Source organism: Quercus lobata, chromosome 1 (genome assembly GCF_001633185.2).
Source record: "Quercus lobata isolate SW786 chromosome 1, ValleyOak3.0 Primary Assembly, whole genome shotgun sequence".
NCBI lineage: Eukaryota > Viridiplantae > Streptophyta > Magnoliopsida > Fagales > Fagaceae > Quercus > Quercus lobata.
In genome coordinates, this window is record NC_044904.1 from 51352049 (window position 1) to 51424137 (window position 72089).

General features: G+C 37.5%; 1 protein-coding gene across 1 annotated transcript; it reads left to right on the plus strand.

Moving 5' to 3' along the window:
* The first annotated feature begins 24006 nt into the window (after positions 1-24006).
* On the plus strand, positions 24007-24729 carry LOC115955351. The gene has a single exon (XM_031073461.1). The coding sequence runs from the start codon at positions 24007-24009 to the stop codon at positions 24727-24729; it is 723 nt and encodes a 240-aa protein (XP_030929321.1).
* Positions 24730-72089: the final 47360 nt, after the last annotated feature.

Consider the following 72089-nt stretch of genomic DNA (forward strand, 5'->3'; position numbering starts at 1 on the left):
GATTGAAAGAATTAGATCTAGGACCAAAAGAGCACAAGCTCAACCATAAGAACCCTTCCTCACCTAAACGGAACAAGTGTTTGGAGTGAGTGTCTCATAAGAAGTGAAACGAGGATGGGAAGAAGTAGAACTAGAGGTGCACATTGTCAAGGAGTTAAGAGCATTAACCACATGCTTCAACAACATACCATTTTCACCTAAATCTAGTTTTGCTTTCTTAGCACAACTTCCAAGAAGCTCAAAATTTTCTTTTCTTTTGATTCTTTTAAGAGCTTGAAACTTAGAGCAATGAGGTCTTAAATTTCCAATAAGTTGAGGTCATAAATTTCTTTTTGTGTGTCTTTCCTCATTTCTTAGGTAATGTTTTTAGCTTGAAACTTAGAGCAATGAAGTCTTAAATTTCTTTTTGTGTGTCTTTCCTCATTTCTTTACTCACACTATATAAGCCAACATTACCCATGAAATTGTAAGGAGAGTTTTAGAGAGAAAACCTTTGAAATCCATTTAAGAGTTAGAGATTGCAAACCAACAATCCTCGACAAATTTATCTTAGTTTTCTTCACACTCTTCCCTCTCTAAATTCCATATCCTTTGAGAGGTTTTTGGCCCAAACACAAACCTCACACCCATTTTGAATGTTGTGAGTTGCTTTGGAGCTTTTGGGAAGCATTGGGTCATCCCATTCTATAGTGGATGCAATTGGTGCTAATTGTGGGATCCAGAAAACTAGTCAAAACAAGGCTAAGTGAAGCTCGTTGGTAGCTGAGACTCAGAGGGTCTAAGTACAAAGGGTAGTCTAGACTTGCAGGGTCAAAATTGTAATCCTTGTACTCCAAATTATTTACTAGTTGATCGATTTGGTTGGAGGGTCATGGAGAGGTTTTTACGCTGAGCACTTCGGTTTTCCTCTTTGATAACACATCCCTATGTTATCTTTTGTTTGCTTCCTCTTCCCTTACCCCTTTTGTTTTGTAATTAGTTGTCAATTATGTATGCCCATGCACTAAGTCCTGGTTAATTGCATATTGATTACTCTTATTCCACATCTAGTTGAGTAGATTAAAGCCCTAATTTAAGAATTGGGGGTCTTAATTAGCTCTAGCATTTTTAATAGTGAGCTTTCATTTTCAAAAGAATGTTTAGCAAGTTTTTTATACTTTTCAACCAATTTGATGGATTAATTGAGCTTAGCAATCAAATCATCATTTTCACAAATAAACTTGCAAAATTTCTCTTGAAATTTTTAAGCCTTTTTTTGTTCAAGAGTTTGTCATTTACAATTTTAACATCACCCAAAGAGTCATGCAACATATCATCACAAGCATGGGGATAAACACTCATAGAGGCATTTTCACAAACATGTGGCATGTTAAGTTCAACATCATCCAAAACATGCAAAGAATATACATAGCATTATCCACGACAATTAACATAAAAGGTCAAGGATCACACTTAGGTAATTAAACCAGAACAAGTGTAGTCTCTTTGATACCAATTGAAAGCTCGATAGTATAATTACTAGAGATAATTAAGACCATCAAATTTTAATTACGGCTTGATCAATTTTAAGCTTTACACATTTAATGCAGAATATACGTGATTAGAAAATTAATTGAAGCATTCAAAAATTGCATGGATGAACAAATAGATGCAATGCTAAAAAGTATAGGGAAGTAGGGAAAAGAAATTCAAACCCAAGATAACACCACGATGTGTAATTGAAGAGAAAAATTGAAGAACTCAACGTAAAAACAACTCCATGGTCATCCAAGCTAAAATGATCTACTAGTGAATAAGTTGGAGTACAAGAATACCAAAATGACCCTCCAAGCCTAATCTAACTTAAGTACTTGAGCTTTCCAAGCTCTAGCTACCTTAAGTACTTGTCTTCATTAGCTTCCCAAATCCTGCAATACCGCCTGATTGTACTGCCAAGCCTTATCAGCTTAATTTGGGAAAGACCTAATGCTTCACAAGCTCCAAAACACTCTTTACACTCTAAATGGGTGTGGGTTGTGTTTGGATAAAAATCTTTTCTCAAGATATGACAATGGGAGAGGGGAGGAGAAGTGACTATAAAGACATTCTCACTTAAGGATGAGTAGCTCTCTTTAAAAGGTGGGTCTTGTGTGAAAACCTCAATCTCTAGCATTTTTTTTCTTTGATAGCCTCCTTACCATTTTATGATAATGAGGGTACTTATAGTATAGATGAAGGATAGAAGAGTCATACTTAAAATCCAAGCATTCAAAGTGTCTCTTTAGTCACTCGTAGGTTGGCCAAGGCGCGAGTTACTCGTGAGACATCTTGACTATTGAACTTCCTCATGTGCTCCTCACATAGCTTCTCATGGGTTCTGCAATCCCGAGCCAATGGCGAGCTAGTCATGAATTCAATTGTCCTGAGCAATTTTCACCAACTTAATACTAAACCCATTATAATTAAATCTCATAAAATACAAGGAAATAAATAATTGAAATTACAACACTTTTGTCATGAAATACAGCCAATAAAAATATTATGTAAAAAACATAACTTAACAAAATTAATGTCTAATATTGTATTTCATGCATGACACGTAAAGATATCCAACTTTAGTCATCAATCAACGTATCAGTAGATACTTTGTAGATAAAAACTTTGTAGATACTTTTTAAGGCATTTGGAGTTCAAAATTCTTTTTTATCTATTGTAACTATTGAATTTTCAATTGGGAAAAAAAAAAAAATCGTATGTAAATTACGTGGTAAACGAATATAGTATATAAGACTAAATTGTCATCATGTAATACGCGGTTGACGTAACTAGAATAATTAACAAAAACTTATATTGAATTTTTTGAAACTTTTAATTTTCTGGAACTATAATAATAGAGTTTTAGTTATAGAAAATTATTTTAAAAAGTTTATAGATTCCTACATGAAAGTTCAAAAACGTGTACAAACACCTTTGAACGTTTAGATCCCCAAATTACAACTTAACCAATTCAAGCAATATGTCAAACAACTAGTGTGCGGAAACTTAACATATGCTATAATATGGAATTGGTAAAAAACTATCTAAGCCAAAGCAAAATATAATCCACAGCAGATAATAAAAAGGCAAAGATAGAGAGGAAGGAAGATGCAAACACAAAGACAACACGTGATGTGTTATCGAAGAGGAAACCGAAGCCCTCGGCGTAAAACCTCTCCGCCGCCCTCCAAGCGGTAAACAATCCACTAGAAAATATAGTTGGGATACATGGACAGCAATAGACCCTCCAAGCCTAATCTACCCAGTACACCTAAGCCCTCCAAGCTTCTTGCTCCAACGAGGTTGCGTCGAACCTTTTTCTTTTCTAGCTTCCCAGATTCCGCTACTAGACCGTAGCATCAACCAATGAAGATTGGTTCCTTCCTAACTGCTTCCCAGAAATCCAAACAGCTGTCTCACAGTGATGATGATGGTGAGAACCAGGTTTGGTATAATGCCTCTCAAGGATTTGACAATGGAGAGGAAGAGAGTTGAGGAATTTGAAGAGACTCTAAGGTATAGATTGTGGGTGAATCAATCTTGTTTTTCTTTAGGGTTTCTCTCTCAAAAATCTCTCTGGAAGCTCTCTCACAATCATGGGTAAAAGGGGTATTTATACTGGAGTGGGAAAGGAATGTGAAACATCAGGTTTTACAAAACAGGGGTGGCTCGCGGCTTAACCTCGCGGCTTGACCAAGTCGCGAGATCTAGTCGCGAGATAACCGTATGGCCAGTTGTCCTGTAGTACTCCAGCTAGCATGACTGTTCATCTTCCAGCATGCTTGGCACGTGTGCTGCGTCTGGCGGCTTGCAGCCGCGAGTCACCCGCGAGTCCCAGCCGCGAGTCTCTGTTTTCTTTGCACACTCTTGAGCAATCTTCACTCTATCTCACTCACTACCTTACATCAAACCCACCTAAATACAGGGTTACTAAATGCTGAATTACAAGCAAATTTGGCACGGAATAAAGCCAATTAGATGGTTGAATAAATTCAACCTTACAATCTCCCCCTTTGGCTATTCCATGACAAAACCCTAAAACAGACTCTAGACTTAACATGTGAGTTGGGAACAGTTGAACAAAACTCACTCACACCTAACTCTAAAAGCTGTGAAGCACTTGAATCATATGAACATAATACTCCTGAAACACAACAATACAACATGATCATTGTAAGCAGAAAATTATAAAATGCATATGAAACAGGCAATATGTGATCAAGCAAAGATGGAGTTAAGAAACAAACCATGACTTGATCAACCAAGTGAACACCACAAGGTAGTGATCACAGTGCTCATTCACACTTGGAATGAACACAAGGACATACAAGTTAACAAGCACAAGGCAAGACACTTGTATGTTCAACACTCAACCAATGCATAGTACACAAGGTATATGCATCTAGGAACAATCCTACAAGGGCACAAGAGTGACAGTACATAAACCAAAATGCAAGACATTTAGATTAAAGTACTGATTTCAACATAGTATAAAGGCTGCAATAAGCAAGGTACAAACCATAAAGCCTACAAACTATGCATAAAACATTAACCCTAAAAGCTTACAAAAGCACATGGGTACAAACACAAAACATCCTGAATAACATCATTAAAATATATTAAAGTTTAAACCAAGAGCATAGGTTAAGAGTTAGAGACAACTATACACCAAAAACACAGTGTATCAAACCCATAAAAACACTAAGAGTACCCAAAACATAAACATATATAAACAAAGTCTCTGAATTTGACAACTCCCCCTCAACACATTACTCCCCCTTAAGAGCTGCTTTTCTGCTTCTCAATCATCAATGTCATTATCAATAGAAAGAAACATCTCCCCCTTTTTGACAGGAATGGCCAAAGGGTCACTGTTTAGGCTGAGTAGTGAAGCTGTCAAATTTTGCAGACAAAACATCAATCTGGTCCTGGATGGCTCTCATCCTCTTAGAGTGCTCAGTCTGGACTTCTCTGATCCCATCAAGTCGTTCCAGAATGATTTGGAAAGAATCTGGAGGTGTATCTGAAGAAGTTGATGCTCTAGGTCTTTTGCCACTCCTCCTGGGTGTTGAGGTTGATGCATGCCTTGCTGCCTCTGCTTCAGTCTCCATTGGGACACCCTCTCCTTCATCACCTTCATCTTCTTCTCCTGGAAGCCTAACACTTATCCTTTTGCAGGTAAGCTTGTTAATTGCAGAAGGTGTGGACATGGGACTGTCTTGAGGGATTGGAACACCCTTCCTTCTAAAAATCCTCATTAGCAAACTGGGAAAGATCAATTTTGGCCTAGAGGTTGTTCTTGTCTCATCCACAATGGTATCATATATGTGGGAACTTATGTCAATGAAATTCTTTTCTTTGAGATCCATCAGAAAAATTGCTCTAGCACAGTTGATTGTAGTCAACTTCTTTATGGGATAGAGGTTAAACATCATGATTATTGTTAGACACCTCATGTCCACTGGAAAGGCAGTGGTATTCAAACATTTCCCTTCCCTCTGCCCACCTATCCTTTGTTGAACTGTTTCAATAGAAACGCTCCTATCCTTGTAATTGATAAATTCCTCATCTTCTAATCCTTCAAGCCCTAGTACATCATCTATGACATGTGTATCCAAAATGAATTCTTTACCTCTAACCCAGCAACTTAACTCATTCTCCTTTATCACAGCATTTGAGTAAAATTCCCTAATCAGGGGTTCACACACTACAGGGAAATCACTCAGAAGTTTTTCCCATCCTCTTCCTTCAAAACAGCTGGGGATAAAGGTTTGTCTTAAGTCCTCCAAATCTACAAATCTTTCTTGAATAATTCCTGCTTTCAAGAAGTTATCCTTGTATCTCTCAAAGTGATGAACTGACTTAAACAGTTTAGAATCCATTTTCAATCTTTTGTCAGCCTTCTTTGCAGGAGTTTTCTTCTTCGGAGGTGAGGGAGCCATCTGTGATCAATCAGAAAAGGCCACAACAGCATAGAACAATATATGTGCAGAACTAGTCAGTACCATGTAGTTAACAAAGAGAATTCATCCATACAAATGAACTTTGAACATTTAAACATAAGCTACTTAGATCAATCACATGAATAAACAAGCCTAAGATAGGAAACACATATTAAAAACATCAGATATAGAAACTATCCTAAAGGCAGATATATGACAATGAGACAGATAATGGAAAATGATATGGCTCTTAAACAGCATTGTGAAACTAACAGATGCACCCAATGGATTTGCACAATAAAGCATGCACATTCAGCACAGTAAAACTCACAACCTCAAACGAAACAATTTGAAACAACTCAACAGCTCAGGTTCAAATAATTAAAAGAAACACTTAGTACAGCACAGGATGAAGAGCAAAAAGGAAACAACTAAGACCAAATTAATTTCTAGCAACAGTATCCGCAGGCTAAGTGTGAACAAAGAGCAATATCCGAAACACAAACCCATCTCTAAAATATAAATAGATGCGAAAAATCAAAGGGAAAAACACAAAATCAAGTAGAAATGAGTTCAAAACTGAAAACCCATACCTGAGACTTGAAGAATTTGAGCAGAAAATATGCAACAATGGAGATTGGAGATGGGAGCACGGAGTGTTTGGGAGGGAGAGAGTTTAGAGAGAAGATGAACAGTCACAAATGTTCGAGGGAAAACTGAAAAAGTTTAAAAATTGCTCCTATTTCAGCCAAACACGCGTTTTTCGCGACTTGATTAAGTCGCCACACAGTCGCCAGTTCAAGCCGCCAAGACACTCAAAGACAAAAATTTGAAAAATTCTTCTAAGTGTTTTTCGCGACTGGAAGGTCTACCCGCGAGTGAGTCGCGAGCTGAGCCGCGAAAATCTCTGAGTAACCCTCGCGACTGGACCTTCCACTCGCGAACAAGTGGCCAAAAATGACCCGCGAAGACGCGACTGAGGCACGCGACTTGACAAACCCGCGACTGAGCCGCCAAAACAGGGCAAAACTGGATTTTTGAAATTTTCAGATTTTTCAACCAAAATACTTTCCAAAAACACTTAAAACACTCAAAAATCTTTTTGTGCTTGATTTAACAAAGATTGAGCATGTGAAAACACATTTCATCAAGTACAATCACACAAATGAATATGGCATTTATTGAACATAAACTTGTGTGTTGTGTGTGGATATCAACAATGAGATAGACTTTAGTCTAATGTGAAGCTTCAATGATCAATTCAACCAAGACATACACAATTAGCACTAGATTATGTGACCCATCTCAATTATAGAAATATGTATATATGACCTCCCACAAAACTTGATAACATTAATTTGGAGCTTTACATTTGACTCCACTTTCAATCATAACATTTAATCTTTTTGATCTTTTGAGTCAATCACCTTTCATTGTGAGAGTGATATTTGATATTTCACTTTAATGGACAAGCCTTTGGCTTTTTGAATAAATATTCACTTTAATATAAGGTCGCTCACCCTTTTTCCTAGTAAAATACTAGAATGTGCGACAGGCTTTTGCAGCTCAATATCTCTTTTCATTTGGAGATTTACATTTGGTGAGCTCTTTTTAGCAAAACAAAAATAAAGAGTGGGAAGATATATAGACACAAGTCTATGCATGTCTCAAGATCAACATAACCATTCACTAATTATTCATGACAAGTTTGAAGATCTATTTACAACAAACACATAGATTTCAAGATTTTTCCCACAGTGATATGAGTGCATGAAAACAAGTTATGCTCGAAAATGCTCAAAGCCATTAGCACAAAGGTACAAGGCAAAACAAGTTTTGAGACAAAAACTCAACAAAGTCAATCAAGCTTTTTGATTTTCTAATTTTTTTTATGTGATTTTTGGATTTTTGACACAAGAAACAAAAAGATTGATAAAACAAAATTAAAAATATGCACAAGTAGAACAAGCAAACAACCAACAGCAAAAACAGCAAGCAAAACAAACAAACATTGTCACAAAGCATAGGAAGTATTAGTGCATAGACATGTTGTAATGCTTATGCATGAGTACCATTTTTCACCTACATGTCACTTGCGTTTGGGGTGATTTCCTTATAGGATTGGGTACGGGAGTTAGGGCTTTCAAACCTTCGTGAGAAGCTTTCCAAGCAGTTGGTGAATGCACCAATCATCTTCATCACGTTCATCATTTCGGGATCACCATTCTGATCTCTAGATTGATCACCTGCCCAAATTCTTCTATCATTTCTAGGTCCTCCTGACCTTTGAGGAGTTGCACTATTCTTTGCTCTCAGCTTTTGGCAATTTGGTCGAGTATACCCTTGAAGTCCGCAGTAATGACACACATAAGTTGCTCTAGGACCTCTTTGTGGTCGTGGGCGTGACTTGGCACGAGATTCAGATCTGCCCACAGATTGATTACGAGGATTCAGCATCCATTGGTTCACCACATTCTTCTTCTCCTCCACCTCGAGCTTATCACCAGTAAGGTCAGTTATAACTGGATCTTTGGCCTTTACAAACTTCACTTCTTTAGTGACATTTCTAGATGAACTACTTCCTCCGGTATATCCCAATCCGGATTTGTCTGAAAAGCTCTTTTGAGATGAGATAACATCATCTAGCTTCTTGGTGGTGACCCTCTCTATTTTAGCATTTGCTTGCACAACCTCATTCTCAAGAAATCTCACTTTTGTGTAAGTTTCGGACAACTCACCATTCAGTGTTTCTATCTCACATTTGGTCTCCCTATATCAGATTAGGAGACTTTTGTAGTCCTCCTCAACCTTCTTCATTTTTCTCACAGCAGCCTTGGCCACCCTTGTGTACTCACCCGACTTCTCCAAGAGTGAGTTATAATTCTCTTGAGGATTTGCTGAGCTTTCATCTTCTTCAGCATCTGATTCTTCAACAATTCCTAGTGATTCATCATCACTATGTTCTCCAAGGTCTCGTACAAGCAGATTCAACTCATCTGAAGACTCAACATGAGCAATAGTCATAAAAGCCGAATAGTTCCCCTCTCCATCACAGCTCTCTTCAGATTCTGATTCAGACGAATCCGAGTCACTCAAAGTCGTGGCATACACTTTACCTTTCGATTTCAAATGATTCGGACATTCCTTCTTAAAGTGTCCATGCCCGTTATATTCGAAACAAGTAACACCTTGTGTGGGTTGGGATTCTCTTCCATCTTTCTTTTTGAATTCCCTTTTCTCCCTTCCAGAACTTTGGAATTTTCTTTTATCATCAAATTTGCCATTATTTTTGAATTTCAAGAACTTTCTGAAATTTTTGACAAGGTATGCAACATCTTTGTCAACCACATCTTCTCCCGATGAGTCTTAATCTTCCACCTTCTCATTAATGGTCTTTAGAGCAAGAGATTTACTCTTCCGTTGATTGGGCAGCGACATCTCATAAGTCTGCAGAGAACCAACCAGCTCCTGTACTTTGATGTCATCAAGGTCCTTGCTCTCTTCAATCGCTGTCACTTTAGCACGAAAACTTTCCGGCAATGATCGAAGGATCTTCCTTACAATCTTTGAATCCTCCGTTTTCTCCCCCAAGTTGAACTTGCTGACAACCACCTCATTTAGCTTCCCATAGAAAGAGTCAAAAGACTCATCCTCACTCATTTTGAGCTCCTCAAACCGAGTGGTCAGCATTTGTAACTTGATGTCTTTCACTTTCTTCGTGCCTTCATAGGTGGTTTCCAAAATCTCACATGCTTCTTTGGCAATGGTAATGTGAGAAATCCTGTGAAATTCATCTAAAGACACACTACAGAAAATAGCATTGAGTGCTTTACTGTTAGCATTAGATGCAGCAAGTGCTGCCTTATCCCAAGTGGATTTGGCTGCCTCAGGTCTGGTCCAACCAATCTCAACAGCATCCCAAACAGATTCATCAATAGAACACAGAAAAGCTCTCATGCGAACCTTCCAAAAAGCATAATTACTACCATCAAAATATGGAGGTGCATTTAGGGATTGAGACCTATCCATCTCAAAAGGGAGTCAAGGATCACACAATGGTAATGAAACCAATAGCAGTGTACCCGCTCTGATACCAATTGAAAGTTCAAAAACGTGTACAAACACCTTTGAACGTTTAGACCCCCAAATTACAACTTAACCAATTCAACCAATATGTCAAACAACTAGTGTGCGGAAACTTAACATATGCTATAATATGGAATTGGTAAAAAACTATCTAAGCCAAAGCAAAATATAATCCACAGTAGATAATAAAAAGACAAAGATAGAGAGGAAGGAAGATGCAAACACAAAGACAACACGCGATGTGTTATCGAAGAGGAAACCGAAACCCTCGGCGTAAAACCTCTCCGCCGCCCTCCAAGCGGTAAACAATCCACTATAAAATATAGTTGGGATACATGGACAGCAATAGACCCTCCAAGCCTAATCTACCCAGTGCACCTAAGCCCTCCAAGCTTCTTGCTCCAACGAGATTGCGCCGAACCTTTTTCTTTTCTAACTTCCCGGATTCCGCTACTAGACCGTAGCATCAACCAATGAAGATTGGTTCCTTCCTAACTGCTTCCCAGAAATCCAAACAGTTGTCTCACAGTGATGATGATGGTGAGAACCAGGTTTGGTATAATGCCTCTCAAGGATTTGACAATGGAGAGGAAGAGAGTTGAGGAATTTGAAGAGACTCTAAGGTATAGATTGTGGGTGAATCAATCTTGTTTTTCTTTAGGGTTTCTCTCTCAAAAATCTCTCTAGAAGCTCTCTTTCAATCGTGGGTAAAAGGGGTATTTATACTGGAGTGGGAGAGGAATGTGAAACGTCAGGTTTTACAAAACAGGGGTGGCTCGCGGCTTGACCTCGCGGCTTAACCAAGTTGCGAGATCTAGTCGCAAGATAACCGTATGGCCAATTGTCCTGTTTTGTCCTGTAGTGCTCCAGCTAGCATGACTGTTCATCTTCCAGCATGCTTGGCACGTGTGCTGCGTCTGGCGGCTTGCAGCCATGAGTCACCCGCGAGTCCCAGCCGCGAGTCTCTGTTTTCTTGCACACTCTTGAGCAATCTTCACTCTATCTCACTCACTACCCTTACATCAAACCCACCTAAATACAGGGTTACTAAATGCTGAATTACAAGCAAATTTGGTACGGAATAAAGCCAATTAGATGGTTGAATAAATTCAACCTTACACTACATATATATAACAAAAGTGGGTCGTATGGCATATATCATTTACATGACATAAGCTTGTTAATTATTTACTAATTCATGTGGAGTTCAAACTTTAAATATAATCCTTTAGTTTTTTTCAATCCTTTATTGTACGATTTATATTATACTAGGGTCCCTTAGTTATTACAGCTAATACTTATTAAATATTTCTGCCTACTTTTTGTTTTTGGGTTTATTAAATGCCAACCTATTTCTTTGGTCTTGAAATAGAGCACTACTTCTAAACGAACCATTGAGAAACCTTAAATCCTTCACTAGCATGCCTTGCATTGAATTTTTAGTTTGTCCCTATCATATTATAATTTGAACCTTTTATGGGTTGGGTGTAGCTTACCTCAAGTACTTTTTAATTGGAATTGTATTTTATTTTAATGAGACATTGATACGTTATCCACTAACTAAATAAAATGTGAATATTAAAACGCATTACCACTTGTCATTGTATATTTAAAATAAAGGACATATCCAATTAAAAAAGTACTGGAGGTAAGTCAAACCCTTATGGGTTCACATTAACCAAAATAATAGAAATTCACATATATTACACTAAGTATTTATCTAACTACTAATAGTTTCATTTATAACTTGAGTTTTGGCTCTAAAAAAAAAAAGTAAAAAATAGATCATTCATGTGTGAAATATCTCAATAGCTAGATAAATACAATATTATGAATAAGCATTTTCTTTTTGTAAAGTTTTTTTTTTTTTTGGTATAATTACATTAAATATCACTTAGTATTTAAATGAATAGCTTTTAATTTTTCAAATTGGTCTCAAATATTATATATTCACATAATATGTATACGTGCGTGTATCATATATAAAATTTCTCCCCTCCCCCTCCACTCAAATCCTAACTCCGCCACTGGCTGGGGACCTAAAAGGCTGGTGGGTAAACTTGATCAATGATCAGAAAGAATATAAAACATAGGTCCAGTTTTGAAAGGGGAAAATGATAGCATGTCATCTTGAAATGGTAAGAATATAGTTTGACGAATGACAAAGGACAAGGAATACTTATTAAAGCAACATAGAAAAAGTTAGAATACAACGTCAAAGATAGATAGATACCTCCTAACAATATATAAAATTGTCATCCCGAATTTTGTCGACAGAGCTATCAAAGTATATACTTGTAATTGTGGATAGGGATAGATATTCTTTAGCTGTTAGATTCTTCGCCTTCTTCTTAAAGTTTCTACATTCATGTTGTTTTTCCATATTCCCATAAATTCTCGATCAGTAAAAGGTTCTTAATATTTTGAGTTATGATAGCTTCCAGTGAGCAGGTAAAGGTGGATCCTGACGCACCAAGTCCAAGTGATTCCAACCTCAGAGAGTACATCCATTTGTGAGTAGCCTTTCTCTCTCTCTCCGTACGCATATGCCTCTTGCAATGGTACCCACTAACTATGAATTCTTACATTTGGTAATTGGGGTTTACTTTTATCAGTCAAGACTTGCTAAATTGATTCTTTCTCACACACAAACTTAAGATAATCTCAAGCATCTAGCTTTCAAAAAATCTCTCTCAAATCATGTCGTTACAAATAACTAAGGGATTCATATGTTGTAAGAGAGATGATGCATGTGAGATAATTAAAATATTTATCGCACACCAACTTTAGCATATAAACACACAAATTGTATAATTAGTTGTGGTGGTTGGAGTTTGGACTAATTGTTGATAGTTTGGGTTGGTGAAAATTATGGAAGTCGAAAAGGTTATGCTACAACTAAAAGGGTTATCGCCAGGAAAATTGAGATAGGGATGAGGAAGTTGATCAGCTTTTACCATCATATAGTAGCTGAAAGGCCTAAGGAAGTTGTACTGTTTTGATACGTACACAAATTTTTGGCAAGGAAAATATAAATATTTAGGGAAGAGGAGATAAAATTTTGGTTATTTCTGATGAAACACTTAATATGTAATAAGAACAAAAAATAATAAAGGGATAAAGTTTGGATTTGACTGAGGAAATTCTGACCTCTGGAAACCAATTAGAATCCAATTTGATTAAACTTACTTAATATCTTTTATTAAAAATAACTTCAAGTATTTAAATACAATAAAGTAAAGTAACGTTAAAGACCTAAAACAATGGAGCACATCTCCTCATATGGCCACAATAGCCGTACTCCTAAAACTAGGACACCACTAACACTAACAACACAATCCAAATACAACTCAAATACTAACAACTTCCTACTCGCACAAATCCCTATCTTAACCAATACCTGTAAACATGGTAATTCCCTATAAACATGAAACAACTAATAAATAAACATTAATATTATTTCCTAACAAATTGATCTTTCCGGGTTGCTTCTCACACGCTAGATCACTTCTTGGATGAGAAAAATTGAGGTGGTACACCTTTTGTTTCAGCAAAAATGTCTTCAACCTGATCAAAATGTTGCTGCATGAAAACTAAAACTCCAACAATTAGTCTAATGGACCCACAATTCTAAATACATGTACGCCTCATTCCTCCCCCCTTAAAGTAGACCCCTGTCCTCAAGGGCATAATCCGAAGTTTCATGTTGCGCTAAACTTGAGGTCTTGCATACCATGGGTCATAAGAATGTGACCCTGAATATGACAAACCCTAATCTAAACGTCTTTAACCTGATCTAAAACTTGTTGCGTGCCTGGGTTGTTTGAAGCTAAAATCTTTTGATCTTAAGGAGCTTCAATGGCCATTTTATCTTCGAGTTTACATTGCTCATCACCCTCCATGGTTGGTTTGTCTTATTCATAGCTAGACAAATTCTGATCTTCTAATTCACCCTCCATAGTTGGTTCTTCATGTTCATCGCAAGACAAACACAAACACTAGGATTATAAATTCAATTGCATTTCCTTGATTATATACATTTGATCAACCACTAGAGACTGTATCTCTTTTTGATTCTCCATGCATTCCAACAACTGTTTCTTCATGCCTAAGTCTGATATGTCGGGCTCTGATAGCAATTGATATGACCACAATTTTTGGGGAGGGAAAATATGAATATTTAGAGAAGAGGAGATAAAATTTTGGTTGTTTCTAATGAAACACTTGATATGTAATAAAAGCAAAAAATAACAAAGGTATGATGTTTGGATTTGATTGAGGAAATCCTGACCTTTGCTGATAAGGATAATTTTGTGGTTTTGATGAAGTCATCCATATTAGGTTGAAGCGATGATCCTAATGAACTCATCAGCCTTGCTTGCACTTTCACGATTTAACAACGATAGAGTGAAAGTCGACAGTTCCATCTCAAAGCTAACGGCTACACCTTGAAGACAACAAACATTTGATTGAGACAACTAGAATATATTGACGAGATATGAAGTTAACGGGGGGAAGCTGAAGAGGATAAGCGAACCTTTGACGAGGCTGACATGACTTGACCTCCACACATAAGCATATAAAGAAATATCTTGTGCCCCATGCTTAACCCTAATTAAGAGAGTCTTATAAGCAAAAGATCCCATAAGATACGCAAATTAAAGAAGATCTCTCCCACAAGGAAAGACCCTCTAAGCCAAGAAACAAATCTCAATCCCATGCACTATGAAAACCCCAAGACCTTCACAAACCAAGGTACGCATAATTCCCCTAGCTCTGGCACTCTAGATTGGTGAAAATTCTCTAACTTAACCTTCGGAAGATCTTTGGCCGGTACCAAACCGGTACTCTCCTAGGATTTTATTTGTTTTTGTTTCGTAGGTATTGTCTTGAGCATGTGAGCACTGTGTGACTTACTGATGATTTTCGTCATCATCAGTTGGTGTCGTTTGTGGGAAATTGCGACTTGTAAGCCATACTATCACTTCCCGGACAAAGAGTTGCATGGTACTAACTCGTTTGATGGTGATCACCAACAACATTCAAGGAGACGAACCACGCAAGACCACCCTCGAGAGATAGGTTCAAACTCTCGCCGCTGCCATGGACCGCCTCACCAAGCAAAATCATGATTTGGAAGAGCAACTGCACCAAAAGAACGCAGGTCTTAATACTTAAATGGAAGGCCAAGAAGACACTAGCGCTGAGAGAAGGGACCAAAAAGGGCTAGAGGATAGCAACGCCCTAAGCAAACCAGAACGACAGGACATGCGCCGGCCATTCGTCACTGATACGGCTCCACCTCACACAGTCGCAAAGATGCAGATGATGAAGGAACAGATGGACTTTATGATGAACGCCTTTAGAGGACGGGTTTTAGAAAAATCTAGTTTTGTATCTCATACAAAACATACAGCGGAAGCAACAAACACAGATCTACTTCAATCATGAAAGATAACATGTAACCTTGAATTCTAGAACAAATAACAGGATGCGTACCTTGATGCAGTGAATTTCAAAACCTTGACTTGAGAACACCTTTAATCTTCATCTCAATTCCACATGGTGCCCAAGATGTGTGGTCTCTCAATCAGTTCTTTGTACATAGACTCTCAAAGAAAAATCTTTCTTCTCCTTGTGGAGAAAAACTGATTTCTTTTCTTTTCATCGTATGTACGTACAAACTACATTAGTAGTTCCTTTATTTAATAGCTCTTATTAAATAAAAACTGATTATCTAATTGGGTTAGCCTTTTGGGCCTACCCAATTGGGCTTTAGTTTGTGGCTTGAGATGGGACCAAAGGGAACAAATAAGACTCTAGTTCCAATGGGCCTTGGGCTTTTTTGTCAACTCTTGACAAGTCTAAAGTTACCATTAATTATATTCAATACCACTATAAGAATATAATTGCACTCTAGGCATTATTAATAAATTATATCCCAAGACTTTATTATACATGCAACCCCTTCATTAAAATATTTGTAGTAATACAAAGTCATGAGTGTTGACTGCCACTTTGAAGATTACTACATCTTAATCCTTGAGTACCCAATTTAATCCTTTACGTTATTCATCATATATTTATGAAATCCAATTTCATAAATATATACTTTAGTAGCTCCTTACTAAAGTGGTTAGGTCCAACACTCTGAATAACTAAACCCATTAAACTTATCTCAAGGGAATATTTTATATCTTCATTAAGAGATTATGAATTCCATCTTGAGAATATATGTTCCATCAACACTAAATGCGGCTGCCCAACATAGTGAGGTTTTGATCGTATCTTATAGATCTCACTCTTGATATATAAAAGCAACCTACATCTCATGATCAGGTCCATTATTCTCTCAGGATTTAGAGTTGATATAAATAGAAGTTGTGAGATTTATTATTTATTTGACAGTCGTTAGGAGAATAATAAATCTCACAGCGGTCAAGTTCAATATGTCTTAACTCTTAAGACACATCAACATATCAAATAGAAGTCTCCACTTCCATGATCAAGACAAATCATCTTAGTTGATATGTTATAGTTTTCGCAGATAAAATGTCCAATTTCATCATCGACTACGAACTAAAATTTTGAGTTTACAAAGAACTTGTGATTTATATCTTTCTGTGACTTTTCATATAAATCACATACTATGCATCTCATGGACTAAGATAATGTCCCATTAGTTCATAAATAGTCTCATATAATTAAACAACTTAATTATTTATAACATGCCAATAAATTGTATTTTAGGGCATAAACCCCAACAATCTCCCAGTTGCCCTCAAAGACAATTTACCATATATCCGACACTTATCTCCCTTTAGAGTAATTCATAATCACTCTAAGGCAAGGCTTGGAAACAAGTTTCAGCTAGATTTATTGCATAAATTACCTTTTCTACTACTACTTCTCACGTACTCATATCTCTCTAATGAGATAATACTTACGCTTAATGTATATCTTCATCACCTAGGATGAACACATATCTTGAAGTCCAACTTCATGAATCACAATCAAACTACAAGTCAATATTTGTACATCCAGTAACTATCAAAACCTCACTTTTGTGGACAAACATATAATCCCTCATTCTCCTAAGATATTTGAGTATATGCTTTACTCCCACTAAATTAAGTGATCTTTGATTCAATTGATATTTGCTTATCATACCCACCGCAAAGTAGATATTTAGCTTAGTATATAGCATGGCATAAAGACTTCCTTTTGATATGGTATAAGGAACCGTCTTAATATGATCTTCCTTTTATATGTCTTATGACTATAGTGCTATATAAAGGAACTTCAAACTTAAAAGGAAAGAATCCTTTCTTGAAGGAATACATGCTATACTTGGCTAGAATCTAATCTATTTAAGCAGTTTGAGATAGACCCAACATCCTAATTTTTGAATTTTAACAAAGTTTAATTCTTAGGATGTGACTAGTATTTCCCAAGTACTTTATATCAAACTGGATTAGACAACAAAAAATTCCATTGATGACAATAACTCTACGTCATTCTAAATGATTAGAATGTCATTAACATACATTAAGAAATTTATTGTTCTATATAACATTTTACACACATAAGGCATTTAAATACTTGATCAAAATCAAACAATTTGATTGCTTGATCAAATATGATATTTTATGATCTAGATGCTTGCTTTAGTCCATAAATGGACTTTAAGCAACTTGCATTCTAAACACTACTGGTTATTTGCTATGTACAAGTCTAGTTACATCATATAGATGTCTTCCTCAAAATTGCTACTAAAAGAAGCTTTCTTGATATTCATTTTCATATTTCATCCAAATGAAATATAATGAATAAGAGAATCTAGATAGAGTCAAACTTGACTATTGATGAAAAAATCTTTTCATAGTCGAACCATTTCTTTTTGAATAAATCTTTTCGCCACTAGTCTTGACTTTGAAGGTTTGCACCTTCAAATCTATCATTCTCATTTACTTGTAGATCTATTTGAAAACAATAGGTTTATTTCCATTAGGCGCCTCTACAAGTTCTAGACTTTAAATAGAATCTAATTCTATTCACATAACCTTGATCCAGTAATCCATATTCATATCATCTATTGCCTTTACGTAGGACTAAGGATCAAATTCATATCCTTGTGGAATAACTACAAAAGTTTATTCAAAAAATATGAATTTATTTGGTAATCCTCCCACTACGATATTGTACTGGTGTAATAGTTATCTACAGAATAATGTCTTGTGGTGCATCTAATACAACCATCTCATTTCCAAATGTATTTTATAGTTGTCCTACAACAAATTCTGATATTTTTCTTCTAGAACAATCTACCTTTAAAAGAGCCCTATTCCTCATTTATGTATGCACTAACTTAAAGAAGTCATTGGATCTTCATTCCTTTACAAAAAGGAACCCTAGATATTATTATCCTCTAAATAGAATTCATAGACTGGGAATATAATAAATAATGGTTCTAAAAGCCCATCTTTCACCAATCTTGAAAATCATTTAGATTAATAAGATCTACACATAAGTGCCAAAACATACAATACCAAAGGATGAAAACTTTCTCTTTAAAAAGTAAAACATGTAAATTTCCATCTAGAAGACAATCATGGACAATGCTTAGCTTTACCAAAACAGAACTACTTTCCTTTTGGTCATTCTTTTGAGTCTAATTTCCTTTTGGCTTTAAATCATATTGATCCTAGCCTTAGCTTTTAGGATGTCTTCCGTTGCGTAGAACTCACTCATCAATTCAGATAATATAAAAAGAATTTATTTTCAAAACAATCTGAATTGATCAAATGATTCTAACAAGAACTTGTGGATCATATCCATATGAGATTAACATATAATCTCTACATCCAAGAATTCCAATTCATTTTAAAAATAAAATATTTTCATAAAATGATTTAGAATTGGAACTCCTTAAGCCTTTCATAGCACTCAATATGATTCATACCTAACATCTCATTTAGACTTAATATAAAGTCTAAGTCTAGTACTAACTCTTGCATCTCATGCTGTAGTACAATTGAGATAGAAGCCAGTGTAGCATTTTAGCATTTCAATGGAGACTATGATCATATCATAAGCTATCTTCCATCAATGCATCATGCATAGGAAATTATGGCAATGCTGAATCGAAACATAAATATGTACTTCAGCTCCTTTAAGTACCATGTCCAAAATTATTTCTTAGTTAATGTGATTCAATTAAAATAGTAGCTGGAGGACAAAATTTATGACAACTTTATTTTAAGACTATGAACATAATAATCAAGATATTATCGTTTTGCATCTATAACCATATAATATGGAACCCGAAAAACATACTATACTAGATGCAACGACAACCTAATCCCGTAGTTAATATTCCTCGGAAGTGAGGTCATACCTATCACTATGATCAAGCGAGAATTATTCTCATTATTAATGTTATCATGGTAACTCTTACCAAACAAAAATAATTTGCCGCTTTTCCTTTAGCCTTTAAGTAATAATGACATAGCTCCGAAGGGAGGTTAACATTACACTCAGTCTAGTGTACACCATTGCCTAGAATCAATGTGAGTCACCAAGTAACTCCACGGAAGCGTGGTCGTTCTCAATGTAAAAACACACTTAATCTATCATAAAGAAGTTTAACCAGTAGTACCATGAATTAAACACCATCCGAAGGGAGCAAGGCATATACGCCAAGGCGAGGTGCCTAACCACACTACTATAAACCAGCAATGGAGGCCGTGAGAATCAACCCTTGAATCTCTCTCCCACTAGAAATTTTAAATCAAGTGGATTGTCTTGAAATCATTGTGATCTCATCACAATTTTAACCCTACACATGAAATGTGTTTAATTGTTTAAATTCAATGTGATGTAACTAAGTCATGTCATAATAACGTAACGAACATTCCCGCAATCACAAAGAAGTTTAACCTTGTAATCCGTGAAGTAAATACCCTCCGCATTGAATGCAAGACTCGAAGTCAAGACAAGGTATCTATTCACATTACAATAAACTTAACAAAAGGGTTATATCAAGCACTCCCACTCATTATTTGGGTTTTTCTTTAAATAATTGTGATCCCATCACAAGTAATAACCTTGCACTTGATAAAGACTCTAATCTCATTAGAATCACTAACTAAAATGGAAGTCCTAAACTATTTAGGATTCCTTAAACACTAATGAATCAAAAATAGTTATATAGAACTCTATCCTTAATTTACTAGATAAAGTATTCTAATCTCATTAGAAACTATATAATTTTAATTAGAATTTTAATCTCATTAAAAACCTCTAATTAAAATAAATTAAAGACTTTTAATCATAAAAAAATTTAGGACTAAGAGTTCTATTTAACTAACATTTTTTATCTCATTAGGTCTTTTAGTTAAAACCATGTGTAATCATATCACACATTGCCTTACACCTTATACATTTGAAAACATTTAGAAAAAATTCAAAATCCCTTCAAATGCATTTTCGCGAGAATCTCGCGACTAAGCTCTTCCTGCGAAAATGGGTTAAGGCAAAATAGTGAAAACACAAAATTCAGACAGAAACTTTCGCTACTGTCTCGCGGGTATCTCACGACTTAACACTTCCCGCGAAAACGAGTTAAGCAAAAAATTGAAAACACATAAAATTCACACAGAAACTTTCGCTACTATCTCGCGACTATTTTGCTAGTAAAGCTTAACCGTGAAAATTTTTGTGCTTCAGTGGCATTTTTCGTGAGTAGCCTCACGAGAAGCTTACCCGCGAAAAACCCGTGTTTTCAGTTTTTCAAGGGTAAAACTGAATTGTTTTCAGAATTTTCAAGTAACTGTTTTTGACATCTTCATTGTTCTTCCATCAAAAACACTTTTTGATTTTATCAACGAAGATTTACAGATCAAACATTAGGGTTTTCAATATTAAGATCAAGAACCCTAATAATGCTAGAAACCTTGAAAACATAATCCTAATCTCATTAGGAATAAGTTTCATAATCCTAGCATTAACATACTGTTTGATCATAAATATATATCACTAAGCTAACATCTGTACATATTCATTATTCAATATAATAATAATTCAGGGAATTCTAGCCTTTTGCCCTTAATTTTTAAAAAATTTAGCAATATGCCCCTATTTCGAAACTATATAGGGATATGTCCCTGTTTCGATACTCGATTACCTTAAAATCGAGTTTCAATGAAATACTCGATTCGTAGAAAATCGAGTTATGCCCAATAAAACTATAAAAAAAATAAAAAATAAAAAAAATGCATGAAACTCAATTTTAGGGAAGTCGAGTTCCAAAACGCTGCTATAGGGCTTTAAAACGTCACTATAGGGCTTAAAAACGCCACTATAAGGCTCCCTGAACTTGGGTACGGGGCGATCACACTTATAAAAAAAAAATTGCAGGAAAACGCCGTTATAGGGCTTTAAAACGTCACTATAGGGCTTAAAAACGCCACTATAGGGCTCCCTGAATATGGGGCAATCACACTTATAAAAAATTTGCATGAAAACACCGTTATAGGGCTTTAAAACGTCACTATAGGGTTTAAAAACGCCACTATAGGGCTCCCTGAATATATGACGATTACACTTATAAATTTTTTTTTTGCATGGAACTCGATTTCCTGAAAATCAAGTTCCATGCAATTTTTTTTTTTTTTTTTTAATAAGTTTGATCGGCATAACTTGATTTTCTACGAATCGAGTATTTAATTGAACTCGATTTTAGGGTAATCGAGTATCGAAACAGGGGCACGCCCCTATATAGTTTGCAAACAAGGGTATATTACCAATTTTTAAAAAAATTAAGGGTAAAATGCCAGAATCTCCTAATTATTCAATCATACATGTACGTCCAGTGAAAAATCAAAAACAACCCACAATGTTTATTATATAGCTTTAACAAACATATAATCAAAAGCATGTTAACGGCATATTGAATATCCCAAATGGGCCCACCAAATACTTTTGTAAAACAACATATCATGCCAAGATATACGTTAATGGCAACACTAATTATTGAATAAAAACAATAACTATGCCAAGCATATCCAATCGGTGCAAAACGAAGTGCACGCACATGACGGTTATACCATTTACATTCATATTTGTAAACCTTAAGCCATAGCCTCAACTATTGAAACTACCATAGCCTTTACGAATCATGTCAGACCCATAATTAAAACAAATATCAAGCCAATGGTTTCAGAATCGACAATCAATATATTAATCATGGCATCTGGTTTTAACGAACAGTGGTTCTAAAAGTAAATTATGCAGAAAATTTTACTGCAGAAAACTAGAATAACAAGAAAACGTTTTTTTTTTTTTTTTTTTTTTTTAAATTCTAAAACTCAATCACATGTTATACAAGTATGATATTGAAAACCGCTCTGATACCATTTGTAGGAAAATCTAGTTTTGTATCTCATACAAAACACACAGCGGAAGCAACAAACACAGATCTACTTCAATCATGAAAGATAACATGTAACCTTGAATTCTAGAACAAAGAACAGGATGCGTACCTTGATGCAGTGAATTTCAAAACCTTGACTTGAGAATACCTTTAATCTTCATCTCAATTCCACATGGTGCCCAAGATGTGTGGTCTCTCAATCAGTCCTTTGTACATAGATTCTCAAAGAAAAATCTTTCTTCTCCTTGTGGAGAAAAACTGATTTCTTTTCTTTTCATCATATGTACGTACAAACTACATTAGTAGTTCCTTTATTTAATAACTCTTATTAAATAAAAACTGATTATCTAATTGGGTTAGCCTTTTGGGCCTACCCAATTGGGCTTTAGTTTGTAGCTTGAAATGAGACCAAAGGGAACAAATAAGACTTTAGCTCCAATGGGTCTTGGGCTTTTCTGTCAACTCTTGACAAGTCCAAAGTTACCATTAATTATATTCAATACTACTATAAGAATATAATTGAACTCTTGGCCATATTAATAAATTATATCCCAAGACTTTATTATACATGCAACCCCTTCATTAAAATATTCGCAGTAATACAAAGTTATGAGTGTTGACTGCCACTTTGAAGATTATTACATCTTAATCTTTAAGTACCTAGTTTAATCCTTTACGTTACTCATCATATATTTATGAAATCCAATTTCATAAATATATACTTTAGTAGCTCCTTATTAAAGTGGTTGGGTCCAACACTCTGAATAATCAAACCCATTAAACTTATCTCAAGGGAATATTTTATATCTCTGTTAAGAGATTATGAATTCCATCTTGAGAATATATGTTCCATCAACACTAAATGCGGCTGCCCAACATAGTGAGGTTTTGATCGTATCTTATAGATCTTACTCCTGATATATCAAAGGAACCTACATCTCATGATTAGGTCCATTATTCCCTCAGGATTTAGAGTTGATGTAAATAGAAGTCGTGAGATTTATTATTCATTTAACAGTCGTTAGGAGAATAATAAATCTCACAGCGGTCCAGTTCAATATGTCTTAACTCTTAAGACACATCAACATATCAACTAGAAGTCTCCACTTCCATGATCAAGATAAATCATCTTAGTTGATATGTTATAGTCTTCACAGATGAAATGTCCAATTTCATCACCGACTACGAACTAAAATTCTGAGTATACGAAGAACTTGTGATTTATATCTTTCTGTGACTTTTCACATAAATCACATACTATGCATCTCATGGACTAAGATAATGTCTCATTAGTTTATAAATAGTCTAATATAATTAAACAACTTAATTATTTATAACATGCCAATAAATTGTGTTTTAGGACATAAACCCCAACATGGGCGACTCCGATGACTTGGTCCATCGAACTGGTTCGCCATTCACTACACCTATCATTTCGTTCCCCTTCCACCGAAGTTTCGTATGCCATAGGTGGAAAGTTACAACGGATCCAAAGACCCCCTAGATCACTTGGAGTCTTTCAAGAGCCTGATGCACCTTCAAAGAGTGGCGGACAAGATTATGTGCAGAGCCTTCCCCGCCATGCTAATGAGACCCATAAGGATCTGGTTCAACAGGTTGACGCCCAACTCTATTAGTACCTTCAAGGAGTTAAGCACCCAATTCGCCTTACACTTCATCAGGGGACACAAGTATAAGAAGTCCACTGCATGCCTAATGAATATTAGGCAACTAGAGGACAAGATGCTGAGATCTTACATAACTTGCTTAAACAAGGAGGCCTTTTCAATCGACGAAGCTGACGACAAGATACTCGTGGCTGCATTCATGAATGGGTTGTGGAAGGGTAAGTTCCTATTTTCTCTATATAAGAACGACCCAAAGTCTATGTCAGATATGCTTTACAGGACGACCAAGTACATGAACGCAGAAGACGCACTACTAGCCCAAGAAAAAAAGCCCAAGAAAAGGAAAAGACAGGATGACATACGACAGGATAGGGGGTGGAAGATGGCTTGGACCAAAGAACGGCAGGAGGACAAGCACTTTAAGCCCCTTACAGGGAAGTGCAAGAGCTTCACCTCGCTGACTGCTCCAATCGACCAGGTCTTGATGCAAATTAAGGATGAAAAAGCCCTGACCTTTCCTAGCAAGCTAAAGGGAGATCCTAATAAGAGGTCTAGAGATAAGTATTGCCACTTCCATCATGATTACGGTTATGACACAGCTGACTGCTACGACTTGAAACAATAAATTGAAGCTCTCATCATCAAGGAGAGAGCGGATCCACCTCAAGAGCAGGTTCCCTAACGGGAGAACGAGCGTCCTAGGCCACCCAAAGGAGATATAAGAATAATTGTAGGAGGCACTACGGCCTCTTATTCGTTCAGAAAGGCGTGTAAGACTTACCTCAAGATGGTTCAAAATGTCCAGCTAACAGGCTTCATCCTAAAGATGGCATGGATCGACAACCCCATCATCGAATTCCCAGAAGAAGATGCTCGACATTTCCACCACCCATATAACGATGCACTCGTTGTTAGCATCCGGGTAGGGGACTACAACACACACCGGGTCCTGGTTGACAATGGCAGCTCAACTAACATCCTTTACTACCTGGAGTTCCAGCAGATGAGGATTGATAGAAAGCAACTGGTTTCGATGAACGCTCAGCTCGTTGGTTTTGAAGGAATAAGGGTATTCCCCCTTGGCGCAGTCACATTATCTGTAATGGTTAGCGATTACCCCCAACAAATCACTAAGGATATAACATTCCTTGTGGTCGACTGCTCGTCCGCTTACAATGCCATCCTAGGACGACTTACCCTCAATTCGTGGAAGGTTGTAACTTTGACTTGCCATTTGATAATCAAATTCCCTACCGATTATGGAGTAGGAGAACTGGGTAAAGATCAAGTAGCTACAAGCGAATGTTACATAGAAATGTTGGAGATGGACAATCATCTACAAACCATAAACATAGAAGAACAGTGGACAGTAGTAGAGCCCGTTGAAAAACTTGAAGAAATACTTCTCGACAATTCCAGACCAGACCGAATGACTAAGGTTGGCACCCTCGCCAGTCCGCATGTCCGCAAAGCACTTACGACTTTCCTCAGCCCGTTGAACCAGGATGTCTTTTCCTAGAGTCATGAAGACATGCCTAGGATCAACCTTTCAGTCATGGAACACAGACAAGATCCAAGATATAATAGAGATGGCACTCCCAAAGAATGTGAAAGAAGTACAAAGCCTCAATGGCAAGGTAGTTGCACTGAATAGGTTTCTATCGAGGGCAACGGACAAGTGCCTACCTTTCTTCCGCACGCTGAAGAAATATTTTAAGTGGACAGTCGAGTGTTAGCAGGCATTCGAGGATCTAAAGGATTAACTCTCTTCCTCGTTGTTACTAAGTCCCTCAAAACTAGGAGAAGAATTGTTCCTCTGCTTGGTTGTATCCCTGACTGTCGTCAGTGCGGCCTTGATCAGAGAAGAAGACCAGGTGCAAAAGCCCATGTACTACGCCAGCCGGGCACTTCGTGGTACAGAGGAAAGGTACCCACCGATGGAGAAACTCGCCTTCTCTTTGGTTACAGTAGCCCACAATCTCAAGCCATATTTCCAAGCCCATACGGTGATCATCCTGACTGACAAGCCCTTACGACGAGCAATGAGCAATCCTGAAGCCGCCAGAAAAATGGCACTATGGGTCATAGAGTTGAGTGAGTTTGATGTACAGTACTGCCCGCATACTGCCACTAAGGGGCAAGTGGTCACTAACTTCACTGCGGAGTTCATTAACGTGGAAAGCCAGGGGGAAGAAGAGTATCCTTAATAGAGTATACACATAGACGGATCGTCCAACAGACAGGCTGGTGGAGCAGGCATTGTACTTCGTTCTCTAGAAGGGGACGAGATTGAATGCATGGTTCATCTCGACTTCCCTACAACCAATAACGAAGCAGAGTACGAAGCGCTAGTTGCAGGACTAGATCTCGCTAAAGCAACAGGGGCTGTGAGAGTGGTTATTCATTGCGATTCCCAAGTCGTCACAAACCAAATAAATGGTGATTATGAATGCAAGGGCAAGAGGATGAAGAAGTACCTAGAGCAAGTAAAGAGAAGGGTGGACGATCTACAAGCTAAGATTGTTTAAATCCCTAGAGGAGAGAACAAGTAAGCTGACTGTCTTGCCAAGGCCGCATCAGCAAAACACATGATCACCCCCAGCTTTCCTTCGTTCAGCTTTCACCATTAATAGATCCCATCCATGTGCAGGAGATAGGTTCTGAAAGCAACTGGACGACACCATTAGTCACCTACTTGAAAAAAGGCGCACTACTAGATGGTAAGGAAGCCGCAAGGAAGCTGAAGGTCAAAGTAGCACAATTCGTCTTGATAAGTGACGTCTTGTACAAAAGAGGTTTCTCCCACCCGTACCTAAGGTGTTTAAGCCCCGAAGAAGCGGATTATGTCATGAGAGAAGTACACGAAGGGATCTGGGGGAACCACTCAAGGTCGCGGTCATTGGTACATAAACTGATTCGAACTGGATATTACTTGCCTACTATGTAGAAGGACACCTAAATTTATGTCAAAGCCCACTACAAATGTCAAAGGTTCAATAATGTCGTCAAACAACTGACGGAAGAATTGACCCCGATGACAGCCTTGTGGCCATTCGCTCAATAGGGACTCGACATCATGGGTCCATACCCAATAGCAATGTGATAGATGAAGTTCCTTATAGTCAGCATAGACTACTTCACTAAATGGGTAGAAGTAGAAGCCTTGGCTACTATTATGGAAAAGAATGTGAGAAGTTTTGTCTGGAAAAACATCGTCTGCAGGTATGGGATCCCTAGAGTCTTGGTCTTAGATAACGGGAAACAGTTCGACAACGACTCCTTCAGGGATTTTTGCTCGCAGTTAGGAGTCAAGAACCATTACTCCTCCCCTGCCTACCCTTAAGCCAACGGGCAGGTTGGGGTCACGAACTGATCCTTGCTTAAAATCATTAAGACTCAGCTTAAGGGGGCAAAGGGTGTATGGCTAGAAGAGCTGCCAAGCGTACTATAGGCATATAGAACAAAAGCCAGAACACTTACAGGAAAGACACCGTTTCGACTAGCATATGGAAGCAAGGCAGTCATCCCAACAGAGGTCGGACTCACAAGCTACAAGGTGGGTAATCATGATGAAAGAAAGAATGACGAGACTATACGCCTACAGCTTGATCTACTAGACGAAGTCAGGGCAACAGCTGAACAAAGACTCACACGTTACCAGGACCTCATGGCCAAGCATTACAACTCCTGAGTCAGACATAGAGACTTCAAGGTTGGAGACCTCATCTTGAGGAAGGTAATGGGCACCGCTAAAGACCCCACCCAAGGAAAGCTTTGCCCTAACTAGGAGGGACCATATAGAATTACGTCATGGCACAGGAAAGGCAACTATCTCCCGTAGACACTAAACGGACAGAAGTTGTACCATCCATGGAATACCGAGCATCTTCAAAAGTACTACCAATAGATGATAGCATGAAGAGCGACACTCCTCATTTGCCAATTTATTTTAATTAATTTTTTCTACAATACTTTTTAAAGCCCAAAGGGTAGGTATTTTTCTTTTATGAACAATTTTTCTACGTATGCATGCATTTATCATAATAAGAGGAGTTTATTCAGATATGACTGGTGTATTTATCTATTTCTACATGTCTATTCTACATGTTTATCCATGATTAAGTCCATAGGTGGATGAGGTCATCCCATTAGGATGAGTTAATATTATCAAATCTATAAGTGGACGAATTCATTGTTAAGTCCATAAGTGGACGAGTTCATCCCATGAGGATGAGTTAATATTATCAAGTCCACAAGTGGACGAATTCATTATTAAAGTTCATAGGTGGAAGAGTTCATCCTATTAGGATGAATTATTATTAAGTCCACAAGTGGATGGATTCATTATTAAAGTCCATAGGTGGACGAGTTCATCCTGTGAGGATGACTTATTATTAAGTCCATAAGTGGACGGATTCATTATTAAAGTCCATAGGTGGACGAGTTCATTCTATGAGGATGAATTATTATTAAGTCCACAAGTGGACGGATTCATTATTAAAGTCCATAGGTGGACGAGTTCATCCTATGAGGATGACTTATTATTAAGTCCATAAGTGGATGGATTCATTATTAAAGTCCATAGGTGGACGAGTTCATCCTATGAGGATGACTTATTATTAAGTCCATAAGTGGACGGATTCATTATTAAAGTCCATAGGTGGATGAGTTCATCCTATGAGGATGACTTATTATTAAAGTGGACGGATTCATTATTAAAGTCCATAGGTGGACGAGTTAATCCTATGAGGATGGGTTAATATTATTATCAAGTCCACACACAGACGCAATAAAACTACAAAGTCCATAAGTGGACGAGCCCATTATTAAGTCCCTAAAATGGACAAGTTCATTATTAAGTCGCTAAAAGTGGATGAGTTCATTATTAAAGTGGACAAGTTCATTACTAAGGACATGTACGTTAGAAAGGTCTTGAGAGGACGAGATTGTGATTATTAAAATCCACAAGTGGATGAGTTTGACCCATTGAGAGGCCTTGTATTTATTCAAGTCCACAAGCAGACGGATTTGTTACAATACCCATAGGAAAACGAGTTCATTCCATAAGAACACCTTGGTGTTCTTTAAGTTCATAAGTGGACGGGGCTATCACAAGAGTCTACAAGCCAACAGATTCTTCTTGATTATCAAATTCTTGAAAAGACACACGCATAAAAATTAAACACAATTGAAAGTGACAAGTGCAAAATAATAACCATAAATAAATCCATAATTTTACAAAAAGAGCCTAAAACAAAGGGGAGTCTAACATTGTCTGAGGCTTATACTAAATATACAATAATTCAAGAAGTAGAAAACTAAGAGGCTAGGGTGTCCGAAAGGTTCTCGTCATCTTTGTCTTGAACGTCCTGAGCTAAAGGGTTCTGAATGTTCAAAGGCTCAGTGGACGGGACCAAAGGAATGACGGGAGGATCCACAGTGGGTTGAGCAAGGACGACGCTATCATCTTTTGGATTAGATTCTGACTCTATGGTGACCTTGGATAAATCCAAGTGAAGGTAGATGGACTTGACCTGTTTAAGGCAATTCTCAAACCTGTGACCATAGTAGACAGTGCAGGAATCAATAAATGGTTGTGAAGCCTTGAATTCCTTCACAGCATCAGCCCTGGCCGTCTCTACCTACTTGAGAAGGGCCATCAACTCTTTTTCTATCATCACCTTAGCTTCTTGCTCTTGCTTGTCAGTCAAGGTCCCATTGCGCTTGAGTAGATAGGCACTCACCCATTCTTAGGCAACACTCCTATCCTGCAATGCCTTCATATGGACCAGCACCTACAAATAGAACAATCATCAGCTATTGAACAATGAATAAATAAAAATAAGAAAGAAAAAAAGAAGAGACGTACCAGGGCAAGGTCAAAAAGGCCTGATGCCCCCAGCTCCTCCGTCATTTGTACAGCATAAGGGTCCATGTCCTTATCCTTGATGATTGGCTCAATCATCTCAATGACATAGTCCTTGTGAGTAAGAAGACAACGATCAGGTCCCTCACTAATGGGGTCTGATGTTGTCATTAGTCCCTTGCCTACCCCATGGCTCAGCTTGGGAGGTGACGGCTTTTTAGGGAGTTTATCCTTGGGGGTAATAGTGACTTTCTTGGAAGGACGGTTGTCCTTCTCGTCAGCCTTCCTCTTGGGTGCCCCCTTTCTGACGACCTTAGGGGCTGACGAGGACGCCCATTCCTTCCCTTTCACTTTCTGTTCCTTTTTCCTACGCGCAACAGCTACCCTCACCTACACCCTCTGCATGGTTGCCTCCATTTCTAGAAAGGACAAATGACGAGCATTAGACCAAGAGACGACAAAAAGAAAAAACGACGGAAGAAAATAAATTACTTACGCCGACGAGAATAAGTGTTTAATCTACAAGCTGTAGGGGTCAGCTCTAGACCTCCACAACAAGCGTGTAGTGTGTCGAGGGTGATCAAGTCCCTACACTTCCATTGCTTAAACGAAATTTCAAGGACCCGACAAATGAAGGTCTCCTACTCGTCAGTTATGTTTGGATGAACACTAGCTGAAAAAGGAAAACGACGACATTAAAACACTTAACAAATAAATGGGAAAATTTAAAGCAAAAATTGATGGTGCTAAACCTGTATCCTTGACAATACCCTAAGTATTTTCAAAACCATGGGGCATTGTAACCCACACTTCTGGACGGCATACCCAATCCGTCCCCTGAACGAAGAAGTATCTACCCTTCCAGTTCCTGTTTGAGTCTGGCATGTCTGACACGAGCCTTAAATTTTTCTTCCATGCAGTGAAGTGGTATATTCCTTAGGACGAGATAATGTGTTAAGGTCTGTAGCAATAAAAGAACTCGTCCAACGAAAGCTGACTGTTCCAACCACTCAGACGACCCCACAAAATCTCAACCCCTATAAAGATCCTCCAGGCATTTGAAGCAATCTGGCTGACAGATAATCCAAGAAAATTAGCCAACTGACGGTGCAACGCCGTCAGTGGCAACTTTAGTCCCGTTGCAAACATAGCATCGTACATGCCGACGTCCGCAGTCTTCCTTGAGTAGCACTTCTCGAATTTCCTAGGGAGATGGATCGAGATATGGTCAGGGATCTGGTAATGATCCCTCAAATTCTTAAATATATTGATCTTCATCGTCAGCAAGAAATCATTGACAGTCCACATTTTAGGAAGGATAAATGGACGGGCATGCCTATTCCTAGGGCTTCTTAAACTTCTAGTTTCGAGGGTTCTCACATTAGCATCACCCTCGTCCCTGTCATCCTTTTCTCCCTCATCACCTTCAACCTCTTCCTCACCTCCCCCTCCAACACAACTCTCCACTTTCTCATCAAGAGAATGGGCTGATGTTTCCCTCTTTGACGACCACGAAAGGCCCTCCTTGGGGTCATGACCTATCTAGAAGACCTCGTCGTAGCCTGCTCCCTCATGGACTGATGACTACTCACTTGTCATAGACATATATTTACCTAGAAGTGACGCAGGTATTTTAAGTGCCTAAGTTGACGGCCTCTCTAAAAGAGGTAAATTATCAACTAGAGAAACGAAGATGAGAGATAGAATGAAGGAAAGGAAAAGGTGACTTACCAAGTATACGGTTCCTTGAAAGGTGACGGTCTCAATAAAAGAACGAAGGCAACAAAGTTAGCAAGGTGATGGGAGCAAAGTTCTCGGAATAGCAAAGCTCTCTCTATGAAGATCAACAATGATGAAATAAGATAAAATGAGGAAGGAACTGAGATATATATAGGATAAAAAGTGCACGGAAGAAGAAGCGATACCCCTGTCCAAAAACGGAGCTAATCCGCTTAAGCCACGTGTCCAAACAATTAATAAAGACTGCTTGAGGAATCACCCATAAATGCCCTCTTTTTTTTTCTTTTTTTTTTTGATAAATAAAAAAATAAATAGTGAAAAAGGGGAGAGCTACGAATTGAACTCCATAACCCATTGGCTAAAATCGACGGGGCTATGGAGTAGGGGGCAGATGATAAAGATAATTCTGTGGTTTTGATGAAGTCATCCATATTAGGTTGAAGCGACGATCCAAATGAACTTCATAGGCCATAAACTGAATGACCCCTTGTGATAGAAATTAATCAATTAATTAGCCAAATTATTAATTAATCAATTTATCATGCAAATGTGTGGTAGCACAAACAAATTACCAATAAACTAAATATGCAGTGGAAAATAAATAACACGGTGATTTGTTTACGAATGGAGAAAATCTAACGGCAAAAACCCCACCGGGTGATTTTCAGGTTACCACTCCCGAAATTCCACTATTATCACAACAAGCGGTTACAAGTAAAGGAATCCAAGTGCCTTACCAACCTACAGTTAAACCCTTACCCCAATATCCAATTAGACTTCTTCTGTAGTGACAGTTCCCCTTTTAGATTCATGACTCTCAATATGTGACTAACCAATTGTACGGATCCCAGTACGTGACTTCAATCACCAACTAAAAAGGTTGTTGGTTGCAAAGTTCTTCAGTTCATGCACACGATGAAGATCAAGAAGATGCTTGGTCACAAAACCCTATGGTGCACATACATAGCAACTTCTTCAAGAGAAAGAGATGAACTAGGGCAAGAACTTCGTCTCCGGTCACAATTTGTTTGAACAAAGTTTGCTCAAAACTTGTGCAACTTGTGAACACTTTGACGACCCTTAAACTGGTCCTTTTATATGTCTAGGTTTAGGAGAAAAGAAAGCCCAAAGACACATTCACGGATCCCAAGAAAATCAGATTGGAATTTTGACAATCTTAAATCTCGATAGATAGCAGGTGTCGAGAACATTGAATGAAGAACAGCTTCCTTAAACTCGATAGATGCAGCTGTCGAGCTTTAAAGATTTTGCACTCTGAACTTGTTTTCTTGAACATACTTGAAAGTTTTAATACTTAATCTTGAAACAAGGTTTCTTGAAGTATTTAAAACATCCTAAATCTACCCAAATACAAGTAAAGTGCGTTTTATCAAAGGATAAGCCAATTACATAAAATCATGACTTGAAGTATTTAAAACATCCGAAATCTACCTAAATACAAGTAAAGTGCGTTTTGTCAAAAGATAAGCCAATTACATAAAATCATGAGATATGTTCTTAACATGTGAAACACATATGTCTTAACAATCTCCCCCTTTGGCAATCCGTGACAAAACCACAACAAACAAATGAACATATGAGAGAAGTCATAAATCATTCAACTCATATTCACTTGTTGAATACAATAAAATCTATCCTAACACAAACTCTTGAAAAACTTTACAAGAAGAGAGTTTATTGCAACTAAACTTTGACAACCTGTATTTCTAAAACACTTTAAACAAAACTCATCAATGTATCTTTGTGTGAAATAGAACTAATAGATTGCATACAAGTATAAGAAACATGTATAAAGGGAGAAAAGAAACAACACATGAAGGGGTAGGTGAAAGAAAAACATACATCAATATAAAGAAAGAGATAAGTACAATGTATATCTATAAATGGTCACAAGACCTCATGTACAAGAGTAATGTATCTAAAAAGAAGGAAAAGAAAAGATACATACTATCCTCAATACATCCCTCAAAAAGTATAAACACTTCCCCTAACAAAATGGTCCTATACTAACTCTCCCCCTAAGATGGACTACTCTCATACCAAAACTACTCCCCTTTTTTGTCACGAATGACAAAGGCTAAGAGTGTCAAGTAGACATCTTTTCGGTAGAGCCAGCATCTCCATTAGCATCATACAAAGTATCATCGTCATCACCATCATCATCATCCTCATCCTCAGAAGCAGAAGCCACGGGAGAAGGTGGTGAAGGAGTAGCCTTAGGAGCAAAACCACCCATGGACGTCTATCGTTGTGCAACACGACTGACATGAACGTTCACCTGATACAACTCTGTAGAGAGTGTATCGAGGCGATCATCCATGTGCTGCAACTGCGCCATGATATCTCCTAAAGACACATCGCCCGAAGAAGAAGGAGAAGCCGATGTGGATGGAGTCGAATGGGATAGAGTAGAACGGGAGGAAGGAGCTGTTGAATCTGACTGCCGTGACGGAAGCTGGGCCTCGCTACGTTTAACGGTAGCGCAATCTATGGCACACATGACAGTAAAATGGTCAGAAGAGGGAAAAGGAACGAAAAAATGGCGTAGAATCCTCGTGATAGCGGAAGGAAAGATGAGCTTATCACGGGACGCCGAATCTAGATGAACATCTATAATAGACAAAATGAAATGAAAAGGAAAGTCTATGGTAAGATGCTCAAGAAGAGACAACAAAAATCAAGCACGAGGCTCTGTGATGGAGTTATAGCAAGAGAGGGGATGCAAAACAAAAGTCATCACCATGTTCATGAATCTAGGACCTTTAGCAAAAGGTCAACATGGTGTAAGAAGACGCTCACCCCAAGCAGTAGGGCCCTCACAAAAAGTAGACATAAGCTCATCACTGAACACAGTCGTTAGACAGTCACAATTATGATAGTCAGGAAACTCTATCCTAGGGACCCGAATCACATCCGCAACCAACTGCGGTGTGATAGGAATGCGCATACCTCAAACGCGAGTGAAGAAAAGAGGTACTGACCGATCAATCCCGTGCATGTTGGAGTAGAACTCCTGGATAAACACGAGAGGACAGGTGACTGGGACGTCACATAGTGACTCCCATCCCCTACTGTGAATGAAAGAGGGAAGGTCGGTGTCTGCAAAATCTGTCAAAATGACTTGGCGTTCCGAATGAATGCCTCGTCTAGAAAAGTTCTTCGAAAATGCCATAAAGGCATCATCATCACAGAACCGGATATAAGATAGTGTAGGATCAGATGACGAAGAAGCACTAGAATGAAGAGAGTTCTGGGCTGGAGTGGATTTATGCTTAGGTGCCATAGACACGACTAACGTAAACTAACAGAGAGGGAAAGAAAGAATGACAATTAGAAAAGTCCCAAAAAGTTTCAAATATATCAAATATATTGAAAAGAAGTACGTATGCATGGGAAATGCATGAACGTGTGACATGCAAAGGAAATTGCATCATGGGCTCAGCCCAATCCAAACCTATCAGCACACAGACATATAGCACACATCTAAATGCATGGAAATACCATTATAATGCTAATGTGATGCAATATATGAGGTTTTAAACACATTTAAGTGAAAACCCAACCCAAAATTTCAATGAAAGCTCATCAATTTTGAAAAACCCCAAAAATTTTCAAAACCCCTAAATCCTAGGTTTCAAAACATGAAATGCATGAATGAGAAAGGATTAGAAGCTTACCAAGTGAAGAAAAACTTGAAAAACCTTGTAAAATCCTTGAGAACCAAGATTGGAGTGAGATTGGAGTGTTTTTGGGAGAGAAACAGAGAAGTATCAAGAGAGAGATCTATGGAAATGAGAACCGGATTGCGCAAAGGCCTTATATAGGAAAGCCAGTAAATCTTGATAGATGTAGGTATCGAGACGTATTGAGCGATCTGTCGAGGAGGTGTCGAGGAAATGCTCATCGACAGCTGAGGTGTCAAGAAGGTATTGAGGATCAACTCATCAAAATTAAGAATAGAAGCTTGATCGATCCACCAGGTGTCGAGAAGCTATCGAGCATACAGACCCAATCTCAATTGATCCAACAGGTATCGAGGTGCAGGCGAGATTGTGATAAGAAAAAGTTTTAGGAAGCTCGACAGATAGCCAGCTATCGAGGAGGTATCGAGGAGGTGTCGAGTCAGCTATTAAAAACAGTTTTTTGAGATGTGAAACACACAGACATGAATGCAATTCAACATGCAACTCAACCAACGATCCAATCAACATATTAAGCTCTCAAAATCATCTCTCAAATGAAAATTTAAGCACATGGATCTTCAAAAACACACACACACTAAACAAGTCTAACCAATTTTATATTTCAAAAATAAGTCAAGACAGTTTAGTGAGCATACATTAACACATGTAAAACCTTGTGATGGCCAAATCACATTGTTACCTGCACATGTATCAAGAATAGCAAAGAATATTGTGTGTTGTGTGTGAAAAATATCGCAAGATTGCATACATGTACACATGTTATGACGATTTGAGATATGAGAAAATCACTTTAACTCACACACAATCATAACTGCTTGATGGGGACTATCACCTTTGAGGTACATCATATAACTCCCACATCTCTTAGAATACACGCTTGCAATCATATTTAAAGTATTTTTGATCTTTTTGCTTTTGATTTTTCTTTGCATATTTTTCTTTTAAACATATCATGCATGGGCTTATTAGAGAGAGAAAAGAATTACCCAGTGTTATTTGACATTCAAATTTTGCTATGCCTAAACATATAAATGTCATTGACACTGCACTTTTGCTATGCCGAAGCATACAGGTGTCATCTTATGATTGGTGGGCAATAGTGGTGAGATGGTTATTTATGCCTTTCTTTTTGGATTTTTTAGTCCTTCCCGTCAAAAAGAGTGATACGAGTGTTAAGTACAAAAGACAACTTAATCTTACTCATCACAAACAAGAGCCATAAAGCTCACATGCTTAGTTGTGCATATGAATGCTCATCTAAGCTACAAATGATACAAAGTTTAGAGTACTTTGTTTCAATGGCCATCCAAGGTATACAAGTACTAAAGTACACAAAACACACACTATTTTTGTATTTTTCTGATTTTTTAATTTTTTATTTATTTTTATATGAAAAACAAAACAAGCAAAAACTGAAAAATAACCAAACAAAAACATGTTAAACAACATGAAAGCATGAAAGAAATATGCATATGCATGAAGGCATGATAGAAGGGTGCAGATGCATGAAAGCATGATAAGAAATCAAGCAAAGAGAGTCCTACTTTAGATAGAAAGAATTAAAGTAGAGGACAAACAGAAAAGAGAATTAAGTCTTAGGGTCCTTTATCACCCACACCGCACGAGTCTTTGGCCGTGAAGATGAAAAAACGCGTGTCCTAGTATGACTACTATAGGACATAGAGGAATTAGAATTCCCCTGAAATTGAGTTAAAAAGCTCAAAACTTTTAATAACTCACCAAGAATAGGTACAGAGCCTTTAGACAAAGGATGAGACCTATTTGACACTCACTTATGAGGAAACAACTTGAAACAATTAGGACGAGTGAGACAGGAAACACCACAATGGTGACAAACATAAGTAGTTTTTGAACTACTATGCTTCCTAGAAGGAGGTCTAACCTTAGAGGTTGACAAAGACCTTAATTTCGGACAATTTGGCCTAATATGACCAACAATATGACAATGATGACAAGTGGGGACAAATTCAGAATTTTTATTCAACCTAGGAGGAGTTTTAGACATAGGTTTAGAAACTTCAGTGTTAATATCAGATTGTTTACCTTTGTCTATCTTAGCAATATTAGCCTTCAACTCTTCATTATTCCTTTTAAATGGAGGAATATAAATATCTTCTTCTTTTGAGTTAGGCTTAACAACAAGTTTGGCACTGGTTAATTTTTCAACTTCAGTTTTAGATTCAACTAGTTGCTCTTCCAAACTTTTAATTTTGTCCACCTGAGATAAAATTTGATTTTTAATATTCTCATTCAAATTATTGGCTTCATTCAATTTTGCATTCAAATCATCTTTTTCAAGCTTGACCTTTTTAAATTTAGCTTTTAATTTTGTAGAACATTCAAGAGATTTCATACAAAAATTATAAAGTTTGCAATAGGCATTTTGAATATCATCATCATCATTCAACATAAGATCATGCAAATCAAAACAATCAAGAGTTTCCATGACAACAGGGGTCAATGGATCACACAGCAAAGCTTAAACCCTAATCAGAGTGTGTCTGCTCTGATACCACTTGATAGGCTACAAACTGAATGACCCCAGTGATAGAAATTAATTAATTAGTTAGCCAAGTTATTAATTAATCAATTTATCATGCAAATGCGTGGTAGCACAAAAAAATCACCAATAAACTAAATATGCAGTGGAAAATAAATAACATGGTGATTTGTTTATGAATGGGGAAAACCTAACGGCAAAAACCCCACCGGGTGATTTTTAGGTCACCACTCTCAAAACTCTACTATTATCACAACAAGCGGTTACACGTAAAGAAATCCAAGTACCTTACCAACCTACAGTTGAACCCTTACCCCAATACCCAATTGGATTTGTTCTGTAGTGACAATTCCCCTTTCAGATGCACGACTCCCAGTACGTGACTAACCAATTGCGCAGATCTCAGTACGTGACTTCAATCACCAACTAAGAAGGTTGTTGGTTGCAAAGTTCTTCAGTTCATCCACACGATGAAGATCAAGAAGATGCTTGGTCACCAAACCCTATGGTGCACATACACAACAACTTCTTCAAGAGAAAGAGATGAACTAGGGCAAGAACTTCGTCTCCGGTCATAATTTGCTTGAACAGAGTTTGCTCAAAGCTTGTGCAACTTGTTAACACTTTAACGGTCTTTAAATTGGTCCTTTTATATGTCTAGGTTTAGGAGAAAAGAACGCCCAAAGACACATTCATGGATCCCAAGAAAATTAGATTGGAATTTTGACAATCTTAAATCTCGACAAATAGCAGGTGTCGAGCAGGTGTTGAGAACACCGAATGAAGAACAGCTTCCTTAAGCTCGATAGATGTAGCTGTCGAGCTTTAAAGATTTTGCACTCTGAACTTGTTTTCTTTAACAGACTTGAAAGCTTCGATACTTGATCTGGAAACAAGGTTTCTTGAAGTATTTAAAACATCCTAAATCTACCCAACTATAAGTAAAGTACGTTTTGTCAAAGGATAAGTCAATTACATAAAATCATGACATATGTTCTTAACATGTGAAACACATATGTCCTAACAAAACTCGTTAGCCTCGCTTGCACTTTCACGGCCTAACAATGATAGAGTGAAAGTCGATGGTTCCACCTTAAAGTTGACGGTTGCACCCTGATGACAACAAACATTTTAATGAGACGACTAGAATATATTTGATAGGCCACAAACTGAATGATCCCTTGTGATAGAAATTAATTAATTAGTTAGCCAAGTTATTAATTAATCAATTTATCATGCAAAAGCATGGTAACACAAACAAATCACCAATAAACTAATTATGCATTGAAAAATAAATAACACGGTGATTTGTTTATGAATGGGGAAAACCTAAAGGCAAAAACCCCACCGGATGATTTTCAGGTCACCACTCCCGAAACTCCACTATTATCACAACAAGCGGTTACAAGTAAAGGAATCCCAAGTACCTTACCAACCTACAGTTGAACCCTTACCCCAATACCCAATTGGACTTGTTCTGTAATGACAGTTCCCCTTTCTGATGCACGACTCCCAAGTACGTGGCTAACCAATTGCGCGGATCCTAGTACACAACTTCAATCACCAACTAAGAAGGTTGTTGGTTGCAAAGTTCTTCAGTTCATCCACACGATGAAGATCAAGAAGATGCTTGGTCACAAAACCCTACGGTGCACATACACAACAACTTCTTCAAGAGAAAGAGATGAACTAGGGCAAGAACTTCGTCTCCTGTCACAATTTGCTTGAACAGAGTTTGCTTAAAGCTTGTGCAACTTGTGAACTATTTGACGGCCCTTAAAACAATCCTTTTATATGTCTAGGGTTAGGAGAAAAGAAGGCCCAAAAAATATTCACAGATCCCAAGAAAATCATATTTGAATTCTAAAAATCTTAAACCTCGACAGATAGGAGGTGTCGAACAGCTGTCGAGCACACTAAACGTTGAACAGTTTTCTTAAGCTCGATAGATGCAGCTGTCGAGCTTTAATGAATTTTCACTATTAACTTGTTTTCTTGGACAGACTTGAAGGCTTCAATACTTGATCTTGAAATATGGTTTCTTGAAGTATTTAAACACATTCTAAATCTACCCAAATACAAGTAAAGTGCGTTTTGTCAAAGGATAAGCCAATTACATAAAATCATGACATATGTTCTTAACATGTGAAACACATGTCCTAACAATCTCCCCCTTTGGCAATCCGTGACAAAACCAAAACAAACAGATGAACATATGAGAGAAGTCATAAATCACTTAACTCATATTCACTTGTTGAATACAATAAAATCTATCCTAACACAAACTCTTGAAAAAATTTGCAAGAAGAGAGTTTATGGCAAGTAGACTTTAACAACCTGTATTTCTGAAACACTTTGAAACAAAACTTATCAAGGCATCATTGTGTGAAACAGAAATAATAGATTATGTACAAGTATAAGAAACATATGTATAAAGGGAGAAAAGAAACAACACATGAAAGGGTAGGTGAAAGAAAAACATACATAAATATAAAGAAAGAGATAAGTACAATGTATGTCTATAAATGGTCACAAGACCTCATGTACAAGAGTAATGTATTTAAAAAGAAAGAAAAGAAGAAATACATACTATCCTCACTACATCCCTCAAAATGTGTCAACACTCCCCCTAACAAAAATGGTCTTATACTAACTCTCTCCCTAAGATAGACTACTCTCATATCAAAACTACTTCCCCTTTTTGTCACGAGTGACAAAGGGTAAGAGTGTCAAGTACACATCTCATCGGTAGAGCTAGCATCTCCATCAGCGTCATCCAAAGCATCATCGTCATCACCATTATCATCATCCTCATCCTCAGAATCAGAAGCCACGGGAGAAGGTGGTGAAGGAGTAGCCTCAAGAGCAAAACCACCCATGGACGTCTGTCGCCGTGCAATACAATTGACACGAACGTTCACCTGATACAATTCCGTAGAGAGTGTATCTAGGCGAGCATCCATGTGCTGCAGCTGCGCCAAGATGTCTCCTAAAGTCACATCGCCCGAAGTAGAGGGAGGAGCAGATGTGGATGGAGCAGAACGGGAGGGAGGAGCTGCGGAATTTGACTACCGCGACCGAAGCTGGGCCTCGCTACGTTTAACGGTAGCGTAATCTATGGCACACATGACGGTAAAATGGTCGGAAAAGGGAAAAGGAATGGAAAAAATGGCATAAGATCCTTTTGATAGCGGAAGGAAAGATGAGCTTATCACGGGACGCCAAATCTAGATGAACATCTATAATAGACAGAATGAAATGAGAAGAGAAATCTATAGTAACATGCTCAAGAAGTGACAACAAAAATTGAGCACGAGGCTCTGTAATGGAGTTATAGTGAGAGAGTGGATACAAAACAAAGGTCATCACCATGTTCATGAATCTAGGACCTTTAGCAAAAGGTCGATATGGTGTAAACAGACGCTCACCCTAAGCAGAAGGGTGCTTACAAAAAGTAGACATGAGTTCATCCCTGGACACAGTCCTCAGATGCTCACAACTAGGATAGTTAGGAAACTCTATCCTAGGGACCCGAAGCACATCCGCAATAAGTTACGATGTGATAGGAATGCGTGTACCTCGAACGCGAGTGAAGAAGAGAGGTACTGAACGATCAATCCTGTGCATGACGGAGTAAAACTCCTGGATAAGCACGAGAGGACAGGTGACCAGGACGTCACACAGTGACTCCCATCCCCTACTGTGAATGACAGAGGGAAGGTTGGTGTCGGCAAAGTCCGACAGACCCACTTGGCGTTCCGAATGAATGCCTCGTCTAGAAAAGTTATCCGAAAATTCCTTAAAGGCATCATCATCACAGAACCGGATATGAGATAGAGTAGGATTAGATGATGAAAAAGCACCGGAACGAAGAGGGTTCCGTGCAGGAGTGGATTTACGCTTAGGTGCCATAGACACGACTATCGTAAACAAACAGAGAGGGAGAGAAAGAATGACAATCAAAAAAGTCCCAAGCAAATTCAACTATAACAAGTATATTGAAAAAGAGTACGTATGCATGGGAAATGCATGAACATGTGACATGCAAAAAAAATTGCATCATGGACTCAGCCCAATCCAAACCTATTCGCACACAAACAGATAACACACATCTAAATGCATGACAATATCGTTATAATGCTAATGTGATGCAATGTATGAGGTTTTAAACTCATTTAAGTGAAAACCCATCCCATAATTTCAATAATAACTCATCAATTTTGAAAACCCCCAAAATTTTTCAAAAATCCCAAAACCTAGGTTTCAAAACATGAAATGCATGAATATGAAAGGATTAGAAGCTTACCAAGTGAAGAAGATCTTGAAAAAGCTTGAAGAATCCTTGAAGAACAAAGTTTGGAGTGAGATGAGAAAGTTTTAGGAGAGAAAACAGAGAAGTATCGAGAGAGAGATCGAATGAAATGATACTGAATCGCACAGGGAACTTAAATTGTACCAACAGTAAATCTTGACAGATGTAGGTGTCGAGAGGTATCGAGATACCTGTTGAGGGAGGTGTCGAGAAAATGATCGTCGACAGTTGAGGTATCGAGGAGGTGTTGAGGAACAACTCAACAGAATCAAGAACAGAAGCTCGATCAATCTACCAGGTGTCAAGAAACTATCGAGGATGCAGACCCATTCTCGATCGATTCACCAGGTATCGAGAAGCTGTCGGAATTACGATTAGAAAAAGCTGAAGAAGCTCGACAAATAGCTAGGTATCGAGGAGGTATTGAGGAGGTGTCGAGCCAGCATTTAAAACCAGTTTTTCAAGAAGAGAAAAACACAGACATGAATGCAATTCAACATGTAACTCAACCAACGATCCAATCAACATATTAAGCTTCTCAAAATCATCTCTCAGTTAAAAAATTAAGCACATGGATCCTTAAAAACACACATACACACAACAAGTCTAACCAATTTTATATTTCAAAAACAAGTTAAGACAGTTTAGTGAGCGTACATTAACATATGTAGAACCTTGTGATGACCAAATCATATTGTACCTGCACATGTATCAAGAATAGCGAAGAATATTATGTGTTGTGTGTGAAAAACATCGCAAGATTGCATAAATGTATAATGTTACAACGATTTGAGATATGAGAAAATCACTTTAACTCACATACAATCATAAATGCTTAATGGGGACTATCACCTTTGAGGTACATCCTATAACTCCCACATCTCCTAGAATACACGCTTGCAATCATATTTAAAGCATTTTTGATCTTTTTGCTTTTAATTTTTCCTTTGCATATTTTTCTTTTAAGCATATCATGCCTGAGCATATTAGAGAGAGAAAAGAAATACCCAATGATATTTGACATTTCAATTTTGCTATGCCTAAGCACACAAATGTTATTGACATTGTACTTTTGCTATGCCGAAGCATACAGGTGTCATATTATGATTGGCGGGTAATAGTGGTGAGATGGTTATTTATGCCTTTTTCTTAGGATTTTTTGGTCCTTCCCATCAAAAAGAGTGATATGAGTGTTAAGTATAAGAGACAACTTAATCTTACTCATCACAAACATGAGCCACAAAGCTCACTTGCTTAGTTGTGCATAGTGATGCTCATCTAAGCTACAAATGATACAAAGTTTAGAAGATTTTGTTTCAATGGCCATCCAAGGTACACAAGTACCAATGTACACAAAACACACACTGTTTTTGTATTTTTCTGATTTTTTTATTTTATTTTTAAAGAAAAAAAAAAAGCAAAGCAAAACCGGAAAAAAAAAAAATGTTAAACAACCAAAGCATAAAAACTAGACTGACTCAAAACATGAAAGCAAAATACAAAATTAATCCACACCCAAAAACAAAAAGAGAGAGAGAGAAAAGTGACAAAATCACTTGGAGTCCTTTTCCTTCCACACCTTGAAGGAACCTTTCCGTCTAGCAAACCCTTGAACCGGCGGTGAAGGGGAAGAATTAAAACCATTCAAGTTCAAAAGGAACATAAGGGCTTTGAGAAGATCTCCAAGCGGAGCAAGAGAGGATTGAAGCTGATTCTGGTTCCCAGATGCTATCATGTCGTTGCTCTGTTGAGTGGCAAGCCACTTGTAGCAATTTGGGAGTATGATCGGCAAATCCACAATGATGACAGAGATGCTGCTTCTTCTGTTTAGGCTTTTGAGAGTTAGCTTTCTTAGCCCTAGAGTTTTTAACATCTTTCTTCTCAAGCTTAGGTGGTGCTCCTAAGATAGATATACCCTTGTCTATGTTCTCAATAGCTAATTCAGTTTTAATCTCATTGTTTTCAATTTTAATATTACTAGCAGGAGGAACAAAAACAATAGTACTAGTAGAAGCAGTATTAGAGGAAGAAAGACCATACCCTAAACCTGTTCGATCTGAAGCAGATTTCTGAATGCTGAGCTTCTCATCAAGCTTTGCACTTGAGGTCCTCTCCAATTGAGCTCTGACTTGAAACAACACTGCTTCAAGTTTCTTGGTCTTCTCAGCCAAGAAATTGTTCTCGAACCTCAGTGCTCCAATAGGCCACAAACTGAATGACCCCTTGTGATAGAAATTAATTAATTAATTAGCTAAGTTATTAATTAATCAATTTATCATGCAAACGCATGGTAGCACAAACAAATCACCAATAAACTAATTATGCAGTGAAAAATAAATAACACGGTGATTTGTTTACGAATGGGAAAAACGTAACGACAAAAATCCCAACGGGTGATTTTCAGGTCACCACTCCTGAAACTCCATTATTATCATAACAAGTGGTTACAAGTAAAGGAATCCCAAGTACCTTACCAACCTACAGCTGAACCTCTACCCCAATACCCAATTGGACTTGTTCTGTAGTGACAGTTCCTCTTTCTAATGCACGACTCCCAAGTATGTGACTAACCAATTGCGCGGATTCCAGTACTCGACTTCAATCACCAACTAAGAAGGTTGTTGGTTGCAAAGTTCTTCAGTTCATTCACACGATGAAGATTAAGAAGATGCTTGGTCACAAAACCCTATGGTGCACATGCACAGTAACTTCTTCAAGAGAAAGAGATGAACTAGGGCAAGAACTTCTTCTCCAATCACAATTTGCTTGAACAGAGTTTGCTCAAAACTTGTGCAACTTGTGAACTGTTTAATGACCCTTAAAATAATCCTTTTATATGTCTAGGGTTAGGAAAAAAGAAGGCCCAAAGACATATTCACGGATCCCAAGAAAATCAGATTTGAATTCTGAAAATCTTAAACCTCAACAAATAAGAGGTGTCGAGCAGCTGTCAAGCACACCGAACGTTGAACAACTTTCTTTAGCTCGATAGATGCAGCTATCGAGCCAACTGTCGAGGTTTAATGAATTTGCACTATCAACTTGTTTTCTTGGACAGACTTGAAGGCTTCAATACTTGATCTTGAAACATGGTTCGTTGAAGTATTTAAACACACCCTAACTCTACCCAAATACAAGTAAAGTGCATTTTGTCAAAGGGTAAGCCAATTACATAAAATCATAACATATGTTCTTAACATGTGAAACACATATGTCCTAACAATATTGATGGGATATGAAGTTGATGGGGGGAAGCTGAAGAGGATAAGAGAACCTTTGACAAGGCTGACATGACTTGACCTCAACACATAAGCATATAAAGAAATATCTTGTGCCCCACGCTTAACCCTAATAAAGAGAGTCCTATAAGGGAAAGATCCCGTAAGATACGCAAATTAAAGAAGATCTCTCCCACAAGGAAATATCTTCTAAGCCAAGAAACGAATCTCAACCCCATGCTACTATAAAAACCCCAAGACCGTTACAAACTAAGGTATGCATAATTCTCCTAGCTTTGGCACTCTAGAGTGGTGAAAATTCTCTAACTTAACCTTTGGAGGGTCTTTGGCCGGTACCATACCGGTACTCTCCTGGGGTTTTCTTTGTTTTTGTTTTGCAGGTATTCTCTCGAGCACATGAGCACTGTGTGACTTATGGACGATTTTCGACATCATCATCTAGAAACCAATTAGGATCCAATTTGATTAAACTTATCTGATATCTTTTATTGAACTTCAGCTATTTAAATACAATAAAGTAAAGTAACATTAAAGACCTAAAACAATGGAGCACATCTCCTCCAAAACTTATGGTCACAATAGCCGTGCTCCTAAAACTAGGACACCATTAACAATAACAATACAATTCAACTACAACTCAAATACTAACAACTTCCTACTCTCACTAATCCCTATTTTAACTAATACAGACAAACATGGTAATTCCCTACAAACATGAAACAACTAACAAATAATAATTAATGATATTCCCTAACAAATTAATATACGTAACATTCCTTCCTCCTTGAAATCAACCCTTGTCCACAAGGGTTAAATCTGAAAATTATTGTTTGAACTTTCCGAGTCCCTTCTCCCACTCTAGATTACTTCTTGGATGATGCAAGTCGAGGTGGTACACCTTTTGGTTCAACAAAAATGTCTTTAACCTGATCAAAATGTTTTTGCATGAAAACTAACACTCCTACAATTTGTCTAACGGGCCACAATTCCGAATACATGAACGTATCATTCCTCCCCCTTAAAGTAGACCCTTGTCGTCAAGGACATAATTAGAAGTTTCTTGTTGCGCCAAACTTGAGGTCCTACATCCCATGGGTCATAATCATGTGACCTTGAATTTGATAAACCCTTGAGCTCTACAAAAGCATTCTCAACCTGATCTAAAACTTATTGCCTACCTGGGTTGTTTGAGAATGAAATCTTTTGATCTTGTGGAGCTTTTATGTCCTTCCGATTTTCGAGTTTATATTGTTCATCACCCTCCATGGTTGGTTTGTAATGTTCTTGCTAGACAAATTCTTATCTTCTGATTTCCGTTGCTTGTCAACCTCCTTAGTTGGCTCTTCATGTTTATAGCTAGACAAACATACGTACAAGGATTGCAATTCAATTTCATTTCCTTGATTATATCCATTTAATCAACCAATAGAGACTGTATCACTTTCAGTTTCTCCCAGCATTCTAACAACTCTTTCTTGATGCCTAGCTCTGATACCAATTGATACGTACACAATTTTTTGGGGAGGGAAAGTAGGAATATTTAGAGAACTGCAAATAAAATTTTGGCTGTTTCTAATGAAACACTTGATATGTAATAAGAACAAAAATTAACAAAGGGATAAAGTTTGGATTTGACTGAGGAAATCTTGACCTCTAGAAACCAATTAAAATCCAATTTGATTAAACGTATCTAATATCTTTTATTGAAAATAACTTCAGCTATTTAAATACAACGAAGTAAAGTAACGTTAAAGACCTAAAACAATGGAGCACATCTCCTCCTAAACTTATACCCACAATGGCCGTGCTCCTAAAGCTAGGACACCACTAAAACGAACAATACAATATAAATACTAACAACTTCCTACGCACAGTAATTCCTATCTTAACTAATGCCCACAAACATGGTAATTCCCAACAAACATGAAAAAACTAACAAATAATAATTAATAATATTTCCTAAAAAATTAATATACGTAACATTCCTTCCCCCTTGAAATCATCCCTTGTCCACAAGGCCTTAATCTGAAAATTATTGTTTGAACTTTCTAGGTCACTTCTCACACACTTGATTACTTCTTGGATGAGGTAAGTCGAGGTGGTTCACCTTTTGGTTCAACAAAAATGTCTTCAACCAGAACAAAATGTTGCTGCATGAAAAATAACCCTCCTGCAATTTTTCTAAAAGACCCACAATTCCTAATACCTGTACTTATCATTCCTCCCCCTCAATGTAGACCCTTGTCCACAAAGACCTAATTCGAATTTTCTTGTTGCGCCAAACTTGAGGTCTTGCATACTAGGGGTCATAATCATGTGACCTTGAATATGATAACCCTTTAGTTCTACAAAAACATGTTCAACCTGATCAAAAACTTGTTACATACCTGGGTTGTTTGAGGCTGAAATTTTTTCAGTTTGTGGAGCATCTATGGCTTTCCTATCTTCGAGTTTACTGTTCATCATCCACCATGGTTGGTTTGTAATGTTCATAGTTAGACAAATTCTTATCTTTTGATTTGCATTGCTTATCACCCTCCTTAGTTGGCTCTTTATGTTCATATCTAGGCAAACACAAACACAAGGATTCCAATTCAATTTCATTTTCTTGATTATATCCATTTGATCGACCACTAAAAACTGTATCGCTTTTAGTTTCTCCAAGCATTCTAATAACAGTTTCTTAATGCTTGGCTCTGATACCAATTGATACATACACTTTTCTTTTTGGGAGGGAAAATATGAATGTTTAGAGAAGAGAAGATAAAATTGTCGTTGTTTCTTACAAAACACTTGATATTTAATAAAAAAATAAAAAATAAAAAAAAAGTTTGGATTTGATTGAGGAAATCCTGACCTCTAGAAACCAATTAGGATCCAATTTGATTAAACTTATTTGATATCTTTTATTGAAAATAACTTCAGCTATTTAAATAATACAAAAAATACTAACAACTTCCTCCTCACACTAATCCCCATCTTAACTAATACCCACAAACATGGTAATCGCCGACAAAAAAGAAACAACTAACAAATAATAATCTATATATATATATAAAATCGAAACTTTTGAAGCTCCCACAATTTTCCACGTCAGCACAATATTTAAATAAAATTATCAATTAAATTTTCCACCTCATCACTATTTTCTTTTTCCTATGTGAATTTGACTTCTAGCCAAATAAGGACACTCTCCCACCGCCTCTACTCTCTCTTATTTAAGAATTGTTTGCGTAGAAAACCTAAGCCCCAAAAACTATTCGCTTAGAAGATGATGTTTGAGGACCCTCACCACAAAGTGAATATTGAAACTGACATCTGTTTATAAAGGTTGGTCAATATCTTATATTTATATGTATGGCCATTTTCTGTTAACTTATTGTTTAGCTGCATTGTATTGTCAACGGAAAATATACAAAGCTATGGAGGGGTAGTCCTTCCTCTTATTGAAATCCATCTTTTGCTGGACTCTTTGAGTTTTGACATATCAAACATTAATTTCAAGATTCTTATTAATACAAATAAGTTGAATGTGCGTTCGTCGTATGGTTTTGTTTTCAGCTAATAAACTAATTTTATTAGTTGAAAACACAATGGCTCAAAAGCTCTTTGCAGTGGAAGGTTCAAAAGCTCTTTGCAGTGGAAGGTTCAAAAGCTCTTTGTGGGATCATGTTATAAATCATTGTTATCTCTATTACTTGTGAATCTTATTACAGGCTACATCAGCATAAGACTGTCTCTTCCTTTATAGGATGCCTTAGAACATTTATTTAATTATTTTCAGTTAAATTCCTTTATATTTTTTGGTATTTTAGAAGTTTTAACATATGAATTTTTGAGATATTATTTTGCAAGATATTATTTTGCAATATTGAAATTATTTGATAGATTTCCATTACTATAGTGATATTATTTTTTGGGTTTTTTTTTTATGTAATATCTAAAACAATTTGGCAGATTTCAACCGTTAGAATCATAGATCATTCTTTTAAAGATAACACATCTTTCTCTTATGTGTCTCTATTGTGCAGTTACATATATATTTTGTTTTGTTTCAATAATTTCTAGATAGTGAATCTTTTGATTCTTTAATATTTTTTGGCATTTTAGAAGTTTTTATATCTGAATTTTTTATTTTTTATTTTTACAATATCTGAAAATGTCTAGAAATTTTTTTGCAAGTCATTGCACATTCAAGTAACGAATTCTTTATCAAATTTAAACATAAAAGACTGGAGTAATTTATGTGATGGTATAGTTTCATAATCAAGTTAGGATTTTATAAAATTATTTTAGCCTACTACACAAATAGGTAAGTAGGTTCCTGTGCGTAGCACGGGTTTGCGACTAGTACTACTAAATACTGAAAACACAAAAAAAAATATTTACATAAAGTTTTCTATCAAAATAAACGGAGCGCTAGTATAACTTTAATTAATATTACACCCTCGATTTCTTTTTTAATTGGATGTGAATTTTGACAAATCCACTATTGTATTACATTATCTTCATATATTCTTTATGCTTGTAAGATTTAAAGGCGATCAAAGATGAATAGTAATATTATTAATCAATTATTTAAGTTCAAATTTTTGTAATTTAAAATAATGCATAAAAGAGGAATTTATGAATCAAATAGTAAATAATAAGTTATTAATACTATTTTCTAACAAATATGTGTAACATTCCTTCGCCCCTTAATATCAGCCCTTCTCCATAAAGGCTCAATCTGAAAATTACTATTTGAACTTTCCAGGTTGCTTCTCACACGCTAGATTACTTCTTGGATGAGGCAAGTCGAGGTGGTATGCCATTTGTTTCAACAAAAATGTCCTCAACCTGATCAAAATGTTACCGCATGAAAACTAACACTACTACAATTTGTCTACCTGACCCACAATTCCTAATACATGTTCGTATCATTCCCACCCCTCAAAATAGACCCTTATCTTCGAGGACATAATTTGAAGTTTCCTGTTGCGCCAAACTTGAGGTCTTGTATACCATGGGTCATAATCATGTGACCTTGAATATGATAAACCCTTGGGCCAAACTTATTGCATGCCTGGGTTGTTTGAGGCTGAAATCTTTTGATCTTGTAGAGCTTTTATGGCCTTCGTATCTTCGAGTTTACATTGTTCATCACCCAACATGGTTGGTTTGTAATGTTCATAGCTAGACAAAAACAAACACAAGGATTGCAATTCAATTTCATTTCCTTGATTATATCCATTTGATCAACCACTAGAGACTATATGACTTTCAGTTTCTCCAAGCATTCTAACAACTATTTCTTGATGCCGGCCTTTGATATGTTTGGCTCTGATACCAATTGATACATACACAATTTTTTGGGGAGGGAAAATATGAATATTTAGAGAAAAGGAGATAAAATTTTGGTTGTTTCTAATGAAACACATGATACGTAATAAGAAGAAAAATTAACAAAGGGATAAAGTTGGATTTGACTGAGGCTCTGGAAACCAATTAGGATCCAAATTGGTTAAACTTATTTGATATCTTTTATTGAAAATAACTTCAATTATTTAAATACAACAAAGTAAAGTAACATTAAAGACCTAAAACAATGGAGCACATCTCCTCCTAAACTTATGGCCACAATAGCCGTGCTCCTAAACCTAGGACATCCCTAAAACTTACAATACAATCCAAATACAACTCAAACACTAACAACTTCCTACTCACACTAATCCCTATCTTAACTAATACCCACAAATATGGTAATTCCTTGCAAACATGAAACAACTAACAAATAGTCATTAATATTATTTCTTAACAAATTGATATACGTAACATTCCTTCCCTCTTATGGATGCAAAGGGAGGGGAGTACACCTCAGTTGAGTGGATCGAGGCAAGGAGAAGAAATGGAGCCACCACCTAGATTTGGTCTAGGAACCATATATATAGCACCCTTTGTGGAAGGACTGATCTTGCTACTAGAGTATGTGTTCAAAGTTTAGGTACGACTTGGGAAGGTGTTAGCAACCCAAGATTGCCTAACCCATGGGTCAACTTCCACTCATTATGTCTTACGTCTTAAGCTTGTTAAAGGGATATTCAATATTTTCATTCTAGACTCACACATACACACTAGCATGCATCTAGCAAACAAACATGGCATTTCATCCTAAACCCTAACATACATTTATCATGCATCTCATATCATATCCTCGCATACCTCTATCACATATAGCATTATATTACATCCAAGGCAGAAATATGTATATATCAAATCAAGGTAGAAACATAGACATGGTAAGATTTAAGCAAACATGTGATTTCATCTAAACATTAACCCAACAAACATATTCATACTTGTTATCAAAACATGTATTCCAAATGCATGTTTATATGGATGCATGACTTACCTCACTCCACCATAGGACCTATGCGTCAATGCATGATCATTCATATGCATGTTCATGGTAAAACAAGGAATGGATTAAAGCAACCCTAATCTAGCATGTGAAGAACAATGAAACAAACAAACAGAGAAACAAAGACTTACAAGCATAAAAAGGAGCAAGGCAGAGGCATATTATATAAGAGAAATAAAGAAACAGAATTGGAGAGGGTTAGATTAGGGTTTCTAGGCATGAGTATGCGTGTGCATACATAGAGCATGCGTGCACTGGTCAGTTGTATGCGTATGCATACTTCGAGTATGCATGTGCATGTAGAAAGTATGCATACCCATACACGCTTTAAAACCCTAACCTAGAAACATAGAAATGCAGAACAGGATAGAAGTAAAACTTTAAATCTAACAACCTAATATGCTTTAAAACATAAAATGGAGAAAACCTAAACTTAAACAAACATGTCATAACATAACTAAACAAGAAAAACACAAGGAAAATAAGAAACAAATCAAGAAAAGGCCAAGAAAAGAAAAAGAAAGTTTAGAACTTATACCTCAAAAATGCAAAGCTTCTTAGCCAAATCTATTCATAGTCACACAAGGAAGTGATTAGTAATCTTAAAACTCCAAGATCAAGGCCAAAAAAGGCCTCAATCAAAAAAAAAAAAAAATTACTTGAGGATGTTTTGTGAAAAACTCCCACTTTGATTCACTATTTCTAGTGAATCTTGTGTTTTCCTTTAGGATTTTCTGTGTGTTCTGAAAAGCTACCATGTATGGCTTTATATAGTGAGAAAATAAAGGTGTGGAATGGCTCCCAAACGATATGTGATTCATTCCATAATCCATCCTTAATGTAGTAAAACTTGTCTTTCATAGTTTCTAGAACCTTAACATGCGTATGCATGCCCGTGGATGCGTGTGCATGCATGAAGCATGCATATGCAAAGCTTGAGCATGCGTACAAATACACGTGTATGCGTACACATGCCCTAGAGTTTTCTAAGACTTTATTTATATTCATAAAAAGAGTTATGTTTATACTAAAATATTTTCCAAAAGTCAATTTCAATCTGATTGGGCCCTAAACCAACCTTGGGCTTTAGAATTTCATCCTCAATGGGGAATAGGGGCCTACGACCTCAAGGGAAAGAGTGGCAGAGTCGCCACCTAGTTATATCGTCTAGGAACCATGAATATAGCATCATTTTGAGGAATGACCTTTGGTTTTACTACTAGAGTATGGGTTTGGAGTTTAGGTACACTCTTGGGAAAGTGTTAGGCACCCAAGATCACCCAACCCTAAGGTTGGCCTCCCATCATTGTGTCTTAACGTCCTAACCTTATTAAAAACATGTTCAACACTTGCATCTATACTCATAAACACACTAGCATATATCCAAGCATACAATCATGGCATCATTCATCCCAAAACACATATCCATCCTTAAAACAATAAAGAGCCGAACACATATAAGAAACCTTAGCATGTGAAACCCTATCATACATCTCAAGGCAAGGTAGCAACCCAAACATGGCAACAAAGCAAATCACATCATAAATCAAAATAGGGCATCACCTTCATACACATATATCAAGGGAGGATTAAACAATCAACATGCATGTTCATGTGAATGCATGACTTACTGTACCTATGGCATCATGAATGGGCAGGTGAATTCATGTTCATGTCATTAAAGTAAGAAACAAGCATGGAACCCTAATCCAAGCATATGATAACAATCAAACATGTTAAAAGACAGACAAGCGGTTATGGGGCTTAAAATATATGAAAAAGAGGCTACACAGAACAAACATATGAAAGCAGAAACGAAACAAACAAAAATTAGGGTTTCTAGGTAACTGCATCACGCCTGCTAGACCAGCTCTGCATACACATGAGTTCACCCTACGTGTGTAAGCTAGATCATGCGTATGCAGATCCTTACCCAAAAAACCTAATTTACACAGAAATAGAGTAGAAACCAAACAAAATAGAAAATCATAAATCTAACAACCTAACATGCTAAAAAACATAAGGAAAGCCTAAAACTAACCTAAACAAACATATATAAACATAAACTAAACAAAGAAATAGATTAAAGGCAGTAAAGGAAAAAAAAATTTCAAAAAATACCTTAAAGAAAAAGCTCCTAGGCTTGATTTTTTACAATTCCCCTCTGTCAAATCTATCACAATTCAATAAAATAAATGATTAGTAATCTTAAACTCAAAGGATTAGGGCCAGGAAATGTCTCAATCAAATAAAAAAGACTTGAGGGTGTTTTGTGAAAAACTTCCTTTTGACTCACTATTTTCTAGTGAATCTTAGGTCTTTCCTGTGGGATTTTTGTGTGTTTTGAAAATTTACAATGTAAGGATTTTTATTGTTGCAAAAATGGGGTTCGGAATGGCTCCTAGACGATGTGAGATTCATTCCAAACCTCAACCATTATTGTAGAAAACTTGCCTTTCATATGCTTCTGAAACCCCCACTGCGTATGCAAGAATGTGCCCGCATACACATGCTTTAGCTTGTGTACGCAGACCGCGACCCATGTACACAGGCTGAGGGCCACTTTGGTCATTTAATTTTCCAAAAATAGATTTTTGCTTATTTAAAAGGTTATTTTTTCCATTTTAACACTCCTCAAGTCAATTTAATATTTGATTAAGTTTTAAACTGACCTTAGGCCTTAGAGTTCAAGTATTATTAGGGAACGAGGACCCGAGTCATAAGGGGTACAAAATGCGGTGTCTAGAGATACCCCTCTTTTGATTTGTGAGCTTTGCTGACAAAATCAAAAGAATAAGAGACAAAACATTTTGTTTCAACATACGGCTCTGGCCTAACCCATGCATACAACACACATCACGCATGCATGGGGCAGGGTGTAACTCTGAAGAGCTGCATTGGATTCGTATGTCCGAAGTCCCACCTTTATTGCTCGGGAAACGAGCAATGACAGGTTCACTATCCAAGAACCAATTCTACCACTTGAAAGCAAATGGTGAGTGACTCACTATCCTAGAGTCACTTAAAAAGAAAACAAACAAGGGTGCTTTTACAAGCTAACCCAACAAACAAGAAAAGGATATAGTCTCTGTGGTGTCCATCCGAGGCTCTTGCCTCAAACTTCTCCAGGTGACTTGTTTCTTTTGTCTTCTTCATTTCTTTCTCTACCTTTTGTAGTGAGACTCTTTCCTCAAGTTGGCCTTCGCCTCTTTCTCTATCACTATCTCTACCTTTTTCTACCGTGCCTGCATGTTCAATTCTTAGAGGATATGTGCACAAGTAGGATCTGCTAGGGACTGTGAAGAACTCACTGAGGAGTAGATGAGGAGGAATCTTCTGCCTCTCATGACTTGTTTGGAGATGAGAAACTCATCAAGGAGTAATATGGATGGACTCACTGAGGAGTAGTGTAGATGTGTGATCCACTAGGAAAGAATCTTTTACTTCCTATATGGTTTACTGAGGATTTTAGGAAGAATCTTCTACTTCCTTACTAGGGATATTTTTAGTGTATAGGACTCACTCGAGAAGAATCTTTTGCTTGCTTACTGGGAATATTTTGGGGAAGAATCTTCTGCTTACTTACTAGGGATTTCCTTTAATGTGCTTGGGTCCATCGAGGAAGAATATTTTGCCTTCTCCATGGAGATGCTGCTCGATATGCTTGAACTATTGAGGAAGAGTCTTCTACTTCCTTCATTAGGATGATATTTGATAGGTTTGATTTTTTTTGAGGAAGAATCTTCTACTTCCTTTACCAGGGGTATTGCTTGAGATGCTTGAAATTTTAAGGAAGAATCTTCTGCTCCCTTATTGAGGATGATGTTCTTGATATGATTGATCTGCTAGGGAAGGTCTTTGATGTTCTTGAACCACTGGGGGTGGTTCTTGATGTGCTTGAACCATTGGAGATGCTTCCTGGTGGGCTTGAAGCACTGGGGATGGTTCTTGCTGTGCTTGAAGCACTGGGGATAGTTCTTGTTGTGCTTGAACGAAGGAAGTGTCTTCTACTTCCTTTACCACTCACTGGGGAGTCCTTTGATAATTTATGTTAAATTGGGGCAATCTTGAGATGTTCTTCTTTTTTTGAAAGAAAGATTTAAAAAATAAATAAATAAATAAATAAATAAAACTGTTCATGACTAAACTACATGTAGTTTAGTGGTGAGGTCTAAATTAAACGTAGTTTAGCCATCAGTTGTGCTCTCACCTTTTCATTTCCCAATGGTTACCAACCATTTCTTTTCTTCTTCTTCATTCTCTTCATCTCCCTCACCTTTTCATATTCTTCATAACTCCTCTCTCTTTTCTCTCTACAAAAACCTCCCTCCCCTCTCTCTTTTTTCTTTGTTTGTCATGACCCTTAATGTGGGAAATTGTAATAGGGAGGACTTGCTGCCAGTGAGCCCATTGATCCTCCATATATCCCTTGGACGGTTTATGCTTGTGGCTTAGATGGCTTTGCTAGGGAGCATGTCGTGCCCCGTAACCGTAATGTCATGGGCTATCCTTTTCCTCCTAACACTCAAGTGGTAAGTTCTTTCCTCCCTTTGGCCTCTCTCTTTCCTAGATTTCTCTTCTTGTTTCAGTCACTAATCCTTCTTTCTTCAAATTGCAGCCCACTATCCAAGAGCATGAGAAGTCGGTTTGGCTGGCCGGGAATCTGAAGTTGGAGGTGACCAACTACTCGCAGGAGCTCTATGGTTTTGGTGGAGCGGCCCACCTAGGCGATAGCGATGATGATGGTGGCAAGGAGGAGGATCTAGAAGCGACTCCTAGCTACCAGCCAAGGAAGAAGTGGCATTGTTGATCAGCTATAGTCACGACATATATACAACAAACAACACACGACTTTTTCTTTTCTTTTCTTTTCTTTTTGCTTTTAATTTTTTTTATTCCCTTTAGCAGACATTCAGGTTTGGTTTCAGACAAAGGATAGTATTTAAGAACATCTTTTTACATTTATGCTTTTGCTTGGAATTTGGCACTTAATTTACAAGATAATGATAAATTTTATGTTTCTATATAACCTTGCTTCTTTGATGCTTGCAACCTGATGCTTGGAATATGTCTTGAATGGTTCTTTAGGTCATAGGAACCCTAGAAATGCTTGGGAGCAGAAAACTCTATTCAAAGTAGGGGAACATGGGCTTCTGCCAAGTGTCGTGCGTAGGTGGAAATGAGCTTGTGTACACAGCTTTGACTTTTCATACACAAGGTTGATTCTACGTATGTGGGTCGTGAATCAAAAGAACCCTAGCCGACTTACTTAGGTATAAAAGTAGTCATTTGAGTCCAAAACCCTCATCAATGTATTTCCAACCAAGAGAACATTTTTTTGAGGTCTACTATTGGCAAAAAATTCTCCTCTTGATGTCTCCACTTGGATTAGTAAGCTTGGTCCCAATTTCAAAGATACTATTACTCCTTATGGCTTTTCTTGCATCTTCCCTTACCATCAAATTAGGGTGGATAAGCCTCTTCTTCATGATGCTGCCAACTATTGGATTCCTTCTCGGCATGTATTTCACTTCAACGGAATAGAATCATGCCCCACTATTGAGGAATTTGCTACCATCATGGGTGAACCAGAGATTGATGATCTTATTTTTCCTACCATGGGTGGAGATCTTCCTTCCTTGTTACGAGTTGTGTTGGGCATCCTAGAAACCATAGCCAATAGGTGGTGTGTCTTCAGCAAACTCAACCTTAGGCTTGTCTTTGATTACTTTTCCGGTTCAGCCCTTCTCGAGGGTAAGAGGCCATGATCGTACTACCTTCATGCCTTTTGCTTATGTGCCCTTGCAAGGTATTTCTTGGTCCAACAGTCATATTGTGTGGACCTTCAGATGTGCATGGTGGCTTATGAGCTAAAGAGAGGTAATCCAGTAGGCTTGATCTTGGCGGAAACTCTTAAGGGTTTGGGTGCCTTTCAGAGGAAGGAAGCAAACTTCTTTGCAGGAAATCCTCTTCTTCTTCAAGTATAATCCCAAACTTTTGCCTAGGTTCTAAACCTAGAGAGATTCCTCTAATTTTGCATGGAATGCCTTTTGGTTTTAAACCCATTGAGGTACCTTATATCGTCTTTCATCATTATTTTTTTCCATTTCTTTCTCTTTTTTCACTCATACTCCTCACTCTTTTTTCCTTTTCTCCCTTTCTTCCCTTCTTTTATTTTTTTTAATTTTTTTTTTCCAAATATGGCTACAAGAGAGGCTTTAGTTGCTTCAACCTCCTACTGTGCCCCTCAGCACCTACCTTCTTAGGTATCTTAGAGACTGCCGACTTCAGAATGACATGGCCTTTGAAACGTACATGGAGTTTATGGGTCGCCTTAAGGAGATCGACGTTCAGTGGGTCGTGGAATGGTGGCATATCTCAAGCATGGTCCATAGTTGCTGCAAGGATCATTGTGTGACTTTAGTTGGGCTTCAATGCTATTCTTACTACTCTACTTGTCGTATCTCAAGGCATTTTGGAGAGCGTCAAGGAGCTCCTAATGATGAGGGTGCCTTGTACACCCTGGCGTACACCGATAGGATCTTGAGCCGGATTAGTGAGGCTTGGCCACATCATAGGCTAACGAAAGACATTGTTCCTACCAAATACATCTACCCCACTACAAGCTACAAGCAATGGTTGGAGGATGACATGAAGTGGATTCTGAAGGATGAGAAGGCTTACATGAAGACTAGCAAGAAAATAAGGAGGGCGGAGTGACCACCTTAATATGCCCCATGTTTTACTTTTTTGCACTTTTGTGATTCTCATGTTTTGTTTTTGAATTTAATAAAGGATTGGAATGTTCTAAATCCCCTATGAAAAAAAACTAATTATCTTTTAATTTTAGTAATGAGAGAATTTCCCTTTTTATTATCTTTGCTTATTGTCATCTCTTTTACTATTATTTTTTTCTTTTCTTTTCTTTTCTTTTTCCTTTGCCATGTAATTTTTTTCTAGACGTCCTTTAAGAAATTTTCTCCATGCCCATGGTCTTTTCCCCTAATTTTTGCCTAGAATGCCCTTTCGTGTTTTCAATGTAGTGGGGTTTTTTTGCCTTAATTTTTGTCTAGGCCGCCCTTTCAAGTTTTCAACCTAGTAGGTTTTTTTTCTTTCTTCATTTAAATGTGGTACTTTCGGAGCCTATCCATGTTGATGGGGTGAAGCATCTCTTCCCCATCCAAATCTATGATTCTTGTAGCACCTCTAGAAATGATCTTCTTAATGATAAAAGGCCTAGACCATCTAAGCTTCATTTTTGCTCTTCAATCAAAAGTCTCATCTTTAAGCACCTTTAGGACCAAGTCCTCTTCTTTAAGGTTTCTTGGTTTCACTTTCTTGTTGAATGCTCTAACAATTCTTTTTGGTACCCTTGTGCATGGTATTGTGCCCTAGCTCTCTTCTCATCTATCAAAGCCAATTGTTTATACCTTGCCTTAGCCCAATCCTTTTCTAGGACCTTGGTTTCTACCAATACCCTCAAAAACTGTATCTCCACCTTAATAGGAAGTACTGCCTCACTACCATAGACCAAGGAGTAAGGTGTTGCCCTAGTCGATGCACGGACAGAAGTCCTATAACCCCATAAGGCAAATGGGAGCTTCTTGGCCCCATTAGCTTGTGGTTGATATGGTGAAGACTTATGATGCTCAATGTCATATTCTTCCATGACCTTCAAACTTCACCTTCAAAATGAGAACCATTATTGGAAATGATCTCTTGGGGCACCCCAAACTGACATATGATGTTGTTTTCTAAGAATTGAGTCACATGTTTAGCCCTTAACACAAAATAGGAGGTCGCCTCCACCCACTTAGTGAAATAGTTGATCACCACTAAAATGTATTCATGCCCATTTAAAAGCCTTAAGAGCTATCCTTCCAATCACATCTATGCCCTAGACCGAGAAATGGCCATGGAGAAGTCATGATATATATAACTCACTAGGTGGTACATGGTTCAAGTTGGCATGTGTTTGACAATCAAGGTAACTTTTCACATAGTCCACACAATCGGTCTCCATTGTATTCTAGTAGTACCCTATCCTTAGGATTTTCTTGGCTACCATTCTCTCATTCATATGAGAGCCACAAATCCCTTGATAAACTTCTTCCATTACTCTCTCGACTTCTTCTCTCTTCAAGCAACAAAGGTGTATACCATCGCAGGACCTTTTATAAAGTTGTCCCCTACATAGGATGTATTGAGTTGCCGTCATCCTAATGGAACGTCATTCTCTCTCGTCAGTACTATCTGGATATATCCCTATTTCCAAGAACTTCATGATATCATAGTACCATGGAACTTCCTCTTCCTTTATGGCCATTACTGAAGCTTCGGCCGTCCACTTGTGTACTTCATAACTTTCCTCAATCTCCAAGGTTCAATTCCATACTCCCTCGGGTATTTCAACCATGGAGGCTAAAGTAGCTAAGGCATCCACAAATTGATTCTGAGCTCCAAGGATGCTTGTGTACTCAATCTTGTCAAAGGTCTTTGTATGTTTTTAGACCCCTTAAACACAACTAGATTAACCTAGTTAATTAGCCAAGTGATTACTTAGTCAAATTAATCAGATCTAGGTTAACACAAATATATCATATCATGTATAGCAATGGAAAATAAATAACACAACGATATGATAACCCAGGAAAACCAAACCGGTAAAACATTTGAGGAGGATTTAACCTAGCTATCCTTAAGGTAAAAAAAATCCACTATGAAAGAATTGAAGTTTACACAATAGCAACTTCGACCACTGACATCCTATTGCTACCTTAAGTAGGAAACTTACTACCATAACCACGTGACAGTTCTAAGTCCACGTACTACTTCTTTCTTGGATTCACAGCAAGCACAAGCACTCCCGCTTGTATATCTTTAAGCTCTTTATGCAGTAATCGAACTGATCATCAAGTTCTTGACATAATCTTGATTCTTGATAACCCTAAGTATATGTGAAAGCAAACACCTCTAGATCTCACAAGAGATTCACATACACAGCATAAACAACAACAACAAAATGTGGCTAGGGTTTTTCCTTTTATACTTAAGGCAAAACATAAAACCCTTTCACGTCAAACAAGCTTGGGCGGAGTTGGAAAATTCTACAAAAAAACAATTTGCACGAGCTTCGATCGATTGAGTCTAATTCTTGATTGATCGAGCCAGGCAGATTACACCGTCTTGGTCAAGTCTAAAACAAGTCTAAACATACTTTACACATAAACATACTTTGAGTAAGTCTAAAACAAGACTAAACATTTTGATCATGCTTTGCCAACATTACAAAATAAAATTCTAATACATTTAAATCTAAAGTCTTAGAACCCAACAGTCTTGGTCAAGTCCTCTAAATATTGTTGATAAGGCCTCAAATGTTCCTCCTTCACCTTCCATAACTTTTGCGTTTAGGCTATAACCAAAGTTGAGTCCCCATAGTCTTCGGCTTCCATTCTGGCAATGCAAGCCTCATATTCAACCATGTTGTTAGTTGCTTCAAAGTTCAATTTAATTGCCAAAGGCATGTGAGACCCCTTGGGAGTGATCAAAAGCATCCCTGTCCCATCCCCATATTGGTTTATGGCTCCGTCAAAGTACATTTTCCATGCCCCTAACTTAACATCCAAAATGTCCTCATCTGGAAAGTCTTCTTTATCACCTTCCCTCTCTATAGGATTCTCAACATCCAAAATGTCCTCATCTGCAAAGCATGACTTTTCTATGGGAGTTTACCTAGTCTTGTAATCATGGAATCTCTTACTCAAGTAATATATAGCCCTTTCATTCTTTTCATCATCTTCTTGTGCAAGCATACTTCCAACTACATCTCCTATGATGGAGAGGTATAGGAGTAGGGGATTTCCATGTTGTAGAGGCACTAGGATAGGTGGGTGGAGGAGATAATCCTTAATAAGTTCGAAGGCTTTTTGGCACTCATCTTTCCATGTATGTGTTGCGGTTTATGCCCTAAAATCCAATTTATTGGCATGTCATAAATAATTAAATTGTTTAATTATATGAGACTATTTAATCATAGTCCTTAAGATGCATTGTATGTGACTTAGTCATAGAAGATATAAATCACAAGTTCCTTATAAACTCAAAATATAGTTTGTAGTCGGTGATGAAATTAGGCGTTTCATCTGCAACGACTATAACACATCAACTAAGATGGTTTGTCTTGATCATGGAAGTGGAGACTTCTAGTTGATGTGTCTTAAGTGTTCAGCCATATTGAATTGGACCGCTGTAAGATTAATTATTGGATCAACAACTATCACCTGAATAATTAATCTCACGACTTCTAATTTTATAGACTCTCAATCCTGAGAGGATAGTGAACCCGCTCATGAAATGTAGGTTACTTTGATATATGAAGAGTGAGATATAATATTCACGGTCAAAACCTCAGTATGTTGGGTAACCACACGTAGTGTTAAGGGAACACATATTCTCAAGATGGAATCCATAATCTCTTTTTATAGAGACACGAAATATCCTCCTGAGATAAGTTTAATGAGAACTTGTTATTTAGGGCGCCCACTTTAGTAAGGAGTTACTAAAGTTATATTTATTGAAATCATATTTCAATAAATATGAATAACTAAAAGATTAAATCGGGTACTCAAGGATAAAATAATTGTTTACAAAGTGACAGTTCATTATGACTTTGTTCACTATGGATATTTCATAGAGGGGTTAAATGATATCATTAGAGTCTTGGGATATAATTTATTTAATAAGGCTTAAAGTGCAATTATATTTATATAATGATATTAAATATAATTAATGGTAACTTTGGACTTGTCAAGAGTTGACAGATAAGCGCAAGACCCATTGGAACTAGAGTCTTATTTGTTCCCTTTGGTCACATCTCAACCCACAAACTAAAGCCCCATTGGGCAAGCCCAAAAGGCTAACACAATTAGATAATCAGTCTTTATTTAATAAGCATTATTAAATAAAGTAACTACCAAGGTAGTTAGTATGTACGTATGATGAAAAGAAAAGAAAACATTTTTTCTCTACAAGGAGAAGAAGAAGAACTTTCTTTGAGAATCAACGTACATAAAGGACTGATTGAGAGACCACTCTTCTCAAGCACCATGTGGAATTGAGATGTTGATTAGAGGTATTCTCAAGTCTTGTTTTTGAATTTCACTACATAAAGGTATGCTTTCTATTCTTTGTTCTAGAGTCTTACATGTTATCTCTCATGAATGAAGTAGATCCATGTTTGTTGCTTCCGCTGTGTGTTTTGTATGAGATGCAAAACCAGATTTTCCATCAGTATGTGGTTCATTCTTCCTTAGGAGTTTGAAAATGGGCTCACAAGTAAAGGTGAGCTTGGCAATGAATCGACTAATGTATTGTAGTCGACCTAAGAAACCCCTTATTTCTTTCTCACTTTTGGGTGGCAGCACTCCAATATGGCTTTGATCTTGGATGGGTCAATTTCTATCCCTCTATTACTCACTAGGAAGCCGAAAGTTCAACAATTACTCCAAAGGTGCATTTTTGTGGGTTCAATCTCAATCTATATTCCTCAATCCTCTCAAAGAACTTCCTCAAGTTTATGGTGTGGCTTCCTCTATCCTTGGATTTTACTATCATATCATCAACATACACCTCTACCTCATTATACATCATATTAGGTAGCAAGGTCGTAGCCATCCTTTGGTAGGTTGCCCCATCATTCTTAAGGCCAAATGGCATTACCGTGTAACAATATATTCCCCATTTGGTAGTGAAGGTTGTTTTGGTCATGTCCTTGAGAGCCATCTTGATTTGGTTGTACCTCAAAAAACCATCCATGAAGGACATCAATGCACTTCCTTCCATGTTATCCACTAAGACATCAATGTGAGGTAGACGAAAGTCATCTTTAGGGCATGCTTTGTTCAAGTCCTTGAAATCTACACACATCCTCACCTTCCCATACTTTTTAGGTACAGGCACAACATTGGCTACCCATTCGGCTTGGTGTACGAGTTTGATGAACCCTACATTTAATTGCTTAGTGACTTCCTCTTTGATTTTTAAGAGCTATTCGGTCCTTATTCTTCCCAATTTTTTCTTGACAGGTACCATGTGGTCGTGAGTATCAATGTGATGTTGAGCTATCTCGAGGTCAATTCTAGACATGTTTTCATAGGACCATGCAAACAACTCTTGAAATTCCATGAGGAGTTCTTGAAGATCTTTCTTTTCTATTTCATATAGAGTTGAGCCAGTTTCAATTAAGCATGGATTCTCATCATTGCCCAAATTAATAGTTTAAAGAATTGGTTCCATAGGTTCAATTTTCTTTTCCAATTGTTTATTAATTTCATTTTCAAATTCATTTAAATCATTTAAGTGCAGAATTTCAATGTTATGGGACACATCAAAGTATGCCAAATCAGAATTCATCTTATTGAAAATATTGAAAAGTACATTGGAAATTGCATTACAAAACTTTTTCACCATGTTTTTAGAAAACCCAACCTAAGTCCAATTATTAATGGGCCCTATAGTAGGCATGATGAATTTGGAAGGATCACTTGGCTCTTCATTGGTTATGGCGAACACGTCCCCACTCATCTTCATCATGGTCTTTATTGCTTCAGCATCCATGTAGTTCACCCAATTGACCTCTTCTTGCATTTCTTCGATCACCACAGTAGGCTTCTCCTTGAAAGTGAGTTTTCCATTAAAGAACATTTCCCAACCTGGATACACCCTTCCATGTTTAACTACCCAAGGTTCGGAGAAGCCATAATAAGGGAAGTCTCCTCCTTTTTTCGTGAAGTTCCCATTGAGAGTGCCATGGTTTTTCTTGATTCCGTCGCAGCCTTCAAGGAATCCTAGACCTTCCTTGGTCATTTGAGTCTTGATATTGGGGAACTAAACTACTCCTTTTCCTTCCTTTCCAAGGCCCATACTAGGCATGTATCCTAGGTTTTTCATCATTACCATAACCTCATGGCTACAATATGGGAACAAATCGGTAGCGTGCCTTTCATCCTTCAACCCATAGTCAGTCAATATACGAACTCAAAGCCACTCATTTGGAGCTCACTCACTCCTTCCTTGAGTCCATAAACTAGTGCTAGGATCTCACCATCTCCAAGCACTATGACAATCCTTCCTTTCCATGGGATCTTCATCTTTTGGTGTAGGGAGGAGGGGATGATCCCATTAGGGTGAAGCAAAGCCCTTCCCAAGAGAATGTTGTAATTTAGGGTGATATCCCTGACATGAAAATCCCTAATGGTTTCCATTGGCTTGATCTTACAAGGGGCCTTGAAAGTGCCCATGACCTTCCTTGAAGTGTTGTCGTATGCCCTTACAGTCAAGGGAGAAGGAACGATGGTCTCCATGTTTATGCCAACAGTGAGGGCAGTCCTAAAAGGACAAACATTCGAGGTGGATCCAATGTCAATAAGAACCATTAGGACCTTGGCACCCATGCATTCAATGGCGATTTGCAAGGGTCTCATGTAAGTAGCTCTTTCAGGAGGGAGATCTTCATCGGAAAAAGCAAGGAGAGGGAGTGAGGAACCTTCAACTCCCATGAGAGACAAAACCTCTTGTGGTGTAGTTTCTATAGGTACTTATTTCCTATTCAAGGTGTCCAAAAGGGCCTTACGGTATTTTTGAGAGGATATGAGCAAGCCCCATATGGACACATGAGCTTGGGTCTTCTTCCATTGCATCAAGACCTTATCTTCCTCTTCTTTATCTTCTTTTCCTCTAGGTTTCGTGGGCTTGGACCCTTCCCCTAGATCCCCACCAAGATGATCATTTTCCAAAAAGGATGGCTTGTAATGCTTCCTACTCCTAGTAATATTTGCTACATCGTCCTCCAAAACTCTTTTCTTCAATTCCATCACTCCTTTGGGAAGTATTCCCATATTGCTATTGCTTCCTTTAGGACTTCATCTTCTTCATCCCATATTCCTTGGACTTCCATGGCAATGATATTTACAATTGTAGTTTCTATCAACTTCGAGCAATCCCATTCAACTTCATCTACTTGCACCCAGTTTTGATATAGAGGGGGAGCCCTATGGTAATCGGGCAAAGGGTTCTTTCTAATGTTGGGTTTGGTAATGATGTTGGAATTTGGGAGGGTTCTATTGTCTATGAGGTCTTGTATTTTGTGTTTGAGGAGGAAGCAATTGTCGGTTTTGTGGTTGGCTTTTTGGTGGTAATGGCAATATTCATTGAGGTTCCAAGTGGGAGGTATAAGATTAGGCATGGGTGTGGGGTCTAAAGGCTCGATGAATCCTTTGGAGGATACGTTTTCATATGCTTGGGTGAGGGTCATTCCTTCGTTAGAAATTCTTGGTGAGCTTTCTTTGGGTAGGCTAGTGTTTATTGGGGTATGATGGCACTTACGTTTACGGGATTGGGTACTTTAGTGGTGGTCCCCCCTCCATATGTCTTTTTGGTTGGAGGCTTACTTTCCCCTTTCTCTCATTGTCCATTATTGAGAGCATCTTCACTTCTTGTCCCACAATCACATAATTCTCCGAATGAGAAAATAGGTGATGACAAAAGCCTACTATTATAAATCGAAAGCAAGTTCATGATGATCATGTTGATTTGGTCTTTCTCATTTGGCCTATTAACCATTCTAGACGCCTTGGTCTTCCATCTAGTCATGTACTTGGAAAAATTCTCCCCCACACCTTGCTTGGTAGTCTCTAAATCCCTTAGCGTCACATTAATCATGGTGTTGAAGATGAATTGGTACACAAACAACTCTACTAGTTCATTCCACACCTTAGTTTTGCTTAGGTCAAGGCTATAGTACTACCTTGATGCACCTCTCGTGAGTGAGAGGGGAAACGCATGCAAAATTTGCTTCTCATCTAGCCTTTTCATTTCAACAATGCTTAGGTACCTTCTTATGTGTTTCTTTGGATCCCCAGTCCCATAAAACTTTTCCGTATTAGAGATCTTGAACTTGGGAGGCAATGCAATAAGAGCCTTTAAGCTTACTCCCCCCATGTTATAGAGGTAGTCATCCATTCCTTGTGCCTTACGGAAGGAAATTGCATCCTTTCCATCTTTTCCCTCATAGCTACAGTTTTCATAGTGAGCTTCTCAAATGGCTTGTTTCTTTCATACTTCACTTTGTCTTTTTCGTCCCATTCTTCATCTTCCTCCTCATCATCACGGATTTCAACATCTGTGGATTTCTTGAGCCTAGATTCTTCCGACCTAGTGATATGCCCTCCCATTTTCTTAAGGGTTTCTCCATGTTCTTCCAAAGCCTTAAGGATCTTTTGTGCCATTAGGTCTTCCATGGAAGTAGACATTGTTTCTTGGGAGATTTCCTCTTCTTGGTATGTGTCCTCAATCTTAATCAAGCGCCTTCCTTTCTCTCGAATCCAAATGGGAGTGAGGACGTGTTTTCTTGACTTTGGCAATGCAATGATGCCTGAAAAGAAGCTCAATTTTCATTAATTTCATATCCCAATTAAAAGGTTCCTTTCAAACTTAGATGTTCTTAGAAAATTCTTAAGTTTATTTTAATGAAGGCCCAATTACAATGCCACTCCATATCCTCTCATGGACCCTTGCCCCTTGTTTCATTGGGCTTTGGACCATTTACAATAAAATCTCTCATCTTACTCTCATGGGCTTTCATTAGAATGCACTTAGGAATTTTCAACACTTTGTCTCAAACTTGGGCTTACAATGTATTCATCACTTTTGGGCTTCCCATTCTATATTCATTATTTCATCACTTTTTTCTTGGAGTAGCCCTCTAGCTAGAATACATTGTAGCCCTCTAGCTAGAATACATTGTAGCCTTCCTCTCAAAGTCTATGAAATTCTCATCATTTTTGGCCTAGGCATGCAACAAAGAGGCCCAAGATTAGGGACATTCATTTTGGCTTTGAAGGATGTTGGATGCTAAGTCCATAGCGTATTTGTTATCTTAGGCCAAAAGTCCTCTTTTTCAAAAGGGCTTTCTCCACTTGGGCCTATGATAGCAATTAAGCTATGGTCTTATGAACTTTTCAAGTTAAGATATGACTCTGGATTTAGGGACAAGCCTCTTATATGTGAGAACTTCTTTTCTTTTTTCCCACAACATGTTAGGGTATAACATAACTTTATGGCCACCCCTTCCATTTTTTGTACCTTTTATTTGTCCTTTAGAATTAGATGAAAACATGATATATGGCTGAACAAAAAAAAAAAAAAAAAAAAAAAAAAAAAAAAAAAAAAAAAAAAAAAAAAAAGATATATAAAGGGTATCCTACATGGTAGGATCTACAATCTCTCTAGTGTGGGTAGGCTCTCTAAGGCTAAAGGGATAGATAAGTTGGTCACTCACAACTAAGTGGACTATGATTCCAACCGAGGGCCTAAGTGGACCCCAAAGTGGATTGGTAGCAAACCTTTAATGTATTCAAGGTCCATTATAGGTGATGGCACCAATTGTGAGTTTGTGGGATGAACTTCAGAAAATTTGGGCCCGAATGGAGCCTTCCGTCTTCCCACTCATCCCCTACCAAGGTTAAGGGACAAAAGAACCAGTGATGTGTATGCAAAACAAGTACTGAATTTTTTTTTATTTAGGTTAAGAAACAAGACACATAGGAATTAAACTCACTATCCCCAATGGAGTCGCCATTGTGGGTGCAAAAGAAAGAGTGTTGGAGTCGCCACCTAGTTATATGGTCTAGGAACCATGAATATATTGTCCTTTCGAGGAAAGACCTTTGGTTTTACTACCAGAGTATGGGTTTGGAGTTTAGGTACGCTAATCCAAACATGTGATAACAAACAAACATGTTAAAAGGTGGACAAGTAGTAATTGGGCTTAACATATATGAAAAAGAGGCTATACAAAACAAACATATGAAAGCAGAAGCAAAACAAACAAAAATTAGGGTTTTTGGGTAACAACATTACGCACGCTAGAACAGGTCTGCATACGCATGAGTTTAGCCTGCGTGCACAGGCTAGATCATGCATACGCAGATCCTTACCCAAAAAACCTAATTGACACAGAAACAGAGTAGAAACCAAACAAAATAGAAAAACATAAATCTTACAACTTAACATGCTAAAAAACATAAAGAAAGCCTAAAACTAACCCAAACAAACATATATAAATATAAACTAAACAAAGAAACAGATTAAAGAAAAGATTTGTTAGGTTCTAAAGTTTAGGATTTTATGTATTTAGAACTCTAATGTGTATTGTTGGCAAACCATGATCGAAACAATGTGTTTAGAAGTGTTTAAGTCTAGCTCAAAGTTGTGATTTTATGTAAAGTTGGAATCGAGTTAAAGCAGGAAGCATTGTGCCTTTTGGCCTGGCTCGATCGATCAAAAGACAGGCTCGATCGATCGAAGCTCGGGCATAATTCTTTTCTGCAGATTTGTCCAACTCAGCCCTAGTTGTTTTAAAACGTTTTTAGGGTTTCTTATTTGTCCTAAGTATAAAAGGCAAACCCTAGCCACGTTTTAGTGTTGCTCATATTTGCGGTTTGTGCAAATCTCTTGTGAGATCTAGAGGAGCTTTCCTTTACACAAACTTAGGATTTTCAAGGAGAAGAGTTATCTACCCCTTGATGATCAATTCAGTTGCTGCCATTGAAGCTTAAAGAAAACATAAGTGGGTGTGCTTGTAGCTAGTGGTGAATCCAAGAAAGAAGGAGTCCGTGGATTCGGAGCTTGCACGTGGTCGTGTCAGTAAGTTCTACTAGTGGGTAGTAATAAGAAGTCAAGCGTGGGGGCTTGTAAGTCTTATTGTATGAACTTCGATTCTTTCAAGATAGTGGATTCAAGTTTATCTTGAGGATAGCTAGGTCAAATCCTCCCCAGATTTTACCAGTTTATTTTCCTGGGTGATCATATCTTGTGTTATTTATTTTCCACTGCTTTGCATGATTTGATCTTTTATATTGTGATAACCTAGACTTGTTTAATTGGACTAAGTAACAACTTGGCTAATTACCTAGGTTTAATCAATTGTTTAAGGGGTCTAAAAACTGACAAGTGGTATCAGAGCGGGTAGCTCTTTTGTTGTTGATCCTTTGATCACTGAGCTGATCCTTGACCCCTGTTGTCATGGAACACGGACGCTCTCTAGTTATTCCTCCTCACTTTGATGGGAATAATTATGCTTACTAGAAAGTAAGGATGAAAGCATTCCTGAAATCCATTGATGAGAGGGTGTGAAACTCCGTTGAATACGGATGGGAGAAGCCCACTACTCCTGTTAGTGAGTGGGAAACTTCTCCAAAAGAAGTAGCTTCGTTTAATAGCAAGGTTATGAATGCAATTTTTAACGCTGTTTCTATGGAGGAATTTAAGAGAATCTCGAATGTTGAGATCGCTCATACTGCTTGGAATATCCTCCAGACTGTGCATGAAGGCACAAAGGCTGTCAAAATAAACAAATTGCAGCAATTGACTTCTAAATTTGAAAGCATTAGGATGTCTGATGATGAATCTTTTGATAAATTCTATGCTAAATTGAATGATATTGTTAATTCTGCTTTTAACTTGGGTGAAATCTATGATCAACCTAAAATTGTTAAGAAGATTCTTAAATCTTTGACTGAAGACTTTAGACCAAGGTGACTGCCATTACTGAAAGCAAGGATGTGGACTCCATCCCTGTTGATGAACTTGTAGGATCTCTTCAATCCTATGAGTTGGATCTACCCAAAACTACCAAATCCAAATCACTGGCTCTTAAGTCAGTTGATGATGTTGAAGGTGGTGGATTTGATGATGAGCTCTCTGCTACAGAGATTGCCTATCTTGCCAAGAACTTTAGAAACTTTCTCAGGAATAGCAATAGAAAGGCAAGAGGTACAAACACTGAACCTAGAAATTTTAGGAAGCATGATCCCACTAAGGTTAACAACAATGATAAACCTAGAGAAAGAGTTGGTCAATCTTCGAATAATTCCTTGGGCTCTCAGTGTTTTGGATGTCAAGGGTATGGACACATGAAATCTGAATGTCCAACCTATTTGAAGTCTAAGGGTAAGGCTATGGCTGTAACCCTTAGTGATGGTGAAGTTTCTGATCATGAGTCTGATTGTGATGAGGATGGAAACTTCATTGCTTTCACCGCTACTGCTGTAGTTGATGAGAGCATATCTGTTGAAGAGAACCCTTCTGATGGGGAACTCTCTGAAGATGCAGATCTTCAAGAGGCCTATAATAAACTTTGCAAAGTTGCTGCAAAGGATGCTATGAATGTTGAACTTGGCCTGAAGAAAATTGAATCTCTTGAGCTTGAAAAGAAAAATTTGCTTGTTAAATTGTTTGATGCTAATGATCTTTTGAACAATGTGAAAACTGAAAACATGCTTTTGCTTAAGAAAGTTAAATCTTTGGAACTTGATTTATCTGTTACTAGATCTGCTAGTTCTAAACTTGATCAAATGCTGAGCGTTCAAAAGTCGTCTTCTGACAAAACTAGATTAGGTTATGTTGATAGCATCTCTGTGTCCGCTCTTCATTCCACAAAGTTTGTTCCTTCATCTTCTTCTTCTGAACCTTCAGTGAGTGAGATAGTGAGTGAAACTGTCAAATCCCCTGTGAGTGAGGTTGTTAAACCCTTAGAAGGTTCATCATCTAGGAAGATTAGGGTTGATCTGAAAGAATCTAAGCCTAAGAAGCCTACCCTATCTAAGGACAAGACACATGATAAACCTGCATGGGTTTGTCACTTTTGTGGAAAGTCTGGACACATCCGTCCAAATTGCTACAAGCTGCAAGCTGCTGCTAAGAGAGCAAACAAACCAAAAGTACCTGTGCCTCAAGCACTTGATCCTATGGTACTTATTGGTGATTTGGTAAAGGCTTTGAACCTTTATTCTAATCCTGGAGTTGGTAATCATTCTCAAGTGAATAAGAACTCCAATGCTCGTGGTGCATCTAAAAGGTTTTGGATGCAAAAGACTCGACCTAACTGAGTCTTTCTGACATGGTCCTTGTGCTTCATTTGCTCTACCCTTTGTGACCATTGTTCTTTGGTTTTTTTTTGTTTCTAGGATTTGCATAGCATAACATTCATGCATTTCATTCTAGGTGTTTTTTATTTAAAAAAAAATAAAAAAATAAAAAAAAAGGAAGAAAAAGGAAGCACATTTTGTTTTGCACTATTCTTCTTGTTTTTTAAGAACAAGGTTGGTCAATTTATTTTCAC

Coding starts and splice junctions, on each gene's coding strand:
- LOC115955351 (XM_031073461.1), top strand. CDS start 24,007: ATGCACCTTCAAAGAGTGGCGGACAAGATTATGTGCAGAGCCTTCCCC.